The sequence below is a fragment of the Microtus oregoni genome, unplaced genomic scaffold (assembly GCF_018167655.1).
Source record: "Microtus oregoni isolate MIOR12 unplaced genomic scaffold, Mior012 000010F_ref0000083, whole genome shotgun sequence".
NCBI lineage: Eukaryota > Metazoa > Chordata > Mammalia > Rodentia > Cricetidae > Microtus > Microtus oregoni.
Window position 1 is genome coordinate 50,967,549 of NW_024543069.1, and position 72,089 is coordinate 51,039,637.

The following is a 72,089-nucleotide window of genomic DNA, read 5'->3' on the forward strand; positions in this document are numbered from 1 at the left end:
GATCTTTCACTTCCTTGGTCAGGGTTACCCCAAGGTATTTTATGCTATTTGTGGCTATCGTGAAAGGTGATGCTTCTCTGATTTCCCTCTCTGCTTCCTTATCCTTAGTGTATAGGAAGGCAACTGATTTTTTGGAGTTGATCTTGTATCCTGCCACATTACTAAAGCTGTTTATCAGCTGTAGGAGTTCTTTGGTAGAATTTTTGGGGTCGCTTATGTACACTATCATATCATCTGCAAATAACGAAAGCTTAACTTCTTCCTTTCCAATACGAATCCCCTTGATCTCCTTATGTTGTCTTATTGCTATTGCTAGAATTTCAAGCACTATATTGAAGAGGTATGGAGAGAGTGGACATCCTTGTCGTGTTCCTGATTTAAGTGGGATGGCTTTGAGTTTTTCTCCGTTTAATTTAATGTTAGCTGTTGGCTTGCTGTAAATAGCTTTTATTATATTTAGGTAGGACCCTTGTATCCCTATTCTCTCCAAGACCTTTATCATAAAGGGGTGTTGAATTTTGTCGAATGCTTTTTCAGCATCTAGTGAAATGATCATATGGTTTTTTTCTTTCAGTTTATTTATATGGTGGATTACATTGATAGATTTGCGTATGTTGAACCAGCCCTGCATCTCTGGGATGAAGCCTACTTGATCATAATGGATAATTTTTCTTATGTGTTCTTGGATTCGGTTTGCCAGTATTTTATTGAAAATTTTTGCGTCGATGTTCATGAGTGAGATCGGTCTGTAATTCTCTTTCTTGGTTGGGTCTTTTTGTGGTTTTGGTATCAGGGTAACTGTAGCTTCATAAAAGGAATTTGGCAATGACTCTTCTGATTCTATATTGTGAAATACATTAAGGAGTATAGGTATTAGTTCTTCTTGGAAGTTCTGGTAGAATTCTGCATTGAAACCATCTGGTCCTGGGCTTTTTTTCGAAGGGAGATTTTTGATAACCATTTCTAATTCTTCGCGAGAAACCGGTCTATTTAGATCATTCACCTGGTCTTGGTTTAGCTTTGGTATGTGGTACTTATTTAAAAAAATGTCCATTTCTTTTGTATTTTCCAGTTTTGTGGCATACAGGCTTTTGTAGTAAGATCTAATGATTCTCTGAATTTCCTCTGTGTCTGTGGTTATGTCCCCCTTTTCATTTCTGATCTTATTTATTTGCGTGTTCTCTCTCTGTCGTTTAATTAGTTTGGATAGGGGTTTGTCGATCTTGTTGATTTTCTCCAGGAACCAGCTTTTTGTTTCATTGATTCTTTGGACTGTTTTCTGTGTTTCTATTTTGTTGATTTCAGCCCTCAGTTTTATTATTTCCAGTCTTCTACTTCTCCTGGGCGCGTCTGCTTCTTTTTTTTCTAGAGCTTTCAGGTGTGTTGTTAAGTCCCCAATGTATGCATTCTCCGTTTTCTTTAAGTGGGCACTTAGTGCTATGAACTTTCCTCTTAGCACTGCTTTCATTGTGTCCCATAGGTTTGAGTATGTTGTCCCTTTATTTTCATTAAATTCAAGGAAGACTTTAATTTCTTTCTTGATTTCTTCCTTGACCCAGGTGTGGTTCAGTAGTTGACTGTTCAGTTTCCATGAGTTTGTCGGTTTTTTGGGGGCAGCGTGGTTGTTGCCTTCTAATTTTAATCCGTGATGATCTGATAAGACACAGGTGGACACTGATATTTTTTTGTATCTGTGGAGGTTTCCTTTGTTTCCGAGTATGTGGTCAATTTTTGAGAAGGTTCCATGAGCTGCAGAGAAGAAGGTATATTCTTTCCTATTTGGGTGGAATGTTCTATAGATGTCTGTTAAGTCCATTTGCTTCATTACCTCCAATAATTCTCTTAATTCTCTATTAGGTTTCTGTCTGATTGACCTGTCCCTTGGAGAGAGAGGTGTGTTGAAGTCTCCTACTACTAGTGTGTGTGGTTTGATGTCTGCCTTGAGTTCTAGTAATATTTCTTTTACATAAGTAGGTGCTTTTATATTGGGGGCGTATATATTCAGGATTGAGACCTCCTCCTGATGAATTGTTCCTGTTATGAGTATAAAGTGACCGTCTCGGTCTCTTCTGATTGATTTTAGTTTGAAGTCAGTTTTGTTAGAAATTAGTATGGCCACACCTGCTTTTTTCTTAGGACCATTTGCTTGAAACACCTTTTCCCAACCCTTTACTCTGAGTAGGTGCCTGTCTTTGTGGTTGAGATGTGTTTCTTGCAAACAGCAGAATGTTGGATCCTGTTTTCGTATCCAATCTTTTAGCCTGTGACTTTTTATAGGTGAATTGAGCCCATTAATATTAAGTGATATTAATGACCAGTGGTTGTTTACTCCGGTTATTCTTATTGCTTTTGGTAGTAGAGATTGTCTCCCTTCTTTGAGATGTGCTCATGAAGGGTCATTAGATGCCTGGGTTATTGTAGGCAGTGTTGGCAGTGTTGGATTCCTTGGGTTGCGATTTTCCTTCTATTACTTTCTGTAGGGCTGGATTTGTGGCTACGTATTGTTTAAATTTGTTCTTATCCTGGAATGTTTTGTTTTCTCCATTGATAATGAATGATAGCTTGGCTGGGTATAGTAGTTTGGGTTTGCATCCATGGTCTCTTAGCTTCTGCAGAACCTCTATCCAGGACCTTCTGGCTTTCATAGTTTCCATCGAGAAGTCAGGTGTAAGTCTGATCGGTTTACCTACCATACATAATTTTTACCTCTGAACTAAAGTAGAAAAAAAAAACCTTTATGCAGTCTGGTTGGGTGTGCTTACAGCAGTTGACAAGGTCAACACTCATCCTTGTCAGACAGAAGATGACTTCATGGTTTCATGTTGCAGTATGAGTATTAAAAAATATCTTATGGGCTGAGGAGATGCTCAGTGGGCAAAACTTGATAACCTGAGTGAGGATTGTTAGAACCAGTGCTAAAAGTCAGGCACAGTACTGCAAACCCCTATGGGCAGGTACAAGTCAATAGAAACACTGGGCAACTTGCCTGACATTAACCAAGTGAACACCAGGAGATCCTTTCTCAAGCCAAGTGGAAGGTTGTTATCTGCAGTTGTCTTCTAAATTCCACATATGCACTATGATATATATATATATATATATATATATATAGTAGCAAATATTCTGCTTAACTCACAAACACACATGTGTGTATTAAACAATTATATGAAAGATAATTATACCACATATATACATATATGCATATTGTACATGTATATGTTATATATGAGTATTTACATATATTAACGTTTAGTGATTAGCATGAACAATAGGAGCTGTCTCTTGTTGACAGGTTGACATCTTTTCTTATGTGTTAAAGAAGTTAGAGCTGGTACCAGAGCTCTAACTTGTCCTGCTTTGTGTGACTACTCTATGGTTTCTTTAAAGAATGCTTTTGTGCTTGGTAGCCTTTCAGATTTAGGAGTTGCTCTAAATCTATCTTTTCAAGAGGTGTGTATTTTCTGACTAGACCTGGGAGATAAAGTCCTAGATGAGTGCAGAACTAACTAGCATTAACTAGCTAGATGAACTAGCATTAACTTCCTAAACTCTGGCCTGCTTGACCTAGGAGTATGCTTGAGTTTGCACCCCTGTAGCAAATAGCTTCTGAGCATCATTCATCTTGATGAAGATTATATTGTATTACTTCATAGTCTGAAGTTTTTGGACTAAGGAAATGGCTCTGGGGTTAAAGTGCTTGCTTTGTGAGCATGATAACTTGAGCTTGGTCTTTAGAATCCATGTGAGACAATTATGTTTAATGGCATGTTTATAATTCCAGCTGTGGGGAGGCAGAGACAGGCATGTCTCTCTGATTTGCTGGCTGAGTTAATGGGTCCCAGACAAAGTAAGAGATCCCGTATCAAGGGACAAGACAAATGGTACCTGCAGAATGACCTTTGAGGATGAGGTTGAGTGATGGAGGAAGGTCGTTGGTTAAATAAAGAAACTGCCTTGGCCTTGATAGGTCAAAATTTAGATAGGCAGAGTAAACAGAATAGAATGCTGGGAGGAAGAGGAAGTAAGCTCAGATGCCATGCAGCTTCATTGCCAGGGCAGATGCGATGAAGCTCCAACCCAGGATGGACGGAGGCTAGAATCTTCCTGGTAAGCGCACCTTGGGGTGCTACACACATTATTAAAAATGGGCTAGTCCAGGTGCGAGAGTTAGCAGAGAAGAGGCTAGATATAATGGGCCAAGCAGTGTTTAAAAGAATAGTTTGTGTTTTGTTATTTCAGGGCATAAGCTAGCCAGGCGACCAGGAGCTGGGGTGGCAGAAACACAGCCCGCAGCTCCCACAACGGTTGAGCATTTGAACATATTTAAGATGCACACGCAACTTTGCATGGTTCTCTATTATTAGAACGACCAGTGAAGGATCCAAATGAAAATTAAATTCCCAAAGCTTTACTTTTTTTTTGCTGAAGCTGACTTCTATTCCCACATAGGTCAGGATGACTGCACACCCTTTTCTCTAACTTCTTTGTGTTTCTTGATTTCCTGTCCCCTGAACTCTTTCTAAGCTCATGCCACTTGCACCCCAAGTCTAACCCCCCTTTCACATACTAGTTCCTGTAGTCCTACCTGACTGGAGGAATGTGGGGTAATGCCTTTGTGAAAGGATGACTTCCTTTATCCCCTTTTTCTTTTTCAAATGTCCAATCTATTAGCAGACAGACAGAAAACAAACTTCAATTTTTATTTTGAGGTTCAGTGAGTTTTACTCCATTGGTACAGGTACAGGGGAGTAACTGCTGAGTGAGTGAGCCACAGCAGGAGATTGCTGAGGGTCTGGACATGAATCTGGGACCGTCAAGGAAGTAGACCTAAGACAGGACCCCTGTGGGTCTGGGCTTGAGTCTAGGACCTCCAAGGAACTAGGCCTGAGCCAGGACCTCTGACAGTCTGGGTGTAAATCTGGGACGTCCTAGGGAGTAAGCACAAACTGAAAACTCTGTGGGTCTGAGCGTGAGCCTGGGACCTCTGAAGGAGTAAGCCTGAGCTAGGTTCTCTGCAATTCTCATCACATCTGAGCCTGGGAATTTTGATGTGGTACAATGGAGCCAGAGACATTTGCAGGACCAACTCTAAGCTGGGGACTTCTGTAGGAGGGGATCCAGACCAGGATTTATAGAAACAAGTCAAAGGCAGTAACCTAGGCCAAAGTATGCCTGAGAAAACAACTCCAAGGGAGTGGAGCAAAGTCCAGGAGCACTGAGCTATCTCCAGGAACACAGAATAACCAATGGTGTAGCTAGAATTGTGGCACTGACTATACCATGAGGGACAACCATCTGAGCTTTGGAGTTACTGGGACCTAGACGATTAATCAACAGAATCTCAGACATCCCCAACCACACTTAGTAGAGGAAAAGATGAGTAGAAAAGGTAAGAACATAAGCAACACCACAAAGAACAACATAACACCAGTAAAATCTAAAGACCCTATAACAGCAAGACATGAACAATCAAATATAAACAAAGCAGAAGAAAATGACCTAAAAAATAACTTCAAGAGAATGTTTAAAACAGTTAAAGAAGAAATGAGAAATTCCCTCAAAGAAATGGAGGAAAAGACAAACAAAAAATTGGAAGACATCAGCAAATCCCTTAAAGAACACCAAGAAAAAAGCAATCACACATATGAAAGAAACTATTCAAGACTTGAAAACTGAAATAGAGACACTAAAGAAAACACAAGCTGAAGGAATTAAAAACAGAAATCATGAGAAAATGATCAGGAACCACAAATACAAGTAAGAATGTAGGGATAAGTCCAGCCCCTTAGGGGGCGTGTTCGCCTCGGGCTAATGTCTGCCTATAAATTTGGCGAGCATGCTCCGAGCTGTCTCTTCTTCTGCTTTCCTGGTCTCCGCGGGAACAGTGGTTCTGTAAGTCTATTTCTACATTAAAACTATATATATTTTTATAATCTGTCTGCATTCGTTTACACCGCTACATAAGAACAACAGAATACAGGAGATGGAAAAGAGAATTTAAAGCACTGAAGATACAATAGAGGATATAAACTCATCAGTTAAAGACAACATTAAATCTAACAAAAGCTTAACTCAAATTATCCTAGAAATATGGGACACCATGAAAAGGCCAAATCTACGAATAATAGGTATAGAGAAGGAGAAGAAGTACATCTCAAAAGCACAGAAAATATATTTAACAAAATCATAGAAGAAAACTTTCCCAACCAAAAGAAAGATATTCCTATGAAGATATAAGAAGCTTACTGAACAAATAGACTGAATCCAAAAAAAAGTACACTTGTCACATAATAATCAAAATACTAAACATACAGAGTAAAGAAACAATAATGAGTTGCAAAGGAAAAAGGCCAAGTAACATTTAAAGGTAGGCCTATCAGAAGTACACCTGACTTCTCATTGGAGACAATGAAAGCCAGAATGTCGTAGACAAGCATTAAGCAGACATTAAGATACCAAGGATGCCAGCCCAGACTGCTAAACCCAGCAAAACTTTCAGTCACCATAAAAAGACACAAGATATTCCATGACAAAACTAGATTTCACTAATACCTACTCACAAACCCAGCCCTACACAAAATACTAGAAGGGAAACACTAACCCAAGTAAGTTGGCTACACCAACAAAAACACAGACAATTGATGGTCTCATTGCAGCAAATCCCAAAGAAGGGAAAAATGCACAAATTAACGTCACCAACAATGAAAACTAAATTAACAGGAGATAGCAATCAGTGGTCATTAATATCCCCTGATATAGATGGAATCAACTCACCTATAAAAATTATAGGTTCCAGGGGTAGGTTGATCCCGAATTTCCTGAGAAACCGAGACACTGCTTTCCAGAGTGGTTGCACAAGTTTGCATTCCCACCAGCAATGGGTGAGTGTACCCCTTTCTCCACAACCTCTCCAGCAAAGGCTATCATTGGTGTTTTTTATTTTAGCCATTCTGACAGGTGTAAGATGGTATCTTAAAGTTGTCTTGATTTGCATTTCCCTGATGGCTAAGGAAGTTGAGCATGACCTTAAGTGTCTTTTGCCCATTTGAAGTTCTTCTGTTGAGAATTCTCTGTTCATCTCAGTGCCCCATTTTATAATTGGGTTGATTAGACTTTTGCGGTCTAGTTTCTTGAGTTCTTTATATATTTTGGAGATAAAAAAAAATAAAAATTATAGGTTAACAGATTGGATACAAAAACAAAATTCATCTTTCTTTTGCATAAAAGAAACACATCTCAACATCAAAGACAGACATTGTCTTAGAGTAAGGGGTTGGGAAAAAATATTCCAATCAAATGAACTAAAGAAACAAGTGGGTGTAGCTAACCTAATATCTAACAAAATAGACTACAAGCTAATATCAGTCAAAAGAGACAAAGAAGGTCATTTCATAATAGTCACAGGAAAAATTCATCAAGAGGAAATATCAATACAGAATATCTATGCCCCAAATACAAGGGCACCTTCATATGTACAAGAAATACTTCTAAAGCTTAAATCACACATTAAACCCCACACATTAATAGTGGAAGAATTCAACATTCTCCTCTCACCACTGGACAGGTCAGTCAGACAAAAAATGAACAGAGATATAAGGGAACTAACAGATTTTATGACTCAAATGGAGTTAACAGACATATATAGAATATTCCATCCAAACAGAAAAGAATATACCTTCTTCTCAGCACCTCATGGAACCTTAAAAATTGACCACATACTCGATAGCAAAACAAACCTCAACACACACACACACACACACACACACACACACAAAATGGAATAATCCAATGTACCTTATCAGATCACCATGGTTTAAAACTAGAAGTCAACAGAAATACTGATTCCAGAAAGCCCACAAACACATAGAAATTAAACAATGCTTACCTGAATCAGCAATATGTCTAAAAGAAACTGAAGACTTCCTAAAATTCAATGAAAATGACCACACAACATATGCAGAATTACGGTACACAATGAAAGCAGGGTTAAGAGGAAAGTTCAGAGCACTAAATACCTACGAAAAGAAGCTGGAAAAATCCCACACTAGTGAATTAACAGAACATTTGAAAACTTTAGAACAAAAAGAAGCAAACTCACCTAATAGAACTAGATGGCAAGAAATCATCAAATTGAGAGCTGGAATCAACAAAATAGAAACAAATAAAACAATACAAAGAATCAATGAGACAAAAAGTTGGTTCTTTGAGAAAATCAACAAAATAGACAAACCTTTACCCAAACCAACCAAAAGGCAGAGAGAGAATATCCAAATTAACAAAATCAGCAATGAAAAAAGGGACACAACCACTGACAGGGAGAAAATACAGAGAATCATCAGGTCATATTTTGAAAACTTGTACTTCACAAAATTGGAAAACTTTGAGAAAATGGACAACTGTCTGGATAAATATCACTTACCCAAATTAAATCAAGACCAGATAAGCAAATTAAACAGACCTATGATTGCTGAAGAAATAGAAACAGTCATCAAAAGCCTCTAAACCATAAAAACCCAGGACCAGATGGTTTCAGCTCAGAATTCTACAAGATTTTCAAAGAAGAAGTAATATCGATACTCCTCTAATTATTGCACACAATAGAAACAGAAAAAACATTGCCAAACTCTTTTTATGAGGCTACAATTAACCTGATACCCAAACCACAGAAAGATATTACTAAGAAAGAGAATTAGAGACCAATATCTCTCAGAAACATTGATGCAAAAATACTCAATAAAATACAGGCAAATCAAATCCAAGATCACATCAGAACCATTATCAAGTCAGCTTCATCCCAGAGATTCAGGGATGGTTTAACATATGAAAATCTGTGAACGTAATCCACCACATAAACAAACTGAAAAATAAAAACCATATGATCATCTCATTAGATGCTGAAAAAGCTTTTGCCAAAATAAAACATCCCTTCATGATAAAGGTCTTGAAGAGAGCAGGGATACAAGGAACATAACCTAAACATAGTAAAGGTAATATACAGTAAGCAAACATCTAACATCAAACTAAATAGAGAGAAACTCCCAGCAATTCCTCTAAAATTAGTAACAATACAAGGTTGTCCACTTTCTCCATATCTATTCAATATAGTTCTTGAGATCCTAGCTAGGGCAATAAGACACAAAAAGGAGATCAAGAGGATACAAATCAGAAAAGAAGAAAATAGTGAGAAACTCTCACTATTTGCTGATGATATGATAGTTTACATAAGCGATCCCAAAACTTCTACCAAAGAACTTTTATGACTTATAAACACTTTTAGTAATGTAGCAGGATACAAGATTAACTCAAAAAAATCAATAGCCCTCCTGTACACAGATGATAAAAGGGCTGGGATAGAAATCAGAGAAACAATACCCTTAAACAATAGCCACAAATAGCATAAAACATCTCAGAGTAACTCTAATCAAACAATTGGAATAGTTATATGAAAGGAACTTTAAATATTTGAAGAAAGAAATTGAAGACAACAGCAGAAAGTAGAAAGATCTCTCATTCATGCTCTTGGGTAGGCAGAATTAACATAGTAAAAATGGCAATCTTACCAAAAGCAATCTATATATTTAATATAATGTCCCTCAAATTCCCAGGAAAATTCTTCAAAGACCTCGAATGAAAAATATTCAATTTCATATGGAGGAGCAAAAAAAAAAAAAAAACAAAAAACAAAAAAAAAAAAAACAGGAGAGCCAAAACAATCCTGTACAATAAAAAGAACTCTGGAGGCATCACAATCCCTGACTTCAAACTACTACAGAGTACGGTACTGAAAACAGCCTGGTACTGGCATAAGAACAGACAGGAGGACCAATGGAACTGAATCAAAGACTCAGATAATAATCCACACACCTTCAGACACCTGATTTTGACAAAGAACCAAAAGATATCAAATGGAAAAAAGAAAGCATATTTAACAAATGGTGCTGGCATAAAACTGGATATCAACATGTAGAAAAATAAAAGTAGACCCATATCTATCACCATTCACAAAACTCAAGTCCAGTTGGACCAAAGACCTCAACATAAAGCCAGTCACACTGAACATTATAGAAGAGAAAGTGGAAAGTACACTTGAACTCATTGGCACAGGAGACCACTTCGTACATATAACCCCAGCAGCACAGACACTGAGAGATACAATTCATAAATGGAACCTCCTGAAATTGAAAAGCTTCTGTAAAACAAAGGACAGGGTCAACATAAGATGACAGGCTACAGAATGGGTAAAGATCTTCACTAACCCCACATCAGTCAAAGGTCTGATCTCAAAAATATACAAAAAAACTCAAAAAACTGGTCATCAAAAGAACAAATAATCCAATAAAAAAAATGGAGTACAGACCTAAACAGAGAACTCTCATCAAAGGAATCTGAATTGGCTGAAAGACACTTAAGGAAATGTTAAACATCTTTAGTCATCAGAGAAATGCAAATCAAAACAACTCTGAGATTACATTTTACACCTGTAAGAATGGCCAAGATCAAAAACACTGATCACAACTTATGCTGGAGAGGTTTGGGGAAAGGGGAACACTTCTGCATTGCTGGTGGGAATGCAAACTGGTACAGACCCTTCTCAGGTCAATGTGGTGATTTCTCAGAAAATTAGGAACAACCTTCCTAAAGACCCAGTAATAGCATTTTTTGGTATATATCCAAAGGATGCTCAATCATGCCATAAGGACATTGGTCAACTATGGTCATAGCACCATTGTTTGTCATAGTCAGAACCCGAAAACAGCCTAAATGCCACTCGACCAAAGAATGGATAAGGAAAATGTGGTACATTTACACAGTGGATGGCTACACAGCAGAAAAAAATAATGAAAGCTTGAATTTTGCAGGAAAATGGATGAAGCTAGAAAACATTATTTTGAGTGAGGTAATCCAGACACAGAAAGACAATTATCACTTATAGGTCTCTTTTAAAAATAAAGGAAAGAAAACCATCCTACAACCACAATCCCAGAGAACTTAGATAACATTGAGCACCCTAAGAGAGACTTACATAGATCTAATCTACATGGGAAGAAGAAAAAGACAAGATCTCCTGAGAAAATTGAGAGCATGGGGACCTTGGGAGAAGGTTGAAGTAGAGAGGGGAGAGGCAGGAAGGGGAGTAGAGAAAAATGTAGAGCTCAATAAAAATCAACAAAAATAACTTTCCAGATAAATTTTATCTTTTAATAACTTTATTTGATTTTTCAAAATTATATCTACCATTTCCTTTTTCCCTCTAACACTCCCATAATCCCTTCTTTCACTTTTTCAAATTTGTGGCCTCTTTTTTTCCTTGATTATGTATATATCTACATGTTTCTAAATACATAAATACAAACATCTCAACCATATAATGTTAACTGCATGCATATTTTCAGGACTGATCATTTGGAATAGGATAACTAATTGGTGTGCATTTCCCAGGGGAGGACTATTTCTCCTGCTCTCACATTTCATAGAAGCCTTTTGGGCTTTCCTTTATCATCTTAACATGTTTGTTGGGATGCCCTGACTGTCAGAGGATTCAGTCTGATATAGCCTGGGAGCACTCTCTAAATTTGGCAGCATGGGAGACTCCCCCAATCCTGCCTCAAAGCAGGGGCTTCCTTTTCCCTACCTAATCTTATCTAGAGATATCTTTAGGGTGGATGCCTGTTTTATCTCAGGGAAGACCCTTGACATAGTCCCCTGAAAATTCTCTTCCCCTGCTGCCCATGTAATAAGTACATTAGTGCTCTAGATGTTTTGATATAGCTGTGCTTGCCCTAATCCAGCTGTATGAGAGGAGTGTGCTGCTTAGTGCAAATTAGGGTTTGCCCCAGGCTTCCCAATTCTATATATTTCTTATAGACTGAAATAAAGTTTAGTTGTCTTGCTAAAGTCGTATTTAAGAGGACTATCCTCATCCTATCCACAGTGGTTAAAATCCTGTCTGTTCTCTGCTTCTGCTCCCCCCAGCTTTGTGGACCAGTGGCCAACAAGCCCTGAGGAAGAAGAACCATACATGTCCATTGTTGTTGTGTTTGTTCAGCTCATATTTTGATAGTCATGTTTGCTATATGTTATAGGTGTAGCTTTTGACATTTTAGGAGTCAATTTCACAGCAAAATTTCTGATTCTTTGGCTCTTAGAGTCTCTCTACCCCCTCTTCCACAATGATCCTTGTGATTTGTGAGCCTTCAGCTAGAACCCTCCCTCTTGTTTCCTTTCTTTCTTTCTTTCTTTCTTTCTTTCTTTCTTTCTTTCTTTCTTTTCTCTCTCTCTCTCTCTCTCTCTCTCTCTCTCTCTTTTGCAGGTTTTAAGACTCATCAAATCCCAACTTAGCTTTTAGGAGCCTATATGGACTTCAGAATTTGCACACATTAATTTAGCATGTTTTTAAAATGAGTGACATCTGTGTTTATAACCCTGCTCCTTATAACCAACATAGATTCTTGAGCACTGTACAAGTTGTACTCTGTGCATTCTAGCGAATCTTTTGGGTAGCTACAGATTCAAATAATATATTTTCCACAAAAGCATAATATAATGTTGATGGGGAATCTTCGTCAACCAATTATCTTTAAGAAGTGGGACCAAGTAAGGGTGTGGCTTTCTGGGACCCAGAGAAAAACGTCGCATGGGTCAGGTGAGCTCTCTCTGTGTAGTTCCCTCACAGCACAGCTAAACTTGGATTTCTTGTTCCAGTTTTGTGAGTTTGTAGCTAGCCTGATTATTTTTCAACCTGAAATAATTCAACAGTTGGGGCTTGGGTCTCCCACAGCTCCAGTCAGAGGCCATCAGATTGATGGATAGAATGTCTCTTCAGGAAGGTAATATGCATGCCATAAAAATTACGTTCAAGGAAGGGATGTTGTCTTTACAGACTTCACACCTTAGAATCCTCAATGAGGGTATTAGAAGAAAACACTGGACAGGAGATCCAGATTTTACAAAAGCCAGTAATAAAAAGATTTGAAAAGATTGAGGAATTTATCGAATTTAATGATGGGTGACAAAAGCTACAAAGACAGAATTTATCCTCATTAGTATGTAACAAACTTCAGAATAGCTTACCCAAAGTTCTACCTGCCTATCCAGTGATATCATCTGAAAGGTCATCTGGCACCAAGTGCCCTAAGGTATCAAAGAATATACATGATAGTCCATATGTATGAATGATCTAAAAAAGATTAAACAAACAATAGTTAATTATGGAATACATTCACCCTTCATTAGGGAAATGGTCAAAACATGGGCTTCAAGCAACAAGGCAACCCCACAAGATTGGCTTTAATTAATCTCAGCTGTTCTAAAATATGGAATGCAGATTTTTTGAAAATGTTATTGGAGGGAAGAAGCAAAAAATTTTACAGTAATAGGGAAAAGCAAAAGGACTTGAGATTTCCCAAGATCAAATTCTGGGTAAGGGATATTATTCTGATCCTCAGGATCAGGTTCTTTACTGTGAACACACCTTGTCCTTATGCAGCACAGCAGCTTTAAATGCCTGGGACAGGATTCAGGAACTAGAAAATAAAATTAAATCATACATTAGGGTTAAACAGAATCAAAGAGAACCCTTTAGGGACTTTTTACAAAGATTGTCTAAGGCTGTACAAATAATAAGAGGAACAGATCCAGAAGCTAGATATGTACTAACTGAATCTTTGGCTTTTGAGAATGATAAGTGACAATGCAAAAAGATCCTTGGGCCTTTAAAGGTCAGATTAGCACCAATAGATGAATGAATCTTGCATATAATGAATGTTGATACATTTTACTATAGTATTGAAGCTTGGGTAAAAGAAGCAATTTCCAATGGTATGAGGAAATATCAAAATGCCAAATGTTTTAATTGTGGTAGAATAGGACATCTGAGAAGGAATTGTAGACAAGGAATTCCTAGGAATAATATCTTCTCTGGGAATGGCAAGAATAGGAGGACTCAGCCTTCAGGTACATGTAGGAGATGTAACAAAAGCCGACCATAGACCAATGAATGTAGATAAACAAAAGACAGGCAGGGCAACCTGATACCATTGGGAAACTCCTTGGCGGCCTCTTGCCAGCCCCCATAATGAATATGGTCTGGTCATTTCCAGTTACTATGGAGAACATGTCTCACCAGGAAAATTAAAAAATCTAGTGCCTACTGTAAAAGAAAAACATACTGGTCTGGATGATGGTACAGATATGGAGGATGAATCAAAAACTCCAATAGGAAATAAGAAACATTTATTCTAGCAGACTTCTATAAATTATCAAAGGCCAAAGCTAAGAATGTAATAAATGGCATTATTATTGAAGGCTAGATAGACACAGATGTGGATGTAAGTATCATTACTCCAGAATCTTGGCATCTGAATTGACCTCTTTAAAATGCAAATGTTCAGTTCCTAGGAATTGGAACCCTATCTCACGTGAGACAAAACATGAGATGAGTTGAATGCACACATAATACACACACACACACACCCACAAACATACACACACACAAACACACACACACACAAACACACACACACACACACACACACACACACACACACACACACCACATATAGTCTTGCTATGTATCCCAGAAACTCTGGATTCTCTTTCTCTGCCTCCTGAGTGCTGGAGTTATAAATTTGTGCCAACAAAATTAGTTCTTCCTTTAGTTAAAGAGTTCAATTAGGGGATCTTCCTTAGTTTCTTCTTTTAAAAATACTTTTAATTTCTTTGGTTTTATAATTTTAGAGCAGAAACGTCAATGCTGGAACAACCTATTCTGTATGGAGTTCATAGAAAATAGAACTCACATAGTTTTTTTGATATCTTTCCCTATCTGCAATTAAAGAAAACTCTAACCTATCTTAGTTTAACACAAATGACAATCCAGATACAATTTCTCACCCTTTCATGTTTGCTACCTTGACTCTACTCAGCTATAGTAAAAATGTTAATGGATCGAAGAAATGCCTGGGAGTCTGTGGTACTGCACCGTGACTGGATCTTTGTTTGGGCTTTTCTGTGATATTTCTTTTACATTTTACTGCCAAAGACAGAGGTCTTCTAGTGCAGTGGGCCTCAAGCCCACTCTCAGGATCTGTGCAGAGTCAATCAACCAAGAGTCTTTTCTTTGACTCCTTGTAGATAAACCTGCCCTTTCTGGCAGGGATAGTCCTGCAGCTGTAGGAACCAACCTCCTTTTCCTGCTGTGGCTCAAGCCCAGCAGCTTCTCTTTCACAGTCTCACAAACCACTTCATTATCATAATTTTGAGGATGTTGGCTAGGGAAAGGAGATCAGTCAGTAGGCAGGAAAGGCAGAGATGTGTGTGTGTGTGTGTGTGTGTGTGTGTGTTTATTTTCTCTCCTCTCTCCAAGGAGCTTTTGGACCTGCTGTGGATAGTGAATTGTAAGACACAGCTGCCCTTTATGAGAGTGGTAGCCTTGAGACTGAAGGTGAGGCATCAGAAAAAGCAGTGTTCGCATTTGTGAATCATAATAAAAACACTATTAGAAGCTCATTGATTAATCAGTAACTACAGATTTCAATTACAACTTAGACACTTAGATGTTTATGTGGGGGTGGGGAAGAGGGCACATAAATTAAGCACTGGTTGTGACTGGCACTGCAATTGACTTCCATAGTGTGAAAGAAAATCAAATTAATTCTTTCTCTATAAATGTGCTTTGCAAAATTATAACATGCTATGTAAATAAGTTGCTGTAGTTTTCAATGCACAATGTTATGTCTTAGACTTGATGAATATGTATTATTAACTCATGAAGTACAATTATAATTAATTTTATAAAAAATATCAACATACTCTTTTTTTTAGGTAGTTAGGTTGAAATTAGCATGCTTGAAGGTCAGTGAGGACAGATGCCTTCCTCATAGTCAGCTTTAGCCTTCTGTTCCTCAGGAACTGACACAGTGCCTTTGGAGTAGTAACTTCTAAATACATGCTTCTTTAAGTAAATAATTTTTGATCTTTCAACACAATGGAATGATTTCTCATTAAAGAGCACTTCTCACAGGGCTGGAGAGATAACTTTCCGCAAACTGCTTTTCATATTTGGTGGTCTGAATGAGAATGGACCCATAGACTCATATATTTAAACATCCGGTACCCAGTTAGCAAAACTGTTTGTGAAGGATTAGAAAGTATGTGTAATTGTCTGTCCTGTTCCTTTAAGAGACAAGCTCTTCCTACTCCCTCCCCTGTCCACTGAGGCAAACAGATCTTTCTTCTGCCTCCAGCCTTCTTTTCTGTCTCTCTACCAAAGAGATAGCTGCTATTATGGCTCATGGCTCCTCTCCTTTCCCCCCCTCTGTTTCTCTTTCTCTATCTCTGCTCTTCTCCCTTCTCCCTGTCCTCCTTTCCCTTTTCCCTCCATAACCCACTAAATAAATACCCACTTTATCTGGATGTCATGCCTAATAGGTCTCTGTCTCTTATCTACCACATGGCTTCCTGCCTGGGACCTGCTGGCCCTCATGGCCCATGGGCCACTCAGGGAACTCTAGCATTTTAGCACCACAACACCTCTTGGCCCATTGCCCATTGCTGCTACTCTGGGGAATGGCACCATTTTATTTTTACCATAACATTATGGCCCTGTTGAGTGAAGTATTTCACTGGAAGTAGGCACTGAGGTCTCAAAAGCCAGACCCAGGGTTTCTCTCATTCTTTGCCTGAAGCCTGAAGATCAGGAAGTAAAGTTCTTGGCTGTTAGCTCCTCTAGAGGCAATCATACATGGGAGAATAGAAGCAATAAATAAGAGAGACTAAAGTCTCATGCAATAGTCAACTTTATTTAGAGCATCAGAAAATTTTTGCCCTGGGGGTTAAATAGTATCACATGAGTAAAGTATACAATCACAAAGGCAAGCTGCACATGGCAGACAAGCCGAATGTGGTAAAACCATGTTTTTCTCTTGAAGCTTATAGACAAATAACAAAATCCAGTTGTAATGAATAATCTGAAGTAAATTCACTCCTACCCATTACACCCAGGAGGAGTATGACAACACTTTATAAGAATAATTTCATGTTTTGAAGAAACTGAGACCATAAGATTCTTATCTTGTTTTCTTAGCATTTTCTCACAAGCACTCAAAATTTTTGCATGACTTCATCCTTGGGAACATGTTCCAACATTCAGCTATTGCTCCAATGTTACTCCTGTTGGCTTTCCACTATGATGATTATGAACTAGCACTCTAAAACTGTAAACAAGTCCCTAATTAAATGCTTTCTTTTGCAGGAGCTGCCTTTCTTATAGTCTCTTCACAGCAATAGAACAGTAACTAAGGTACTGTGTGAGTATGATAGCTTCAGTTTGAACGTTAGATCCTGCATATAAACAGGAGTGATGGCTCATGGTTTAACCTCAAGGCTGGGGAGGTGGAGATAGGTTTCTAAGGCTCAGTATGGGTCAGCATAGCTTACTTGGTGAATCTCACACTAGTGAGAGAGAATCTGTCTCAAAAACACAAGGGGGACAACATCTGAGAATGACAGCTAAGGCTGATCTCTGGCTTATACACACATATCACATCCATATCACACATCTGTTCTCACACACATATATAAATACACACATGCACACACCATTCATAGATAAAGTAGATGTTCTCATTTCTTTTCTAGATCTATGATAAAATTATCTGGCTGAATGCGACTGAGGGGATGAAATGGTTTACTTCAACTTATTCACCTTATACTTCCAGGCAACAGTCCATCGCTGAGAGAAGTTGAGACAAGAACTTGAAGGAGAAACTGTGGGGGAAAACTGCTTAATAGGTAGTTCACTCAGGCTCATGTTTAGGTAGCTTTCTTACACAGTCCAAGATTGCCAGCCTAGGGATATGTGGAGGCCCAAAGAGGTCAAAGGTCAGAGAGTCTAAGACTTGTTTCTTGTTCATTCAAGGTTATTGCTTCTAAACTCAAACAAAGGTTTCACCTAATTGCAAATCAGAGTTCTGCTCTCTCAAGGCTATTGTCAACAGGTGTGGCTAGTTGCTAAACCTCATGCTCCTGAAATAGGGAAGTAGTTGGATTCTACCTAAAACAGAAGTTTAAGGATCCAACTAAGTTCCAGTTCCCTTTATGGAAATCATTTGGGATTCCATCCCTGGAGTGGTTTGCTCACGATGTTTGTGGTCTAGTGTGTGAGTATAGGGTGTGAGCATGATGAATGTAGCCCATAACAACAATTTGTATGTTAATGTAATCTTTTGTTTTACTCCTGCCTTTGGGGATCAGGGGCATATTAGCCAGTCTGAAATTCAGTGCTCACTGAAAAATTCTCCCGATACTATCTTATATGTTTCTGTGTTTTATTATTTTCATTCGTGTCTTCATACTCTTTACTTTATTCCTAAATCCCCATGCCTCCATTCTGGAGAAAGGTATTTTTGTTGGGGCTGGCTCCCGACAGGGATGGTACTGTCCACAGTGGCCTGTGTCCTTCTTTATCAATTAGTATTTAAGACAACCCTCACAGACCTGTCTAATGGCCAATCTGTCCTAGCAACTCCTCATTTGAAACTTTCCTACAATGACTCCAGGTTGTGTCAAATTTGCATTAAACTTTCCAGGACAGTGGAAATGCTCTTGTGCTGGTGTCTATAGTGCAGTCTTGTTACTGTGTGGACCAGCTACTCCACTAGGTTTCTTCTGTTCCTGTCAGAGTTAATTTAAGAGGAAGGGGTCTAAAATAATTCAAATTTAACGAACCAATTCCAACCTGCCGCAGAAACAGATTGTACAGAATAGAGAACTCATATACAAAGTGGTTTTAATATGTGGGTAAGAAAAACTCCTTCATTACTAGTGGGAATTCAAAATGGTACAAGCCACTGTAGTTGGAGGCTACTCATTTGTTCCCAATTGCTGATACCGAAAATAATTACACAGATACTATATTATTTGCAATACTCTTATATCTTATATCTTAGATTAACCCATATGGTTGTGGCCTACTGGTAAGGTTTGATCTGGCATCTGTCTTCTGAGGTGGCTCCATGGTTTCTCCTTTACTCCACCTACTTTCTCCTCTTCTATCTGCTTAGAATTCCTGCCTTACACTATTCTGCTAAACCACTTGCCAAAACAGTTTTATTCATTAACCAATAAAAGCAACACATATACAGAAGGGCTTCCCACACAATTACCCCTTTTCTGTTCAAACAAAAGATTTTAACTTTAGGGTAGTAAAATTACATATAACAAAACAGGTAGCAAACAAGTTTTAATAGTTTTATCTATTTTATCTTTTATCATAACTAAGGAAAACTATAACTACAGCTTTCTATTATTTAAGTCTGTCAAAGACTCCAGAAGGCTATAATATTACCTCAGTAAACAGGAGGTACATTGTAAGCAATTTTCAAACTCTAGAATTAGCAGAGACATATCCCTGCCGGGACAGTCACCCAAAGTTCTTCTGTATTGTTTGAGCATCCATCTTTTGCCTACAAGCCCATAGTATCTGGCAGACTTTCCCATGAAGCAGGAAATTTCAGACAGTTCCGCCTATATTGGCAGTTTGTCAGTCACTTTTCTTCTGTGTCCTGCAGAATGTCTTGCAGACTCTTTCAGGAAGCAGGAACCCTGAAGGACTGTCTCACCTTTAGTAAAGTTCAGCAATCTTTTTCTGTGGACCTGCATGTCCATTTTATACAGCATAACATCAAGAAGTCCAGGCAAGAGCAGTTTCTTGCCCAAATGGTTAGCACACTCCATAAGGAATCTCTTTGATGCCCATCATCCTCTTGAAATAGATTGGTGCTACCAGTAGCAGATAAGTCTCATTGTCATGAAAAGCCCTAAGTTCTTAAAACATTTTAAATGCCATATTCTACATATTATCTAACTAATTGAAATATATCTTTGTAATCTAGAAAACCTAACTAACATGACTACAAGCTTGACTATTATAAATGACTATTAACCTGAATTTCTTAACTATATAATACATTTTTAAATGAGCTGCACAAACACAATACCTTAATCAAGAGCAGAAGTATACATATAATAAAATTGACCTTAATTTTTTATCAATAAACCAAGATCCTACAAATGCAAAGTATTCATCCCCCTTTAAATGTAAAAAAACATTTATAAATAATCATTTAGGGAATTTGGAAATTGGTATGGTGATTTCTCAGAAAATTAGGAAACAACCTACCTCAAGACCCTGCAATATCGTTTTTGGGTATCTACCCAGAGGATGCTCAATTTTACCTGAAGGATATGTGCTCAACTATCTTCATAGTGGCATTATTTGTCATAGCCGGAATCTGGAAATAATCTAAATGTTCTTTGACCAAAGAATGGATGGGAAAAAAATGTAGTACATTTACACAATGGAGTACTACACAGCAGAAAAAAATGACATCCCAAGATTTGCAGGCAAAGGGATGGATCTAGAAAACATAATATTGAGTGAGGTAGCCCAGATCCAGAAAGACAAATATCATATGTACTCACTCATAAGTGGCTTTTAGACATAAAGCAAAGAAAACCCCCTACATTTCACAATCCTAAAGAACCTAGACAACAAAGAGGACCCTAAGAGAGACATACATGGATCTAATCAACATGGGAAGTAGAAAAAGACAAGATCTCCTTAGTAAATTGGGAATGAGGGGATTATGGAAGAGGGTAGAATGGGAGGGAGGAGAAAGGGAGGGAAGCTGAGAAAAATAAAAACAAATAAAAACAATAAAAACAAAACAAAACAAAACCCCAGTCAGTTCTTTTCCACCTCTGTGTCAGACCTAGTACCCTGATCCTAGATAGACTTAATATACTGACAACAGATTAAAAAAAGAAAAAGAAAAAAAGTACATACTCTTGTGTAATCAGTTGGGGTTTGAGGATATAAACACCATTAGGTGTGATATGGGTTGAAAATGAGCAGGGAGAGAAAGACACACACAGAGAGACAGAGACAGAAAGAAGGACAGAGAGAGACAGAGATAAGGACAGAGACACAGAGGGATAGAGACACACAGAGAGGCAGAGAGAAAAATACAAACACAGCACACACACACACGGGGGAGAGAGAGAGAGAGAGAGAGAGAGAGAGAGAGAGAGAGAGAGAGAGAGAGAGATTTCAATAAGGTAGAGCATAAAACACCACAATATTCCAAGGCCTTTCTAGTTTTCTTTATCCCACAAGCCTTACCAGGGTACTCTACTTAATGCACATCATAAAGGTTATGTTGACCACTTGGTTGTCATGAACATTTCCTTCCCTTCTCCAGATGCCTGCAGTACCTTGTCTCACTTGCTCTTTCCTCAGATATACCACTGTCCATCTTGGTTAACCCGTGGTCTCTGTTTTTTTTTTTTTTTCTTGCTGCTGTGGTAGCTTGTTTCAGCTCACAGTTCTAGTTTACAGTCTATATTGGTAAGGACATCAGGTGACTTGAAGTGGCTTGTTATCTTAAGTCCATGGTAGAAGAAAGCAATGCATGCATGCCTGCTAATGTTCAGCTTGTTTTCTCCACTTACACATACAAACAATAATTAAGATAGGCCTTCCCACAACAATTCATGTAATCAAAAGAACCACTCCAAGCTTGCTCACAGGCCAGCCTATGCTAGACAACTGCTCATTGACTCCTTTCCAGCTGATCCCAGAATCTTTCAACTTGACAATTGAAGTTAACCCTCTCCTCTTTTTGATATCTTTTCCTTGTCCATTAATGCAGGGCTCTTTATATTTCTTCCCACGGATTTTGGAGCATCTCTATCTTTACAGTAGGCTCTCTTTCCATGACTATTGCAAAACGAAAGACAGCACTGTGACAAGATAGAAAGGTAACAACTCCTCCCTAAGAGATCAGTGACAGGCAGACTCCCCATTTAAGAACACACTGTCATAGAGGTCTAGAGAGAAATGAAATGTGGGTTTATTTTTGTTTTATTTTTAACTTTCCTGAGTTAGGTGGCTAATCCAATGTGCTGTTTTCTGAGGCACAGATGGAAACTTATCATGCAAATGAGTCTCTGAAGGAAATAAATTTTGTTTAAACTCTGCCTTAGGAACTTCAAGGGAATTCAGAACAGGATTTCTTTAATGATCTGGCCATATTCTGCTGCTGATTGCCAAGCTGCAAAAACGTTTGGCAGAGTGTTGGCTTCTGAGGTTTGGATGCCTTCCAATTAATCTGCCTTGGAATTCTGAAATATAAATAAATGAGTTCCAGCACAAACTTTTTGGATTTTGAACTGTCAGGCCTTTATTTCCCTCTGTGAGCATTTTGGTACAGAAACACCAGTCAAGCAGAAAGAAGAAAATTGATGGCCATTTTCAGAGGTTATTAATGACCATGATTTAAAAGAACAAAATGAGACTGAGTGTTTTAAAACTGCATGTGTCTTCATCGGACTGACCTCTGGCATAGAATTTCCAGAATGTTTTCCCTGAATTTGATTCAGGAGAGGAGGAACCAAGTGTCATTTGCTGCTTTGGTCCTTCTAGAAAGAAGATTCTGAATGGCATTTTGTTAAACATGACACATTTAGATTTGTTTTATTTTCTTGGCTGGTAGCCCAAACATTTTTCTAGCTAAATTCAGCATCCTACCATGGTGTGCTAATCCACCTTTAGACTTTGACTAAAGGCAAAATCTAGCATCCACAAAAAGGTGACTGGGTGGACATCCACAGGAGAGTGACTGGGTGAGCATTTCACCTTTGAGACCTGTACTCCCTTCATTGTTCTTCTGTTACCTCTAGCCATTTCAACTGGTTCCTGGAGAGTTCTGAATGAACTCTTTTATTTTAATTAAAGAAAAGATAAAGAAAATTTCTTCAATTATTCCTTGAACACACAGACATAAACAGATATGCATGCATGCACACACAGAGACAAATATACATACAGACACACATGTATGCACGCATACATGCAACACATATATGATGGCTAATATTGATTGGCAAGATCTATTGTCACCTAACAGCTCTACATCTCTGGATCCATTCAGAAGAAGTTTCTAGATTAATTGAGGTGGGACTATGAACCTGAAATGTGGGCACAAACTCTCTATAGGTTAGAGTTCCATAATGAATATAAAGGAGAATTTTAGTTGAGGACCAACTTTCACCTTGGTTTCCTGATTGCAAATGCAATGTGAGTTGCTTCCTCTCATTCCTGATGTCATGTTTTCCAACAGCATGATGGTCTGGAAATTCAAACTATAAGCCAAAATAAACTCTGCTTTCCTTTAGTTGTCTTCTTGTTACAGCACAGAGTACAAGAACTTACACTACAGGGGTGCATACTTGCAGGGATGCTCAGGAGACCATGTGCTTGTAGACTTTTCTGTAGCCACAGCTGTTTTGTTCATGGCTTTGGAAGCTGGAATCCACCCTAAAGTATTCCAAAGAGTAGATGTAGGAAGGTACAGCTACCAACTTCTTTCTTTGATGATTACCAAACACTTACAATAGGAATATACTCCTGTATATAATGTCCACTTCAGTAAGACTACGTCGACTTCCAGTTTTCCTTCAATGTTTCAGATACAATAAGAATTTCTTTACCTTTAATTTTTGTTTAAATAACTTTCTTCATATCAATGAAGTTTTGAATTTTATTTTTTACTTTAAAAAATTTCACTTCAGGGCTTGGGAAGTAGCTTGGGGATAAAGTGTTTGCCATTCAGATATGAAGATCTGAGTTAGGTCCCTAAGAGTCACATAAAACATAAAACAACTGAGTTTGGTTAGCTTTAAATGTCATAAATGACATAAGCAAGCATCAGCTGGGAAAAGAATTTCGATGAGGTATTGTCTACCTTGGGTTGGCCCTGGCTATGTATGGTGGAATTGTCTTAATTAAGTTAATTGATGTGGGTAGCACCATTTTCTAGACAGGAAGTCCTGAACTGTGCAAAAATAGAAAAACCAAGCTGAGCACAAGTAGCCTAGCGTGTAAGCAAGCACATGTGAATTCATGTCTCTGCTTCTGACTGTGGCAGTGGTGTGACTCACTGTCTCAAGCTCTCAGTTCTGCAACGTTTGGGCAGCGAGAGACTGTAATTGGGAACTATGAGCTAAAAGAAGCCCTTTCTCCCCAAACCTGCTTGTCAGGAGATTTAACCACAGTGACAGAAATGAACCTAGTACATGGGGTGTGGCTAGGGAGGCCAAAACCCTAGAGATGCAGATTTCTAAGGCCCAGTGGCCAGACAACCTAGCCTACTTGGTGAGTTCCAGGGCAGTGGGAGATCTTGTTTTAGAAACAGGTTGGGTTATGCCCAAGGAACAGTACCTGAGGTTTACCTCTGACCAACACGCATACACATGAACTCATTCAAACACACACTGAAACAGCCACACACACACACACACACACACATACGAACATAAATATGCAGGTATGCCTACACACAGCTCAACTCTGTGCAGCACGTTTTAAAAGGGAAAAACTTACTTTTAGTATTTGTCTTTCTGCAGTTATTGAGCTTATCTTATTGCTTATGAGTCTTTCCACAGGCTCATGTGAATGGAACAGCCATCCACCAGACCTGACCATGGGCTAGACGGACAGCTGGACAAGCCACCTGATGCCTTGAAATGGCTCTATTCAGTCCCCTCCACCAGATACAGCCCCTCACTGTATTTCAGGTCTTCTGGACATCTTAGAATAGAGAAGGCTCTGTGAAATCTGCAAGGCAAGCCAAAGATAGATTTGTTTTGCTATTTTCTCCTAGAGGACTGTCGTTCTCCCATTTTTCTTTTTGAACTCGCTAGGTGTACCTAGCTCTCCCAAGTTCTCCAGGATTTTGGGTAAGAACCTTCTTGTAACATCTATTACACTTTTTCTGCCTTTCCACCTTCTCTCTAGAGTCCTTTCCTCCTCCCAGTGTTGACTTAGCTTTAGAGTTCTCATTATTGTCGTGCAAACAGGTGGAAACTCTGATACATCTTTTCTGCTAAACCTGGTAGCTGACCTGCCTCAGTCAGAACCTGGATAAAAGGCATTCCCCATCTTGGTAACATGCAATGGGCAGCTGGGAATTTTGCTAGACTCCAGTGAGGAAATTGCCATGGGCTCCATTCACCAGAAGATATCCTGCCTGCGGATAGTTTGGTGAGTGTGTGAATCAGGTGAGACTCTTCTACATGGGACTGGGCTGCAGACAGAAGGAAGTTCTGAGTGAAAACCAGATGCAGCATGTAGAAGGCCTGGAAGACATGACAGGAGGTGGTGAGCATGGGAGGGTATTTTTAGTTTTCTTTCTGTTGTATTTGTTTTGCTTCTGAGACAGAACCTCACTCTTACCTAGGCTTCTCTTAAATTCCTGTTGATGTCATCCTCTTGCTGCAGATCCAGAGCAGCTGGGATGATAGGCTCAAGTTTCTATGTGCGGCTCTGATTCATGTTTGTTTTGACTTTTTTGTCTCTGAGAGATTTGACCTAGTTACCAAAAGAGAAAGGATCTTTTCTCCCTGATCCACCCCATTAGCTGTGGGTCTCTGAGGCCATTTATCCTCAGCATTCCATTGGCTTTGGCTGGCACAGTTGTTTCTTAGAAAAGGACTTAAAAGGCTTAAAAAATAGGAATGGAGAGATGGTGTATTTGGTCTTTTTCATCAGTCTTTCTTGGGGAGAGCCAGCCCCCAAATAATGACACAGAGACTTATTATTAATTATGAAAGCTTGACCTTAACTTAAGTTTGTTCCCAACTAGCTCTTGTACCTTAAATTAACCTGCTTCTATTAATGTACATTTTTGCTATGAGACTCTTTTTTTTAACCTCTCCTGCATTATGTACATCCCACCTGCTCCATGTCTTACTGGTGACTCGTGTGTACCTAACTTCCTCTCTGATTCCTCTTGCTCCCTGGGAATCCCACCTATTCTCTCCTGCCTAGCTATGAGCCATTCAGCTCTTTATTAAGCCAATAACAACAACACATCTTCACACAGTGTAAAAAAAAATATCCTGCAATAAGATAGATCACTAGTCAAGAGCCACACTGCTCTTATTGAAGACCTGGGTTTGGTTTCCACTTTTTTTTTTTTTTTTTTTTTTTTTTTTTTGTAGCTTTCAACTGTCTGTAACTCCAGGTCTTGGAGTTTCATCAAGCCTTTCTGACCTCCACTGGCACTGCAAGCACATGATACATGGACAGACATACAGGTAAAAATCTTATGCACAAAATAAAATAAAACTCAGAGAGTGGGAAACTGAAGTGCTTCATGAGTTAATGCCAATGCAGAAAGTGGCCTTTCTAGTTTTCTTAGAATTGTAGACTCCATGGATCCTAATGGAGGAATGAGGAAAGCTCTGGGTCTCTCAATTTTCCTCTTTTCTTATAAGTTACCTTCCTTTCAACTTTAGGTACATAGGGATATCTGGCCTTTCTGCCCTTTTTTTTTTTTTTTTTTTTTTTTTTCGAGACAGGGTTTCTCTGTGGCTTTGGAGCCTGTCCTGGAACTAGCTCTGTAGACCAGGCTGGTCTCGAACTCACAGAGATCCGCCTACCTCTGCCTCCCGAGTGCTGGGATTAAAGGCGTGCGCCACCATCGCCCGGCCTTTCTGCCCTTCTTAAGGATGCTAATTGGATTTTATGGAAAACACTGAGGGCCCAACACAGACTGGAACATTAGTGGAGGCAGGAATGCAAACAGCACCAAACAAATGAGAAATGTTACCTTACAGGCTTTCTTGGATTCTGAGATGGAAACGTGTGCCCAGGCCCAGTAGCGTTTTTATTTGTTTACTTAGGCACATGTCAACACAGTTTTTAGGTGAGGGAGGCCCCATGTGGCCCCGTCAATGCGATATGTGCTGGGACAACCTGTGTCATTGACAAGGAGGAGCATATAAGAGCTCCTTCTTGTGAGTACTTCTGCGATCTCTGCCTTTCTTCCTCATCAACTAGAACCAAGAGAACTGAAACAAACAGTACCAAACAAATGGGAAGAGCTGTCTTGAATGTGCCTGGGTCTATGAATCATTGAACAAGCAGAGTGTCCTCAGAATCTTCTACTGGACTGGGTGATGAACAGGAAGTGAGCTTCCTGTGTTAAGTCACTGTGGTTTGCAGGTTATTTGTTAAACATGTGGTGATGTTTTGAAGAAAAATGTCCTTTGATGCAATTTTCTGTCATTTAGATTATCAGATGTATTAATTCCTAAATTACATAACAAGAAACTACATAAAGATACACATTTTCTTTTTTTTTAAATTTATTTATTTATTAAGGATTTCTGCCTCCCATTTCCCTCCCCCTCCCCCGATCAAGTCCCTCTCCCTCATCAGCTAGAAGAGCAATCAGGGTTCCCTGACCTGTGGGAAGTCCAAGGACCGCCCACCTCCATCCAGGTTTAGTAAGGTGAGCATCCAAACTGCCTAGGCTCCCCCAAAGCCAGTATGTGCAGTAGGATCAAAAACCCATTGCCATTGTTCTTGAGTTCTCGGAGTCCGCTATGTTCAGCAAGTCCGGTTTTATCCCATGCTTTTTCAGACCCAGGCCAGCTGGTCTTGGTTGATCCATCTCATGTACGTCAGTCCCTTCAGGACAGGGGATATGTAAGAATTTCCTGGCTAGGGAGAAAGGGTTGTGATAATTGGTACTGTGCTGCAGTTTATCATCTCTGTAAATTGAGAGATCAAAGCCAAAGATGAAAATCAAACAGAATCAGAAACAACAGTAACAAAATGATGATTGTGAATCTACACAGTGAAATCAGGTCCCTGCATCTATGTTCAAACCTTAGCTCACATGGTTTTGGTGCATTCTCATGTCATTTAGGTATAACTTCAATTATTTAGTCCAAACTTATTTTCTTAGTCTCTTAGGTCACCACACTTAATTTATTAAAAAATTTAAACTTGTTGTTGTTGTGTGCATATGATGATATGTATGTGCTGGGAGAAAGTCTATGTGCTGTGATGCACACATGGAGGTCAAGGTACATCTCTGTGGAGTTGATTTTCTCCTTACACCTTTGTATAGGTTCTGGATATTGAAAAAAAATTGTTAGCTTAAAGTGGCTAGTAATTTGATCTGTGAGCCTTCTTTCTGGTCCTCAAATTCCTTTTTACTTCACATTCTTGATCTAAATCCCAAAAGTATGTGTAATATTTAGGGATTTCAAGAGAAATGAAACCAACAGGGCACATGAGTATGTATATAGAGTTGTGAATTGCTTAACAGTGGGGCTACCTCTGAGAAATCTGCTATTCAGTGATTCCATCATGATGAGAGATCTTATTGAATACTCTACACAGATCCACATTATCTACACATGCCTAGGCTAGATTTTGATCGGGTAGAGATACTGTTTACATGGTTGCTTGGTGATAGAAACTATACACAGAGGATTCTCTACACAAATTAAACCATGTCCTTTATCTATTGTAGGTTGAGAATATCATGGGTTTAAAATGTAGGTCATGCTCCAGACTTAGCCACATGAACTCCTGTGAGTATCAGTTGTTTGCCCTGGTGGACCAATACTACAAGAGAGTACAATACTGCATATTGCTATCCTTGAAAAAGATATCAGCTGAAGATCAGAAAATACAGTGTTTCCTGAATGTGTATCACATCAAAGGCTGGAAGGTAAGCAGCAGGCATTCGTTGAAGCATTCCTTAGGATCTACAACTAGCTGCCTAAGACTTGCACAAAGATAGACCATAATTGCCTCTGCTGATAAACTTGGCAGCACATCACTGCTATAGGTGAGATCAGATATTTTTCCATATGTGAGGCAATACTTCCTTGTCAATCTTGGAGAGTCAGGGAGTAGACTGATCGTGCCACAGGAGAAGATAAAGGTGGAAGAAAAGAATCAAAGGTAAGGAGTAAGGTATGTCATGGTGAGACATAAATTGGCTAGTAAGTAGAAGAGAAATACAGTTCCGTGGAGGTGCAAGGAAATAAAAAATCAACTCCTACACAGAAATACCATCTTCTCTACTCTATCCTGTTGTCTGGACAGTGAACCATTCTTGTTTCTTTTTTTAAGATTTTTTTAAAAAGTTTTTCTCATTCTAAAATACAATAAGTATTACTTCCCATGTGATTCATAAAATATTTGGTAACAGAAACTATGCTTTATATTAGTTGAATATCTTCATGTAACAACATTAATCACTATAAATATTCAGTGGGTCTTCTAGGCTCGATCTCTTTGCTCTGAGTAAACTGTCAAACTTTATTTAGTTGGGCAGCAGGTATGTAAATATAATAAAAATGTATTCTTATAGAATGTTAAAGATAGTTAAATCTCAGAACAGAAAAAAAATTATGTAGAGAAAGAAAATATGTGAGAAGAAATGCTGTTTCTAATTATTTTCTCCAAGAGGCGCGCACAGAAGGTTGCTCTCAGATGTGAGCTTCATGCACCTGAACTGTTGGACATTTGGTCCACAAGCTGCTGAGTGAGAGTCTTTTCAGGACACATTCTTGGTCATATGATGACTAATGTGCTTAAAGTTGCACACAAATGGTTAGGCGTTTCACAGAGCAGTTTACAGAACTCAAAGTCAAACCCAAGGTCAGAGAGCTTTTTTAGTATGACTGTGAAGAGCTCAAAAGATGAGCTGTAGGCAGGAGTGGGCTTGAAGCACCTGCGTATTTTTTAAATATTCATGCCTCTGTTGATAACTTCATCTTAAGTCAGGCTTTTGTTTCTGATTTTCTTTAAAGTCAAAAGATAAACAAGTCCCTGTAAAACCTTCTCTCTCGTCGGTTATCAATTTAACTGTGTCGCAGATCAGTTGTAGCTCCCTGGATTGTCTGGATTGGAGAATGCAGGTTCTCTCTTCATCCCACCGAGATGGGAAATTCAGAACACAGAGAGAAGATAAGACACTTGACTTCCCAATGAGCCCCATTCACTGTCTCAGTCTCTGTGAATTAGGAAAATGGACATGTTCTCTGCAGAGGTGCCCACATGGGGCGATTGAGTCTCTTTGATCCTAGTAGATTCAAAGATGAATTTCTTTTGGGACTTAGTATCCAGCAAGGCTGTGGTTTTCTCAATAAGAAAACTTCTTCTCTCTTTTATATTGTAGGTATTCTCTCCTGTGTATATCTGGGCTGCTGAGATTTAAGTTGCAAGTTGCTTTTGACAACATCTTACTTTATCATCCTTATTTTCCTGACTTATCATTTAAAAATACTTTTGAAGTTTATGTATTTCAGAAAGCATAGTGAAACCCTTCTGAGAATGAGGTTTGATATATGCAATCAATATGAATAAATAATGTATGAAATAATATTTGAATGGCTTTTCCTTGTTCACTGAGTGAAGCAATCTATCTTTTTCTACATCCCTTTAACTCATTAGACTGCAATAGTTCAGTGAGAGCTTAAGTAGCTGGTGGGTAGAGCTGATGTGGAATTCCTCTCTGTATGCTGTGAATATATTTTATTGCCATTGGTTAATAAAGAAATTACTTTGGGCCTATGGCAAGGTAGAATAGAGCAAAGCAGGAATTCCAAGCAGAGATAGAGGAGAAAAGAAGGCAGAGTCAGGGAGATGCCATGTAGCTGCTGAAGGAGAATGATGCCTGCCCTGGAACTTTAGTTGTAAACAAGCCTCATGGTAAAATACAAAATAATAGGAATGGGTTAATTTAAGATGTAAAAATTACTTAATAAGAATCTTGAGTTAATAGGCCAACCAGTGTTGTAATTAATATAGTTTCTGTGTTATTATCTGGGTATGGGTAGCTGGGAAATGAACAAGCAGCCTATGTCTACATACAGCCAAATCCCACCACGGTAAAAATCTAATGGAGACATTTTTTATAAAAAAAAAAATTCAGGTTAATTTCACACAAGAGACAGACATTATCATTCTTTCTTTTGTTTTTTTCTTTCTTTCTTTTTTTTTTTTTCAAGATAGGGCTTCTCTAAGTAACAGCCCTAGCTATCCTGGAACTAGCTCTAGTAGACCAGGCTGGCCTCAAACTCACAGAGATCCACCTGCCTCTGCTTCATGAAGGCTGGTATTAAAGGTGTGCAGCACCACTGCTTTGCTATAAATGGATGTTTTTATGGTTCTTGATATTCAATGACTTTTTCCTAAAAGCTTCAACAATTATTGCTACCACCAACTGTGAACTGAGCAAGATTACCAGAATCCCCCATCTTTGCCAGAGCCAGGATTTATTGTACTACTTTTGTCTATATTAATAAGAATTAGTCATTTATAAAGTTGGTTTCTTGAGGGAGACACCATAAATTTTGGGAGACATCATAGATTCTGAGGGAGTTCCTAGTTTGACAAACTGATTTTTCTTGAAAGGAAGAATTATGACAGTTTTCTGGAATAAGTCCTTAGCAATGCTATATTCACACTGTATGTAATGCTATATTTAAATATGGAGATCTGATTGACTGAAAAATATGATCAGGGTTTAAGGATTTAAAAAAGTGGATCCTAGTAAGAAAGACTGATTGTCCTTTTCCAGCGAGAAGACATGAAGGCTGAGGTGTAATGAATAATGAAGTCATAAGTAAAACACTTACTAGTCATTTGTTGGGTGAATTAATGAAGTTAATAATCAATTAATTTTTTGCCACCAAAGATGGAAAAACTATTTTAGGGGATGGGAAGATGACTCAAAGAGCTGAGTTTGGATTTCTATATCCCATGTTAAAAAACAAAAACAAAACTAAACAAAAAAAAGAAAAAGAAAAATTTTTGAAAATAAAAATAAAGGCTATTTAAAAAATGAGCAATACAAAGTAAAGAAGTTGTTTCCTACTTCTTAAATTACATATATGAGTATTTTTGCTGTTTTCCTAACAATTAACAAACTAATTACAACAGTTTTACATAAGAGAGTTGCCAGAGAAATCTACATAAGTTTAAAGAAGGATGATTAAGGAGATCCTAGACCCATGAGCTACTTTTTATCACAATTATAAATTACTAAGGAAATGGTTTAGATTGTCCAATTATGTGAAGATGAGGAAAGACTAAGATGTAGATACACAAAGTGGGGTCCCCATTCCTAAATATGGTAGCCAGTCATCACTGTAGATTTCAGTCAATAACTTAGAAAATACTATTAAAAAGATGTGTCTCTCCCAGGCATTGTCTCAAATTTTTTCATTCTATCCCTGACTCAGGGATTACCTTACTCTCTCTTACTTGTAAATAATCCCGTAACTTTTGGACCCTAGAGGTCCATTATATACAAATTTGATTTTATTTTTATCTATAGTGCTCTATATTCCAGAAGAAAATCAATGAATCTGGGTTGTCCCTGTTCAGAGAAAAAAAGAAAGCTGATCAGAACTATATGTGTCAGAAGAATGGGGAGTTCAAATCCACCAGTCATTTGACTTTATGATTTTTTTTAATTGTGGAATTGTTTAACTCCCAGAATGAATTGTTAGGTGACAGAAGTGGGCTTGGTTTTCCCACTTGTATTAGCCAATCCAATTTGAGGGGCAAGGTGTTTTGAGGTATATAAGTTTTCTCCAAATTCTGAGATCCCTAAGGTCCATCTCTGACTATCTATCTGCATCTGACCTGGGTGGGCCCTCAGCAATTCCTTTGACTTCATGAAGTCAAGGCTTATTGAAGGATGAAAAAATAAGGATGACTGGAGGGCCTAGCATATCATCTTGTACAACATCCAAGATGTCCCTGAACTGCAGTGATAAACCCTCAGTGGGTTGACACTCAGCAGCATTCAAATAAAGATATACAGGACCAACGTTCCCATCTTGAAACACAGAGGACAGAGGGCAGAGGACTCCTCAGAGAGGCTCATGGGAACTGATTGTTCTGCTTCAGATTTCTCACAGTATTTGAAGAGAACCTGAATTGTACACTGATCAGTATGGGTAGGGCAGTGTCTGGTCACTAGAAGAGACTGATTGGAGCAAATAACATCCTCTACCAAGGCTCAGCTCCTTTGGTTGGGATGAGTGGTATAGTCCTGTTGTGTAGCCCCACCTATGGTAAGTATTCTGCTCCAGCTGCTAGTAATAAAGCTTCTACTCCAGTATTACTGGTCATCTCATCAAAGACACTTTATCTGCTTATAGTTCCTCTCAGCTAGCCAAGATAATGTTACCTACAGCTTCCCGACTACGGCGGGAATGGCCCCCATAGGCTCATATATTTAAATGCTTAGTCACCATAAACTGTTTGAGAAGATTAGAAAAATTAGGAATTTTGCCTTTTTAGAGGAAATATGTTGTTGTGGGTGGGCTTTGAGGTTTCACAGTCCTATGCCAGGCATAGTCTCTCTTTATCTGTCTGCTGTTTGTATACAGGGTGTAAGCTCTCAGCTGTGTGCCTTCCTACCTGCTGCTATGCTCCCTTAAATAACTGATCATAGACTAATCCTCTGAAACTGTAAGCCAGTCCCCAATTAAATGCTTTCTTTTGTAAGAGTTGCCTTGATCATGATGTCTCTTCACAGCAAAAGGCCATTGACTGCCCCACTTTGTTTTAATGGAACAAATAGAGCTTCTACTCTTGTCCCATGTTCAGAGGCTACAAATGGATAGCTTTTCATGCATACCTAAAAAGAGCTACTTCTTCCGCTGTGTTGATGCCAGTGTTTTAGGGAATCTTTTTGATCACTGCATATGCTATCAGCTTCACTGTTGGGGTCACCTCACCATGTCTGATCCAGAGTAATAGATTCCTGGTCTATTGGCTGTTTTCATTCAGAGTTTGGTTGCTACACTATGATTGCTTCCTGGAGTTAGCCAGGCCACATCTGTCTTAACACATGCATTCAATCAGCATAAGAATGCCTCATTTGCACATAAAGAGTTAAGGCACACCTAGAGTCATGCTCAGCACAAAAGGATATCCAGTCTTTCTTCTCTGGCTTTGGTGCAGCACTGGGGCATCTTTTACCATTATTCATGGGTAGAATAAAAGGTGCATTCTTGTCTTCAAGAATATGCTAGGTGTAAAACTCCTGCCCCTGCAGATGTAGGTGAGAGTGTGCCTAATGAGCAAACAACCGAATAATGAGCCAGTAAGATTTGGGAACTAAGGTGATAATCTACCAATTTGTTGGTAAGAAGTGAATCCGAATCTTGTTCATACAAAAACTTCTGCCACCATATTGCAATGGTGCTTACATACTGTATTTTTCATCACATGCACATGCGTGTGTGTTTGTGTGTACATGTGTACACACACCTGAGTACAGGTGTCCTCAGAAGGCAGAAGCAGGCATCTGCAGCTGGAGTTACAGGTGGTTGTGAGTCACCTAATGAGGGTTCTGGGATCTGGATTCAGGTCTTCTTCAAGAGCAGTGTGTTGTAACCCTTGAGCCTACTCTCCAGCATTAAGAATTGTTTTTCAAAGCTATTTCTTTTTACCTTCATGTTATCACTCATTATTAAGAACCACAAATACTTTCATGTTTTTATCTATACTCTCACATACAAAAATTTTATCTGGAAAGACTAATTCAGTTTAGTTGAAAATAAAAAGAAACGTACTAGAGGAAAGCAGAGGCATGATTCCTTTAAAAGAAGGCTTCCTGACTCGGAGTTAGCAGCAAAAACTGTACAGCTCCTTTAAGAGGCAGCTTCCTGGTTTGTGCTGGTGCTGTTATGGAGCACTTAAATGGGGTCTGTGAGCAGGGTGTTACAAATTGCTTAATGATAACATAGGCCTGCTGTGTCCCTGGAGCTGGGGTGGTGAGCATGGCTGGCAGAGGCAGTGAACATGCCTCTGCAATCTTGGACTGGGTGTGGTGTGTGTGTGTCCTGCAGAATGTCTCACAGACTCTTTTATGAAGCAGAAATGCCAAAGGATCATCTCTCCTTTAGGCAAGTTCAGCAGTCATTTTTGTGTAGGTCCTGGATGTTCAGTCAATACAGCATAACATCAAACAGTCCAGGCAAGAATAGTTTTGTTGCCCAAAGGGACAACAAACCCCATAAGAAGTCTCTTTGATACCCATCTTCCTCTTGAAGTTATTGGAGCAGATGTGTCTTATTGTCATGAAAAGTTATGTTATTAAAATATCTTAAATACCATATTTTGAAGGTCTCTGAAAGATTTGAAGTATACCCATCTAACTGAAATATATCTCTCCATATATAGAAAACCTAACTAATATGACTACAAGCTTGATATTATAGATGACTCTCTATTAACCTATATTTTTAATTATATATTATATTTTTAAATGAGCTTCACACACAATACCTTAATCAAGAGCAGAAATACACATATAACAAAATTGACCTTAATATTTTATTAATAAACCAAGATCCATACCAGTCCAAAATATTTATCTCTATATCAAAATATAATGATATATCATATCATTATATTTTGAAATATAAACAAACATTTATAAACAACCTTTAGGAATTATTGTGGGTCCTGATAATCTTATGTGGACCTAAAGGAACTTTAGAATTATGGTCAAGTCCTGACTGGAATATTCTATGAGGCTTGATCATATCAACTAGCAGTCTTGAGGCTGTTCTGGATGTAGAACTCAGACATCTAGTCCATCTGTTCCTACTGGAGATTTCTCAGGGCATCTTCCTTGTTCAAACCTGATTTTTCTTAACCCAGAATGAATCCGCAGCCTCTCATTTCCTGTGGAAACAAAAGCAAAGCCTCTTCTTCAAAGTAACATATCTTTTGACTTAAATTTTGATATAAAGGCATTTTCAAAATATAGATGTTGGATTAATCCAGCAGCATCTGTAATTAAATATCTTTGAGCAGCTGTTGCTCCTTCCTCAGCCATCAAACAATTCAAAGACAACATAATATCATACAGTACCAAGATTCTCTGTGTATTTTTCTTCTTTACATGGCTTTATTTTAAACTATTTTACTTTTATGTGGATATAGTCAACCATGTTGGAGCATCAATTTGCAGTAGAAGTCAATTCATTTGCTCCTGGACCCTCAGACCCAAAATAATCACATAGAAATTATGTTTGTTAAATCACTGCTTGGCATATTAGTGGTAGTTTTTTATTTGCTAGCTCTTACATCCTAAACTAACTAATCTCCATTGATCTGTGCATTGCCACGTGGTTGTGGCTTAGCGGCAAGGTTCAGTCCAGCATCTTCTCTGGTGGGGCTACATGGCTTCTTTTGATTCTGCATTTTCCCCCATCATTTAGTTTAGTATTCCCTGCCTACCTCTATTCTGCTCTGTTCAGGCCCAAGATAGTTTCTTTTTTAGCCAAGGGTATTTACAGTATACAGAGGGGAATCCCACATCAATATGTTACTTGGTCTTTTTCCTTTGCAACTCTTAATATTCTTTCTTTATTCTGTATATTTTGTGTCTTGATTATTAAATGGTGAGAGGAATTTGGTTTTGGTCCAATGTATTTGGTGTTGTATAAGCTTTTTGTACCTTCATAGATATATCCTTCTTTATGTTGAGAAAGTTATTGTCTATGATTTTGTTGAATATATTTTCCGTGCCTTTGAGCTTGAGTTTTTCTCCTTCTTCTATCCCTATTATTCTTAGGTTTGATCTTTTTAAGGTGTTCCAGATTTCCTGGATGTTTTGTGTTAAGAATTTGTTGGACTTGAATCTATTTCCTCTATAATACCTATAACACCTGAGATTCTGTCTTCCATTTCTTGTATTCTGTTGGTTATTGTTGGACCAAAATTAACTCAGGGCCTATATCTTGAGGACTGTAAGACAGAGAAAAGCCTGGTTTGAGTTTGAAGAATAGTCAAAGCTACCCACTGAGGATGAAACAGGAAAATCTAGATAGGTGCCCCTCCAGTCAGAGGGAGGGCTTGGCTGTCTCTCATTGGCTGGAGGTACCCCCACATCACACAATGTCACTTAACCTATATAAACTGATGCTCACAGTAATAAACTGAGTTCCTGCTTTGACTTGACTCCCTATTGTATCTAATTGTTCTGCATTGTGGAGCTGTGGAGCTGATTGTCCTGAGTTGTGAGGCTGCAGAATGGGCAGATAGCACACTCACTTTTCCTGGGGAATAAGGCTAAGGAGGCTTGGCAACTAGTGCCACAACATGGGGTGACTGATTCTAGGGCAAAGTGGTTGGTCAATGTGAGTGCAACCTCACACAAAGAATGACCCAGCACTTAAGGCAGTGAGATATATGCTACTCTTTTGAGTCCTGGAATTGTCAGACCACACTGCCATCCAGGCGTGGGAGAATATAACTACCCTGGTCCCTGAGTACCCACTGGGATTCTTTCTTATTGGAAATGTAGAACCAGTTGAAGACTCTGGCCAGAGAAAGGGAAAAACACTTTGATATACCCCCACCATTGGGATTCTACCCAACTATTATGACCCTTAAGGCTTGTTTTCACTCCACAGCTCTGCCTCCCCCAATGACAGGTAAGAAAAAGGTCAGAGAACAGGAGAGGTCTAAAGAATCTAAAAATAACCAAATGACCAGGAGGGCAGGGGAGAAGGAGGTAGGCGAGGAGCAGGAAAAGATCAAAGATTGGCAGAGGACTCAAGAATCCTAGAGACCAATTAACCAAAAGAATGGGAGAAAAGCGGACAGCCAAGGTGAATAACAAAAAAATGGGTGCAATTTACTGAAGAGCTGTCCCAAAGGGAAGCAATATGGCAGGCAGAGGCAAAGACAAAAAGGAAAGTAGATATTGCCTGTGACAAGGAGTGGCCACCTCCTTCATGCCCCCAGCCATGCTGGGAAAGATAAAATGGGAGAGGGGAATGGGACAAATAAGGGGGCACCATCTTTGCCAGGAGGTAATGAATATACTAGCAAAGTTGGGGCTGTCACACAGAGGAATGCGGGGCAGTGCCTTCTGGAGATCCTAACCATATTTATAATGAGGCCTATAGGGCTAAGGTTTACGGACCCCAAGCCTTCCTGGTCAATGTTGCCCCTGATCCTAACCTCCCCCTAGCCTGTTATACTTGGGAATCTAAGGACTTGAAAGAAGATTTGAGAAAGGCAGTAGCTGAGGATGGCCCCAGCTCCCCTTGAGCCATGACCCTCCTTCAGGAGGTAGTCTACTTACCTTTGTGTCCCGAAGGACTGGTATGGTATGGCTAAGTCTACCCTGAGGGGATCCCAATATATTAAATGGACAGCCTTCTTTAAGGAGGCCTGTCACACTAGGGCAAAATTCAATAGAACGACCCGCCCTCCCACCAATTCCCACCACTTACCCGATGCTAACTGGTACAAAGGAAGGCTTTTCTACTGGGGTACAACAAGCCACAATTACGGTTCCGTATCAGGACCAAGCTGGAGGAGGGACCCACGGAATCACCTATAGCTGGCACGATGCAAAAGCTGGGAGAGCCACTTCTGGACCTTATTGTCCACGTGCAGACAAGCCTTGAGAGGAAATTGCCCTCCACTTCTTGGGCTTAGAGACCAATTTAATAAGCTCCTAGTCTAGGAAGGTATGAACCAAGATACCAGGATGGCTTTGCTGGTCTTAGGGATGGATCCATGAGTCAATGGGTTGTGGCATCGCAGAATGTCGGGACCCAGTCACATACCAACTAGACTCTTGTGATGGCCCTTCAGGCCCAGACCCAACCTCTAGCCTCTTCTATTACTCAGGCCTTGGTGGCTGGACATCAAATGCAAACACCTTGGAAATGCTTCTTATGTGGTCTACTGGGGGTATTTTAAGAGGGATTACCCCCAGAAGGGCAATAAGACCCAGGTGCAGAAGGGTCACTGGAAATTCTCCCTTGTGGATAAGGCCCTTGATGAGCCCCTGGAACAGTTCTGTATTTGTGATACATAAGCCTAATGGGACCTGGAGAATGTGACAGGACCTAGGAGCAATCAATGCCCATATGGAGCTAGTAGGGACCCCTCTAAGGGGCTTACCTTGGACCTCAACAATCCCTTCACAGTTTCACCTCACTGTAATCAGTCTAAAGGACTGCTTCTTCTCAATTCCTCTTCATGAGGAGGTTTGCGAAAAGTTTACCTTTTCCATTCCTCTTGACCTGATGAAAGATATGAATGGGCTGTTCTCCCACAGAGGATGGCCAATAGTTTAAAACATTTTGCCAACATTTTTATAGTATACTCTCTCTCTCTCTTATTTTGGCAAAGATAATACCCTTCAATATGTTTAAATAGATGATCTTGTCATTGGGCATTTGGAGGAATCAGGGCTAGCTCCTGGGGTAACCACTATTGTTGATATCCACCAACAACATGGTTTTAAAATAGCCCCAAAGAAAATACAAAAGTTACCTCCATTTTATATATTGGGGATCCCAGTTAACACTTACTCAAGCCTAAACAAATAAACCCCAATTAATCCTGCCTGAGCCTCTCACTTTATTGGGGTTACAAAAGATACTAGGGAAATTAACTGGGTAAGGTCCTGGTTACCTGTAGAGACTGGGAGACTAGATGATCTCCTAAAAGGGAGGCAACCTTCTGAGATCATTTTCTTACCCCCTGAAGGCTATCAGGAACTCACTGAATTTGTCAATGAGCACCATCAGGCTTCTTTGGTGAGATATAATCCTAACATTCCAATCCAAGGCTGGATGTTCTTGGAGAAAAAGACCATGCTGGCTGCCATTGTTCAGCAGTCACAACCATTAGAATGGGTACACATCACCCTGGGGGGCACTCCCATAGTATACTCTCTAGTCAATCAAATAGCTTATATGATTATAAAATCATGGACCTGTCCCTCTCACATTATGGAAGAGATCCCTCTAAATCAATAATTCCATTTAAAATTAAGGATTTAGAATGGGTGGCCAGACATTGTTCTTGATCCCCTGGAGGGATTTCTGGGGATGCTGGACACCCACTTTGGGGAGTCCCAGTGGTTAGGAAGCTATGTCAAGAACTACACTGAAGAGGCTCCTTAGTCTTTTCTTCTAGGCCCCTACCCCAAACATTCACTGTTTGCACAGATGGTAGGAAGAATGGGACTGCCTTTGTAGTTTTCCTTGCAGCTGGGACTAAGACAAAGATTACCAAAATTCTCCCTTGTGGACAATATAAATAAATGATGGCCATATATATTGCCCTACAAGAGGTCCCAGAACTCTGCAACCTCTATTTAGACTGCTCTTATTTTTTTTTTTAAAAAAGATTTTTATTTTATTATTTTTTATAACTTTTTTTATTGAGAAAAGTAGAAAAAAAAACAAGTTTCCACCTCCTCCCAGCCTCCCATTTCCCTCCCCCTCCTCCCACCCTTCTCCCCCTCCCCCCATTCCTCTCCCCCTCCCTCTGGGGTGCACCCACCCACTGAGACAGTGGAGCTGATCTATTGGGAGCTCACCAAGGCCAGCTGGACTGTGACTGAAAAAGCATGGGATAAAACTGGACTCTCTGAGCATGGCGAACAATGAGGGCTGATGAGAAGCCAAGGACAATGGCACGGGGTTTTGAACCTACGTAATGTGCTGGCTTTGTGGGAGCCTAGCCAGTTTGGATGTTCACCTTCCTAGACATGGACGGAGGGGGGAGGACCTAGGACTTACCACAGGGCAGGGAACCCAGACTGCTCTTATGTGGTGAACCTACTGCCACACTTACCCTATGCCTATATCAGATTGGATGCTAATACTATTTCTGCCTTGATGATACAACTCAGATCACTCTTAGAAGGTATTCAGTATCTTAGAGTGTTGAAATAGGAACGGCTAGCTTTACCCGAAATAATTACACGGAAACTGTATTCTTTTAAACACCGCTTGGCCCATTTCTATCTAGCCTCTTCTAGGCTAGCTCTTGCACCTGGACTAGCCCATTTCTAATAATCTGCTGTAGCCTACAAGTTGGCTTACCAGGAATGATCTTAACCTGCATCTGCCTGGAGTGGGAGAATCATGGCGACTCCTCCACTCAATTTCTTTCTCCCAGCCTTCTATTCGGTTTACTCCGCCTACCTATGTTTTAACCTATGAGGGCCAGCCAAGCAGTTTCTTTATTGCTTAACCAATGAAATCAACAAATTGATATATGACACTCCCACATCATTAGAGGACACCAAAACCTCCCTGCCCTCATTTCCCAAGGGAACGCTGCTATGAATGTTACAGCCTCAGCCTGTCTCAACTCTGCCCATACAGAATGCTACTCAAATGCATGACTTAACTCATGTCAACTGGAGAGGACTCATATATAAAGCAAAGGAAGCCTTGCAGTTATACTTGCATCTGTAGCTTCCATTCTGTTACTCAGATTTTCCATTTCCAAAATTCCCCCAATTTGTGTTTTTTTTATTGCCTCTATTTCAGTTTTCAAGTCTTGAACTGTTTGATTTTTTTATGAGTTTCTTTAAGAGATTTATTGATTTATTTCATTTTTTTTTGTCTTTTTTCCCAATTTTTAAGAGAAATTTTCATTTCCTCTTTAAAAGTCTCCATCACCCTCATAAAGATACATTTAGAGTGATTTTCTTCTGTTTCTTCTGTGTTAGGGTGATCAAGTCTTCCTTTTGTATGACCACTGGGTTCTGTTGTTAACCTGTTGCTTTTTAGGTTGTTGCATGAAGTCTTGCATTGGTGCCTGCAGTGCCTTTGCCTCTTGGTTTAATAATTGGAGTTACAGTCTGTGTCCTTAAGAGTTATTTTTGGTCTGATCTATACTATCACTGTCTCTGTCTCAGGGAGCTGCTCAGGTCTCTCTTCGTCTACTCTTCTGGTCCACTCTCTTGGTCTGCTCTCTTTGTACACTCTCCAGTCACAGCCCGTGCTTCAACACTGTGGAGGTGTTGGGGCAGCCAACCTGCAGGAAGCTTGCCTGCTGGCTGACTAGAGAAGCTGTGGCAGTGAGGGGGGGGGTTCCCGGAGTTTTGCCCCATACCAAGGGCCTAGAAAGTGGGGTGTCCAGCTGGGTGGATGAACACTCACTTCCTGGTCCATTCTGGTTCCTCTGAGGTCACAGGGGATAGGTGCCACAGAAATTCTTATAAAGGAAAATGTTTAATTAGTCTGGCTTACATTTTCAGAGGTGTAGTCCATTATCATGGTACAACATGGTGGCATACAGGCAAACATGATGCTGAAGTTGGGAGTCCTACATCTTGATAGGCAGGCAAAAGGAACTGCCCTGTCTCACTATGGCTTGAGCCTATATGAAACCTCAAAGCCTGCTTCCACAGTGACAAACTTCCTTCAACACCTATTCCAACAAGTCCGTATCTCTTAATAGTCATTTTGGGGACCATTTTATTTCAAACCACCACATTCCACCCCCTGACCCCAAAGGCTTACAGCTATATCATAATACAAAAACACATTCAGTACAACTTCAAAAGTCCCCACAGTCTGTAACTGTTCCAAAATTATTTAAAAGTCTAAAATTCAAAGTCTTTTCTGAGATTCATGTAATAATATCTTAACTGTAAAATCAAAATAAAAAGCATATCACATACTTCCAACATATAACAATACAGGATATACCTCAACATTCCAAAACACAGAGAAGGGAGAATAGTGTGGAAATTCTGGACCAAAACAAGACTGAAAATCAGCTGAGCAAGCTTCAAACTCTGCATCTCCATGTCTGATGTCAAAGTGCTTTTCAGATATCCAACTCCATTCACTTTGTTAACTGCAACACACTTTTCCCTTGGGCTGGTTTTACTCCTTATTAGTTGCTGACGACAGCAGGTATTCCACAACTCTGGCATCTCTAACTTCTTGGGTTTTCGAAGGTAATCCAGGCTTTTCCTTCACAATGTCACACAATGGCCTCTCTGGGCCTCCATTCATGAACATGCCCACCACATGACTGGCCTCAGTGGCTTTCCTTAGTTGTGTAGGAATTTTCCATAGCTTTCTTCTATCTCTGTAAAGTCAGAACCATGTGGCCCAAACTGCCAAGTTCTACTATTGGCTGGGGATTGAACTTGACCCTCTTGTTCAATTCCATCTTCACTTTCTGTTTTCAAAGATTTTCTTTACTGTATAAGTTTAGCTGTGCTAAAACTGCATCTGTAGATGAGACTGGTCTTGAACTAAGAAACCTTCCAATTACATCATCACCATTTTTCTGTTCTTTATAGTAACCTTCACTGTCTAAGCTTGGCTTTTCCAGAACTTGCTCTGTAGACTAAGATGCACCAGCCTCTGACTTCTGAGTGTTGAGATTAAAGGTATGTACTATCATACCTGGCTCTAAGCTCTTCTTTAATTTCTTTATACAAGTTTAAAACTTAGCTGGGTGGGATCTTGCCCTGAGACTGAGGTCACCACTCCTTTTATTTTGTTTTATTTTTTGGTTTGTTTGTTTGTTTGTTTTTGTTTTGTTTTGTTTTTTGAAACAAGGTTTCTCTGTGTTGCTTTGCAGCCTGTTCTGCTCTGTAGACCAGGCTGGCTTCTGACTCACAGAGATCTGCCAGCCTCTTCCTCCCAAGTGTTGACATTAAAGGTGTATGCCACTACCACACCACCTGGTTTTATTTCATTTCTTAATCTGTTTGTTTAATTGGACACAGAAATTAGCTACAGTTTCTGGTGTTCTTTTTCTCTTCAAATTTTGCATTCTTTTGTTTCTCTTCATCATAAATGTATAAAAAAGTAACTAGTAATAACCACATAATAGTCAATATGAGGTTGTTTTGAGATTTCCTTTGCCAACAGAATTAATCTAAAGCTCTTTTTTAGCCTCAGTAAGACTCTTCAGACAAAAGCAAAAAACAGCCACATTCTTCACCAAAATATTACAAGAATGATCTAGTCCACATATTAATATCCTTTTCTTCTTGAACCTCTTGGAACCAGGGGGCCACCACTGAAATCACACTCAGTGCCACTGACTTCCGTACTCCTACTGGTGTGATCCATTATGCAGCACTTCAAACGTTCCACTTTCCTAATTCAAACATTAAAGTTGACATTCCTCCAAATAAAAACATAGGCCAATCTCAGCAATACCTCAGTCCCTAGTACCAACTTTTGCCTTGGTTAAGGTTTCTATTGCTGTGAAGAGACACCATGATTATGACAAATTTTATAAAACTAAAACATTTAATTGTGGTGGCTTACTTTTTAGAGGTTTAGTCCGTGATCACCATGCTACAATATGGTGGCATGCAAACAGACATGGTGCTGGTTCTGAGAGTCCTACCCTTAACTCAAGAGACAACAGAAAATGGTCTGTCTCACTAAATGTGGCTTGAACATATATGGGATATCAATGCCTACCTCAAGAGTGACACACTTCCTCTGACAAGAACACATCTACTCCAACAGGTGCAAGCCTCCTAATAGTGACATTACTTTTGGGGACCATTTTCTTTCAAACCATTGTATCTTTCAAGAATTAAACCTGAATTTGTTCCTTAGAACCCATGTAAAAATATTGGGCATGGTGACACATGCTTATGATTGCAGTCTAGGAAGATGAATGTTAAGTGTAAGGATGCTAGGACTCATCAGTCAGTCCAGTTAATTGTTGAATTCCAGGCCAAAGAGAGAGCTTGTCTCAATAGAGGTGAATAATATTTTAAGAATGGCACCCTGTAGTAGTAGGAGCGATGGGCTGCGTTCCTGGCGCCTGGCCACCTGCACGGCTAACTTTACCCAAAATAATTACATGGAAACTGTATTCTTTTAAACACTGCTTGGCCCATTAGTTTTAACCTCTTATTGGCTAGCTCTTACATATTGATCTAACCCATTTCTAATATTCTGTGTAGCACCACGAGCTGGCTTACCAGGAAAGATCTTAACCTGTGTCTGTCTGGAGTGGGAGAATCATGGCAACTGCCTGCCTCGGCTTCTTTCTCCCAGCATTCTGTTCTGTCTACTCCGCCTATCTAAGCTGCTGTCCTATCAAAAGGGCCAAGGCAGTTTCTTTATTAACCAATAGAATATGACCCTCCTCCATCAGCACCAAGGATGTCCTCTGGACACACACATGCACACACATATGTACATTTCAAAAGTAACTTGAAACTTTTTATGTTGATGAATTGCAACACTTTGCAAAATATCTGTGAATATTAGCCAACAACAATCTGCTGATCTGTATGATTAAAATGTGTTTCCTCACTGTAATAGCATAGAGATATGAAGTGTGCTGGCTAGTTTTATGTCACTTGATACAAGCCTGAGTTATCTTGAAGAAGGGAACCTCAGGAAAAACTGGCTGTAAGGCACATTTTAATTAGTGCTTGATTGGGGGAGAGCCCAGCCCATTATGGGCAGCCCTATACCTAGGCTGGTGGTCCTGGGTTTTATAAAACACAGACTGAGCAAGTCATGACGATCAAGCAAGTAAGCAGCATTGATTCCTACCCTGTTTTAAGCTCCCATGCTGATTTCATTGGATGATTAACAATACTGTGGAAGTGTGTGGTGGTTTGAAAGAAAATGGCTGCATAGGCCCATAGGGATGGCACTATTAGGAGGTGTGGCTTTGTTGGAATAGGTGTGTTACTAGAGGGAGGGCTTTGAGGTCTCATTTGCTCAGTATGGCAATCTCTTCCTACTGCTACAGATCAAGATGTATGACTCTCAACTCCTTCTCTAGCACCATGTCTGCCTGCTTGCCACCATGTTACATGATGATGATAATGGACTAAACCTCTAAACTTTAAGCAAGCACCAATAAATATTTTCTTTTATAAGAGTTATCATGGTCATTGTATCTCTTCACAGCGATAGAAACTCTAACTAAGTGATGGAGGAAGGTCATTGGTTAAGTAATAAAGAAACTGCTTGGCCTCATAGATTAAAACATAGGTGGGAGGAGTAAACAGAACAGAATGCTGGGAGGAAGAGGAAGTGAGCTCAGAGGCCATGCTCCCCTCTCCCGGGCAGACGCACACGATGAAGCAAGCCGCCAGGTCAGACATGCTGAATCTTTCCCGGTAAGACCTGTGCTACACAGATTATAAGAGATGGGTTGATTGGGATATCAGAATTAGCCTGTAAGGGCTAGAGTTAATGGGCCAAGAAGTGTTTAAAAGAATACAGTGTCTGTGTAATTATTTTGGGGCATAAGCTAGCCAGGCGACCAGGAGCTGGGGCGGCAGGAGCCGGGCTGTGGGAAGAGGCCCGCAGTACCCACAACAACTAAGACAAAGTGTAAGTCAAATAAACCCTTTCCTCCCCAGCTTGCTTTTTGGCCATGGTATTTCATTGCAGCAATGGTAACCCTATCTAGTACATGCTTTGTAATTCAGAGCTTTACTTGATGAAAAGCAACCACTGAATCTGTTTCCACAAATAGTTTCTGAACAGTGAATGGTAAGCCAGTCTGAACTATAGAGAATTAAACAGTGGTCTATGTGGTGTTTCGAAAGAAAATAGCCACTAAGAAGACTGACATTATTAGGAGGTGTGGCCTTGTTACAGGAAGTGTGTTACTGTGGCAGTGAACTTTGAGGTCTCTTTTTCTCAAGCTTCCCTCAGTGTGACATTCTTTCCATTACCTGCATGATGTAGCACTTGTAGCTCCAGCACATCTGCCTGCACATTGTCATGCTCCTCTTCATGATCATGATGCACTGAACCTCTGAAACTGTGAGACACCCTCAATTAAGTATTTTCTTTACAAGAGCTGCCATGTTCATAGTGTCTTCTCACAGCAATAGAAACTCTAGCTAAACCAGGGCGGTGGTGGTGCACACCTTTAGTCCCAGCACTTGGGAGGCAGAAGTAGGCAGATCTCTGTGAGTTAAAGGCCAGCATGGTCTACAAGAGCTAGTCCAGGCCAGGCTCCAAAGCTACAGAGAAACCATGTCTCAAAAAACAAAACAAAACAAAATAAAAACAAACTATAACAACAACAAAAAAGAAACCCTAAGTAAGACAGAAAATGTTACCAAAATTGTGGTATTGTTGTGATAGGCCTGACTATGCTTTATTTAGAGAAATATAGACTTTGGTACTTTGGGATAAGAATGCAGTGCAGTGCTTTAAGCACTGTTTAATGGGGCATACTAGTAAGAGCAGGGAAGACAATGGTACTGATAATGGAGTTGGATCATGAGGTTTCAGAGAAGAATTTTAGTATGTTGCCTGGAGATTGTTCTTATGATATTTTGGTGAAGGAAGTGGCTGCATTTTGTCCTTGTCTGAAGGGTCTTCCAAAGGCTAAAGTGAGGCATTTTGGACTAATTCCACTTGCAGAAGAAATATCAAAACAGCCTGGTATAGACCCTGCCATGTCTATATTAGTGGTAACTCTAATGAAGATATATAATGAAAGAAGCAAGTTGAGCAAGGAAAATATTTGAGGAAGAAAAGATCACCAGAAAGTGGAATGAAGCTAGGTTCTTTGTTCAAGGAGATGAACAGATTAAGAAATAAAGGGAGTAGTGACCTCAGATCACACCCAGATGAATGAAATTAGAGATATGGAGAGCATTTTGACATTAGATACAAGGATGTATATATAACTTGTGTCATTATGTGGTAGAAATATGTGATCTGCTTTTTGATGTTGATTTTTGCAGGGAAATTATAGTTAAGAGATTTCCATGCATCTCAGAAAAGACTTTGGACTTTTAAAAGTAGTTGAGACTGTGATCTGTGGTAGACTATGATTACTTTTGATGTTGTACTGAATGATTTTTTTACATTATTATATAACTATAATCCTTTAGGGGAAACTGGGATATATGATGCTTGTAGTGGGAGATGAGAAAAGATTCTGGAGAGGCCAGAGATCCATGAGCAGTTTCTGGAAGGACAGTGGACTCAGAGACCATTTCAGGCTAAGGAACAGTGTGCAATGTGTGTACGACTTGGCACCTGCTTGTACTGTACATAGGATCAGACAGCCAATGATAGATACATTCTAGTGACCAAATCTCCTTTGGCTGTTAGCTCATTTAGGGGATGGGCTGTGCACGCCCTCTTTCCCTGTCCTCCTCCATCTATGGCTCTATCTCTGGCTTCTTTCTTTCTTCCTTTTTTTTTTCCCCGCTAGTTTAGAGCTGAAAACAAAATGGAAAACCTGTAGTTTTATTTAGGTACCAGAACTAATCATTTTTATGGCACTTAGTATCTCGGTGTTCATTGGTTGCAGAGCACACATTGGGACTTAGTGTCCCCATTCCATGTCTTTGAACTCTAGCTGAACAGATCAACAGAGACTCACTTTCAATAAAAGACTCTTCTGGTTTAGGAGGCTAGAGGCTGGTCACAAACATCTCAGTGGCCCCGGAGCTGGTTAAGAGCATTAGTTGACCCTCAAGTGTGCTGGGAGCATGGGGTGACCCTGAAGTTGACTGGGAGCATGGGGGTGACCCTGGAGTTGGCTGGGAGCATAGGGGTGACCTTGGAGTTGTCTAGAAGCAGAGACTCTACAGAGTTATCTGCTTAGGGAAGAGATGCCCCTGTTGAGGGTTGCAGAGACTCATTTTGAGTGCATAGAAAAAATAAAGAAAAATATTAAGCAAACCAATATTATTTTTGTAGAGAAGACCCCCCCCCCCATAATGATGCATTCCTGGACATAGCTACTGAGAGTAGAAACGTGAAAACAAGGTATCTTTCTCCTTCCAAGCTGCATTCCCCACACGGCTGACAGAAAGTTAAAAATATTCGGCTGGTAGGAAAAGGTGAGAAATGGGATGACTCAGTCCTTCCACAAAAAGACTCTGCAAAGGCTGGTCAGACCCTGCATCACCAGACACCATGTCCTCCCAGGCCACATTCAAGATGTGTGAAATGGCCTGCCTGAGAGCTGACATAAAAAACTTTCAAAGGTGACAAAAATGTCAGGGTTACAATTTAAGAAACAAAATTCAACTCTTCTAATTAAAAGAATCAGAAAAAAAAAACCTGTGGCATCTAGTAAATTCTTGGTATATCCCAACTCTCTTGACCTCAGGACTTGTGCTCCTCTGCCTGGCCTGGTTTGGGCTTTCTGTCCGTCAGGGTACTAACTGGGCTTTAGCAATCCTAACACGTTGTTCTTGGACTTAAACATGAATTTGAACTTCCCAACTGACCTGATGCTGCTTTTTATGATTAATTGTAATTCTTTTTAATATTCACTTCTACTGGTCTGTCCCCCTTCTCTCATTTCTCCTGCCTTTCATTCTTTTCTCCTTCCATCCCTCTATCTCTCCCTTCTCTCTCTATGTCCCTCCTCTGTTTCTCTTTCTTCTTCTCCATACCCCTGACTCATTTCTTTGTCTCCCTTTCTTCCCACAGTTAGTTGTTTGGAAAACATTTAAATAAAATTTAATTTGATTGTTTTAGAAAAATACAGGAAAAGGGAAGATAACTCCCCTAGACACTTTTCCTTATCATAGACATCATGCATTAATAAGGTACTTTTGTTGCAATATATGAACAATGTTAAGTTTTAAGTAAAACTATAAAAATGACATGTATAAATGGTTTCCATTGCCTTGGGTTGGACTTTGTTACTGAAAGCATCCTGTGACTCCACCAGTGACCTTACATGTGGTGTAGCCCAATCTTCTGACCCTGTTCTGGGTTGCTGTGACTCTGTTCTTTGATCTGGTGCTTGAGTGATTCTTGCTATTGTGTAAACTTTCTTCTTCCAAGTGAAATCTCTTTCAACTGTAGCATTTCTAGAAGTACTAGGTGACACACTTGAAAATTTCTGTCATGCCATTATTCCCACTGTGTCTGAGTTAGGTTACTATTGCTGTGATGAAACACCATGGCCAAGCAACTTGGGGAGAAAGGGGTTTATTTGGCTTATACTTCCATATTGCTGTTCATCATTGGAGGAAGTCAGGACAGGAAATCAAGCAGGGCAGGAACCTGGAGGCCTGAATTGATGTCATAGAGGAGTGCTACTTATTGGCTTGCTCCTTATGGTTTGCTCAGTCTACTTTCTTATAGAACCTAGGACCATGAGAACAAAAACAATTCTGCTCTCTGTGAACTTGACCCTCCCCCATCGATCACTAATTATGAAAATGTTATACAGGCTTGCCTACAGCCCAATTTCCAAGACATTTTCACAATTGAGTGTCCCTCCTCTCAGGTGGCTATAACTTATGTCAAGTTGATATAAAAACTAGCCAGCACACAATATCTGAACTTTATTTTAATTTCCCTGGTTTTTGACCAGTTATGATTCCATATTATATTTGGTACCCCTGTCTCTGTGGAGATCCAGAAGAGTTCAACATTCAGCCAACAGACAGGCCACATGCATCCCAGGATAGCTATTAATGGGGCCTAACATGTTTGAGTACTGAAATGTAATTCTTCAATATCAGAGTATTAAATAACCTGTGTAGGGACTCCTCTTGCCTAAGATTTTCCCCATAACTGTAGTATTTAAAAATATATTGACAACCTAAGGATTGACTTATGCTTTGTAGACTTCTGTGGACTAATTCTTCTATATACTGTGTGAATATATGTCACTATGATTGGTTTATTAAACAAGCATCCTGGCCAATAGCTGATCAGAATAAAGCTAGATAGGACAACCAAACTGAGATAGATGAGATGAAGAAGTATGGAGTCTAGAGATGCCATTCAGCTGCCAAAAAAAAGTAGGACATAAATAAAATGAGATTGCCAGGTTTGGGTGGCTCACACCTTTAATCCCAGCACTCAAAAGGCCCAGGCAGGCAGATCTTTGTGAGTTTGAGGCCAGCATGGTCTACAAGAACTAGTTACAGGACAAGCTTCAAAGCTACAGAAAAACCCTGTTTCAAAAACAACAACAAAAAAAAACAAAAACAAAACAAAAAAGAAAATGAGGTAACATGTGAAGCATATGTAAAAAATAAAGGGTTAATTTAAGCGCAAGAGTTAGCTAGTAATAAGCCTGAGCTATTAGTCAAGAATTTCTATGTGTACGTCTCTGAGTGGTTATTTGGGAACTTTCAGGTTGGAAAGAAACATCTGACTACAGTAGACTGCTCTTCATTGGTTATATATTTTGTGTTTCCTACGATTAGGCTGGAACAATGGACTTTTAAAAATGAAAAGGAATTTTATACAGAGCATTGGATTGGGGATTCTTCTCACTTTTGTTTCTCTTCCTAACCTGACTGGAAGGTTTTCCTTCCCTCCTGTGTGTGTTGTTCTCCAGAAATTCATTAGAATGTACAGTAGATTTAAAGAGTAGAAAATTAAACCTTGCCTCCTGGAATGTGACAGGCCAACATAAATTATCTGGATCTTTTTGCACAAGATATTAATTTATTCTCTAATTCTTTGCCCATGCAACCATTTAATAGTATCAGTTTCTGGCCTGGCAATATAGCTTCAGTAGTCGGAGGGCTTGCAGGCATGCTTGAGACTCAGGGTTTGATCCTCAGCACCATAGAAAACTGGCTGTACTGTTACACCTGTCATCCTAGCCCGAAGGAGGTAGGGACAGGTAGATTAGAAGGTGAAGATCCTTCTCAGCTCTGTAAAGAGTTTGAGATTTCCTTTCTCAAAAAAGTATAAAAATTCAGTGTATATGCATAGTTATTAATTTTATAACTTAGAACGAGCAATTTATTATTTATTTTGCTGTTTAACTGGGGTAAAATTTATATTTAAGAAGTCACTGTCTTTCCCATGAACTCTTTCTCCTTTTTAAATTAAAAAAAAGGATTATGTGCATGAATGTTTTGACTGTATATATGTCTGTGTACCACTTATATGCCTGGTGCCAGAGGGGGCCAAAAGGGGGAGCCAATCCCTTGGAAATGTTATAGATGGTTGTGAGCCCCCATGTGAGTGCTGGGAGCTGAACCTGGGTCCTCTGCAATAGCAGCCAATGCTGCTAACCACTGAACTATTTCTCCAAATCTTATTCACTACTCTTAATATTCTTGATGAGTGTAGACTGAATGATACTATCTGGAGAGTTAAAAATCATGAATTCTGGTGGGAGACTTCAACTCTCCATTCAACACTGGACAGGTCTGTCAGACAAAAATTAACAAAGAAATAAGGGAACTGACATATGGACTTAACAGACATCTATAGAGAAGAGAAAGTGGGAAGTGTACATGAAGGCATTGGCACAGGAGACCATTTCTTAAATATAACCGCAGTAGCACAGACACTGAGAGAAACAATAAATGAGACCTCATGAAACTGAAAACCTTCTGTAAAGCAAAGGGCATGGTCAACATGACAAAAGGGCAACCTATAGAATGGGAAAAGACCCTCACCAACCCCACATCAGACAGAGGTCTGATCTCCAAAATATACAAAGAAATTGGTCATCAAAAGAAAAAGTAATCCAATAATAAAATGAAGTACAGACCTAAACAGAAAACTCTCAACAGAGGAATCTAAAAGGGCTGAAAGACACTTAAGGAAATGCTCAGCATTCTTAGGCTTCAGAGAAATGCAAAAACAAACAAACAAAAACTCTGAGATTCCATCTTATATCTGTAAGAACGGCCAAAAACACTGATGACAACTTATGCTAGAGAGGATATAGGGTAAAGGGAATATTCCTGCATTGTAAGTGGGAGTGCAAATTGGTACAGCCCTTTTGATTGTCAGTATTGTGATTTCTCAGAAAATTAGGAAACAACCTTCCTCAAGACCCAGCAATACCTCTTTTTTAGTATATACCCAAAGAATGCTCAATAATACCACAAGGACATGTGCTCAGCTATGTTCATAGCAGCATTGTTTGTCACAGTCAGAACCAGGAAATAATCTAAATGCCCCTCAACTAAAGAATGGATAAAGAAAATGTGATATGTTTATATAGTGGAGTACTACACAGCAATAAATAAATAATAATGGCATCTTGAAATCTGCAGGCAAATGGATGACTCTAGAAAACATCATATTGATTGACGTAATCCAGACCCAGAAAGACAAATGGCATATGTCTCACTCATACGTGACTTTTAGACATAAAGCAAAGAAAATCAGTCTACAATTCACAATCCCAGAGAACCTAGACAACAATGAGCACCCTAAGACATACATGGATCTAATCTACATGGTAAGTAGAAAAAAACAAGATCTTCTTAGTAAATTGGGAGCATGGGGACCATGGGGGAGGGTTGAAGGAGAGGGAAGAGGAAGGGAGGGGAGCAGAGAAAAATATATAGCTCAATAAAAACAATACAAAAATGTTGAGATTAAGGGGGAGAGAAGTGGGGGGAGGGGGAGAGGAGTGGAAGGAGGGGGAGGAAAATGGGAGGCTGGGAGGAGGCGGAATTTTTTTTTCAATAAAAAAATAAAAAATGAAAAAAAAAAGACAGGTGCCACAAAAAAGAAAAAGAAAAGAAAAACCATGAACTCTCTTCTAGACAGCTCTTTTCAAAGGTTTCTTCAGATCTTCCTTTCTCCTCTTTCTTTCACAAGCTCTTTCAGACACCAACCCACAGTTAAAACCCTGTAGGTGGAAATGCTCCCTGTTTAGGTAGCTGCCCGAATGCACCACACACGTCTATCATCTGCAATATTATGCAGATGCTCTGTTCTGTACAGGCTAGGGTCTTGAGCCTTGTGTGCAATATACACAAAATCACAATCAATTCTAGATATCAGCTATTCTTATTTGAGAAAATAATGAATAGAAACAAACATTATCAGGGTATTGTAAAATTAATAGTGAAATTATCTTTTACATTACTGTAGTTTATTCTAATCTAAACTAGTTTTCTTACATTCTTCTCTCCCAAATACTGTGTTTATAGGTGTGCACCACAGTGTCTGATTTATGAACTTCTTAGAAATAAACCCAGGGCTTGCTGCATGCTATTGACAAGTTTCCCAATTTGAACTTCCCAGATACAATATGTATAATATTATTCAAAATGCAATAAAAATATATTCCCAGAAGACTTTTTTAGAGTAAAAAAAGCTTTGAATCAATGTTGTGAATCAGTTCTTATTGTATTTTCCTTTAGATTTTTATAAATTCCTTTGGAGCTGTAAATGTTCATGTGACCACAGGTGACCAAAGTCCTAGTACATTTAACCAGCTGTCTTGTTGTGCCAGAGGGAGGCAAGATTGGTTGTGGTCTGACTAAAATGTTCCATCTGTCACAGTGGCCTTCACAGTCCTGTCTCTGTCAAGTCATCTGCTATATACACCTCCAGTTAATAGAAACGAATCTTAGAAAGTCAGCAATCACCCGAGACAGATGCTTTCTAATCCTTCTTTACTGGAGAAGTCATTGGCAGTTAAGGACTGAGACAGGGAGAGGAGCCATGTTTTCCGGTGCTGTAAATACTGGTTAGATGGCTATGATCCAGCAAATAACCTCTACTCATGCTCATGCAAAAATACTAAAAATCCTAACCACACTCAGTGGGTCAACACACAAAAAAAGCATGAGAGGAGGAGGAGAATCTGGGTGGGGGAAGAAGAGGGGGTTCACCAGAAGTGGAAAGAGATAAAAATGATAATTGGCCTGAATATGATAAAAATATATGCGTTCATGAAATTATCAAAGGAAAACAACGGTACTGTTCACCTCGTTGACTTGAATACAGTGCTCTCTCTGGTCAGTGCTTTGGCTGACATTAGGACACTGTTTAGATTCTCTCCTCACCCCACTCCACCTCTGTTACTGTCCTATCTGGATGACTGCACCCATTCTGAGTAGAAGTAGGAGGGGATTCCTAGTAGATAAGTCTTCTGTGTCAATCTGGCTGTTCTGTAGTTAATTTTCTTGCTGTGTGTGAGCCAGTGCCTGCATGGCACTGTTCTCGAACACCACAGGAATGTCCTGAATGAATGGAGCTCTGGCTTAGAACGAGTTGATCTGCCCAGGAGCCTTACAGGGACTGTTTTTAAATTTAGGTCTTATTTTCTAAAGGATTAGAAATATCAGATGCATGGTTGGGATTTCACTGAGCTGTGTGGAGGTGAAGTGGTATCTGCTTGCCCAATGATGTCCAATGGTGGCAGAAAGTATCAGACTATTCAAAAAGATGGGAGATGCCAGGGATAAGATCAGGAAAGGCTGCTGGGGATGGGATGTAGGAGGCTATCAGGGCTCTTGGAGACAGCTGTATTAGATGTATTGATGTCTACATCACAGAAGCCTTTGAGCAAGGCTTTGTATTTGTGTCTGAAATCTGGAGCTGTGGTCTTGGCTTTGTCTCTATCTTGTCAAATACATTCTCCAGACCTTTTACTTTCATTGGTTACCAAAAATGTTGGACCAGGATGCTCTTAATTCTATGGTCCTATGATACTTAAGTTTTTGAAAGAAGTCCACAAAAGTGCCTTGTTGACTGAGATAGAACTGAAATGTGTAGGATAAAATAAGAGAAGCTTTTGTTTATGTTTTCTGAGACAGGGTTGCCTTGCGTAGCCCTAAAGCTGGTCAGGAGCTCACTCTGTGGACCTCAAGCGAACTGCAACTTTCCTGCCTTATGCCTCCCATGCACTTGGATTCACAGACATGAGTGTTCAGCTCATGCCTGCCCCAAAATAGATTTAAAACCTTGTCTCTTTTACCCAAGATAAAAACAAACTGAAAGCACAAAATGGATTTACACACATCCTTCCCATCCACATTTATTGAGCTGGTCGTACTGTGAGCAGAGAGTGTAGGGATGCAGGCATTTCCCTGAAGTATGCAGGCTTTTGGAAAGATAGGTTTCCAGTGCCCACTTCCTCTTTCTACATTATTATTAGAATTGGAAACTCAAAAAGGGAGCATATCCTTCAGGGCTTCTTTGAAAATGCAAATAATATCCTAAAACCAAGAGGGCCATCAGGCTCAGCCTTGTCAGGTTTTTGAACAATTAATTATTTCCTAATCTCTTCAGTCCAAAACACAGATTGCAAGATTGGGTGGTGCTTTCATCAGACAAAACGGTGAGATCCTAAAAACTGCACAAATGCGAGTCTACTTTGCACCCATTTAGGGAAATGATCTGTGTCCCTTTCTATAGAATGAGGCTGCCCTAGTGCTGGGAGCTCATAGTGATGGCTGCTCATCTTCTTGGAAGACCTGCACTGCTACCCCAAGCTGCCTTGGCAACAAATACGAAAGAGGTTCTCGGAACATTCCACAGCCAAGTAAGGCTCTCTGGGAGACGCCCTGACAGAACCAGGCTGTTAAGACAGAGTCTATTTTCTTCATGCTTAAAATACATCACTGTGGATGTGAGCTGCCTCAGGGTTTGGGTGACAAGGAATCCTATTTTTGTCACATTGCCCTGGTTTTACTGCTCTCCCACCACCCAGTGTCCTGAGAAGGCCTTCTGAGTGGCAACATGTCCCATTTAATAAATCAAACTATCCATGCAGGATGGCACCACTTGAAATAAGACCCTACAGAATGAATGCGAGAAAGCCAAGCTGTTGCTGGCAGTGCCACAGCTCCTGAGCTGGAGTCTCCAGCTCACATGCTTTGATTTAATTGGCCTAATGAGTCTGGGCTGGATGTGACTGCATGATCAATCAGGTTCGAGTTATGAGCTGTTGAAAAATGGAATTACAGCAGAGAAAAGGCTTTTGGCAGATTGACTACAGGCAGGAAGCCGAGAAGTTTTGATTTAACAATTGAATAGTTTTTCCTTTATTTTTGTCCCATCCCTTCCATGCTGGTAAGTCACAACAAAACCTAGGTGGGTGTCTTGCTTATATGCATTAGAATTCATCTTTCAGTCCCCACTCTGTTTTGAACCAAACACAATAGGTTCTGCCTTCTGTGACATTACAAACCAGAGAACATTTGCTCTCTAGAACATTAAAATGTCCTTGACAGAATATCATTGGCTTTGCCCTTGTAATAGATCGGGTAAGGGTTATAAATGTATTTCATATATGTGTGTACATACATGAATGCATACATTTGAGTACTAACCTGCGTTTTTTAGTTCTTTATCAAGCCTAGCCTCTTCATTCTTGTTTATATAGTTAGATCTCTGATGGGCTAGCAAGTATTTCTGGCATATGGGTCCCCTCCCCCATGTTTTTTCCAGTGTCTATTCAAGGAAGGTCTTGGGTCATTCCAGGTCAGGAGCAGAAACCTCCTAAGCAGACACACCTTCTTCCATTCTGGGGGCACTAGAGATGAGGGAACGTGGCAAGGATTACTGACTTCCTGCTTGACTTGCCACGCCTGAGGTAAATACAGGTACCCTCAGCCTGGGATATTTAGCTGGCCATCTCTAAATAACTCTTAAATAGCTCTACAGAGCTTTTGGTTGTTGCTTTATTGATCTTTGGTCAAACTTGTAAAGTAGATATAAATTTTCCTGTTTTTGGTTTTGGTCTTTTTGAGACAGGGCTTCTCTGTGTAACAGTCCTGGCTGCCCTGACACTTGTTGGTAGATTGGTAGAGGTTGACCTTAAGCTCACAGAAATCTGCCTACCTCTGCCTCCCAAGGGCTGGGATTAAAGGTGTGCACCACCACCACCTGGCCTTTCCTTTCCTTTGTTAGGTGGGTAGGAGGTTTTATTTTGTTTTAGCTTTTGCCTTGGTACTTCCTTTTTTAATTAGTGGGAACTGAGAATCTTAACTTTCTAGAATATTTTGAGCAAGGAACTGTGGCTGTACTGCTGAAAGGACACATTGATATGTTAAATGTTCATGTTCACCCTGGCCATTGCAGGGGGTGGGGCGGTTTTCTACTCTGCTATCAAGGGGCATAGGGTTTAGCAGGTGAGTGAGATGGTAACCTAAGACAACTACATAGGTCATAATGTAATGGGCCTGGTAGTGGTGAAGATGTCCTAAAGAGACTTGGGTGTCTCTCTATGACTATTATACTATTGGAACAATTGACCCTAAGAATTGGGAATTTTCCCACAGTTGGAGAAGGAAAAGTGCCAGCTAGAGTGGATATTTAGTTCCCTGAAAGGATAAGACCCTAGAAACCATGACAAGACCACACCTTGATAGGACTGCTTAGATGAGTATATTGATAGCCCTCAGTTTCAACTTTAACCTTACTTTAGGGTAATGAGGTGAGGAGGTCAACTGGATGTCTTTGTTCCTCTTTTTAAAGTGGCCAGATTGAGCACATCTCCCTTTTTTGCTTTATTATTAATATTTCCATTATTATTATATTATTATCTCTCTTGTAATTTGTTCTTTCCTTTTTCTTTTTACCATTTTTCCCCAATGAAAGATACCTTTTGATTATTTGGGATTTTCATATAGAGCACCCTGATCACACCTGCTTCCCATCCTTCCCTGGTCTGCCCTCCCACCTTTGTGCCTTCCTCTGCAAAAAGAAAAAGAAATCCATCAAATCCAATTTGTGGTGATCATATACTGATTGCAACATTGTCAAGCTCTCAGTGGCCAGACCCTTAAGAATAAATAAATGCCCCCCAAAGACACCTGGAAGCCATCAACTACATTTGTCATTGTACAGAGCGATATGCAGACTCCTCGTCACAGTTTTCAAGGACTCTCTGTCTGAACTGCTTCTATTTTAAGGGGAGGGGAAGGCTGTCAGAGAAGCATTCAGTGTCTCTCATTCTCAGTAATGAAGCTTCCTTGCCATAACAGCTGGTGGCAGCACAGGTCATGGACTTCCACATGATTTCTGGTGGTAGCACAGACCACAGACATTAACATGCCCTCTGGCAGTCACAGGGACTATGGACATCAACATGGGTGCCAGCAAAAGCATGGACCATGAACGCCAACATGGCCTTCTGCAGCAGGATGGATTATAGAGATCTTTTGAGGAGGCTTAATTACACAGAGCCAGGGTGATCATGTGACTGGGTAGGGAATTTGGGGGCAGATCCTCCGTTAGCTCCAGGCTACTGTACACTACCCTTCTAGTCCTACTTGGCATCAACATGCTCCTTGGTCCACCATTCCCATACGTTTCCACTTCCCTGTCTCTAGTTCTATATTTCTCCACTATACATGACATACAATTCTCCTATCTGTTTCATTTCTCTCTCACACATTCATTTATTGAAGTGGCATAGCAAACTGCTGTGTGTCACCCAGTATGTATGTATATATCACTCAAACAGCTTTACATGCAAATATTTATTGCAATCAGTCATTGGTCTTATTCAAGGTTTCTGGTAAATACTGGACTATTGTTGAGATTTATTTCAAATATCCTATTGCCCAGTCATGGTGATCCTGTGGCTGGGCAGCACATCTGGGAGTAACATCCACAAGGCCTCCAGGCTGCTGCACAGCTCCCTACCATGGACATGGCATGACTATCCTGATCTTCTCCTCTCAAGCAGGGCAAGCGTTTTGAGCTGCAGCAGCAATTCTGATGACTGGGCTCTGCTCGGCAATGATGCTCCTTTGTCCTAAGCAACAGTGCTTCCATGCCTGTCACCTGTGCTGCCACCTGAGTTTCAGAGATACTGTAAGCTCTGCAGACTCATCCTCCACTCCTACCTCCCCTTTCAAAGTTTCTGTGAGTCTCTCAGGCTCCTGAAGAGGTTCTGCATCCCACAGTTGCTAGTGGCTGCCACCATCTTGAGTCCTCAGACTTAATTGGTTCTTGAGGCTAGATGGTTGAATTTCATTTCTTGGGAATACAGACTGTGACCAGTCCAGTAGAAATGACTTTTTAAAAAAACTCTGAAATTTTAAGTTATTTCTAGCATAAACTATCTCCTTTAAAGTGAGTCAGACCCCAGACATGCAATTTACAAATCCTTAGAAAAGCTATGGACATGTTAAATTTACATTTGTGCTACCTGTTTTATTTTATTATTACTGTCATCGTTGCTATGTCAAGAACTTTTTATATTTATTTATTCGTGTGTGTATGTTTGTGTGTTTAGACATGCCATGGTGAATATGTAGAAATCAGAGAACAACTTATGGAATTTGGTTCTTTCCTTCTACCATGTGAGTTTTGGGACTTGAACTTAGGTCTTGTGGTAACCGCCTTTAATCCCAGCACTTGGGAGGTAGAGGCAGGCCTGAGTTCAAGGACAGCCTGGTCTACAAGAGCTAGTTCCAGGACAGCTAGGACAGAGAAGCCCTGTCAAACAAAGAAACAAACAAAAAACAACTAACAAACAAACCAACAAACCCTCTCATTCACGGAGTAATCTCACTTGCAACTATTATTTCTTCTCACTTTCCTTCTCCCTCTTTTTACGTGAACTATTGAGTAAGTCTTGAAACTTTTATTTATTTATTTATTTTTTTGAAATAGGATCTTGCAGCCCAGGGTGACCTCAAACTTTCAATGGTTGTCTTGAATTCCTGATTTTCCTACCTGCACCCCCAAATGCTGGGATTCCAAGAATCCTATCATGTTCAGCTTTATAAACATTTAAAATAATTTAGGATCATGGAAGCAGGAATAGATTTTGACATCTATAATAGTCTTTTTCTTCCCTTTCTCATTTTTTTCTTTCATTTTTAACTCTTCTTTTTCCTTTCTTTTCTTCCTATTTATGTAGATGTTCAAAGTTTCTTTGAAAGGCAGGTATATTCATTATAAAATACTCAAAGAAGGGAGGATTGCTTGTAGCTAAGTGCTAAAGAGGAGCAGTCCGTCTTGGAGGGGAAGTGGCTTGGTCCATGGTGCAGATCAGGAAGCAGGAACATGACAATGCCACTGCTTAGCTGCCTTACTCCCTTTTCTCTTTTTAGCCATTCCAGACCTCAACTCCTAGAATGATATCTCCAACATTTAGGGTGGCATCCCCTGCCCAGTTAATAATTCTGGAAAACCCTCCCAGGCACACTCAGAGGAGTGTCTTACAGATGAGCCTAAGTCCAGCCAGATTGATAATGCAGATGAACTCTCAGTAGACTTGTGGTTCTTTTTTTTTTAATATTTATTTATTTATTGTGTATACAATATTCTGTCTGTGTGTATGTCTGCAGGCCAGAAGAGGGCACCAGACCCCATTACAGATGGTTGTGAGCCACCATGTGGTTGCTGGGAATTGAACTCAGGACCTTTGGAAGACAGGTAATGCTCTTAACCTCTGAGCCATCTCTCAAGCCCCAAGACTTGTGGTTCTTATAGCATGTGTATAGCTCAATTGGCCCTCCTTCCAGAAAACATTGACTTTAGCACTGTCTGAAGCAAAGGGTCTCTTCTGGCTCGTTTGTATTCCCAGCATACTTTCAGTATATATTAAAATAGAGTTCTTGTACTACGCTCACATCCTGGAGGAGGGGCCTCATTTCTGCTATTCAATACATAGGGCCAAAGTATTAGAAAAAAAGGCCTTCGCAATGGTGAAAATTCCTATAGGAAATGTTAAGAAACTCTACTCTCCACTGAATTTGGTCTAGGTGTGAGTATCTCATCTCAAATCTAGCCTCATCATGTCAGAACTTTTCCTCATTTATTCACTGAATTTCTATTTTCCTTGAATACTCACAATGCATGACATGGTCTAGACCCAGAGAACAACACCGAGATAGCTCAGATACGACTGTGTCCACTTAGCTTTTGTTTCAGCAGACTGCCTTTCTTGGAACTTAACATGGTACAAGGAGAGATTCTCAGGTTAGGCTACTTCTTGGAAGGTTTCTTGCCATAAGAAGTTCACCTGGGAAGCAGGATGTATCTTTAAGAAACATAGATATCACCCACATTCATCCATAAATATGCTTTCATAGCCTCCCTAGCTAGAAATTGGTCTAACCTTGTTTGTTTGTGGAGCACATAGAGAATGTTTGCTCTGTACTGGCAAACTTGCTAGCATCGCTGAGTCAGGAAGATTGTGTGCTTGCTGAGCTTCCTCTCCATGCTTCTGTGTTCTCCGGGACTGCAAAGGTACTCAGATCTACAGGAGACTGACTAGCTATTCCTGTTACATTTGCTTCTGTGTTCTCCGGGACTGCAAAGGTGCTCAGATCTACAGGAGACTGACTAGCTATTCCTGGTACATTCCTGATAGCATCGCTGAGTCAGGAAGATTGTGTGCTTGCTGAGCTTCCTCTCCATGCTTCTGTGTTCTCCGGGACTGCAAAGGTTCTCAGATCTACAGGAGACTGACTAGCTATTCCTGATACATTTGGTCCTGTTCCACCCCCATCATTCTTCTAAGTTATTTTCCAGACAAAAATGTTCCTCGTTGTATTATTGCAATAATCTTCTCATTATCTGTATCCTTTACTGCACTATGGTGGGTCAAGTTCATGCTGTCTCTACTTTGGGCCCTAAAACTAACAAAATGCCTTGTGCCTTCCCCTGTGGAAACAATGGGTAATTGCCGAGGTGCATTTGGGAGGAAAGCAGAATAGTGCTGGAATGATCTCTTATTCGTATTTTAACCGCTGTCTTTCTGTTCTCAGCCATAAATTCATTTGGGCTTTGGAAGATACACAGATGCAGAAAGAATGGATGAGTAACAGCTGCAATATTTCCCCCACCTCAGCTTCTGTGTTAGGGTCTTAACAAAGAAGTTAAGGACTGGTTGGTGCTCCCTGGCCATGTCTGGGAGGGGGAGACATGAACAAGGTGCTAGGGAGATAGGTCTTTTGGCGATATGCTTTCCTTGAAAGCATGAGGGCCTTAGTTAGATCCCATCACCCACACTAAAAAGGGCAGGTATGATGACACAAACTTCTAATGTCAGGGAGGAAGAAACAAATGGACTCCTGAGGTTTGCTGGCCAACTGGATTAACCTTTGATGACCTCTAGGTTTGGTGAGAGATCCTGTCTCAAAAGTGGGCTTCACGACTCCTCAAGAAGTGTATCTGAGGTTGAATCTGGCTTATATGTGATTACATGACCCAGGGATCACGTACACACATGTGAATGAACAACTGTACATATAAGAAATACATATATACCCATACCCACAAAGATGTATATAAAAATAACTTCTCATCATATTTATTTATTTATTTATTGTATGTGCATGATGTATGTGTTTGAATATGTGTATGTGTTTACTAGAAGACAATTTTCAAGAGTCAATTCTCTGCTTACACGTGGGTTTCAGGGAACAAATTCATGTCGTCTTGCTCATCTCAAATTTCCATATATATCACATGCCAGATCATCGCCAGCAGTTTCGCCCTCTACAAATTGTTCCTGGTTCAAGTTACAGCAGATCAGAGAAATACGTCTACAGAATGTTTTATTAAATTATAAACACCACAGGGGGCATTCTCTGTGATATTATGGGGGTTAGAGGTTCTGGGAAAGTCCCAGCTGTCTCTGAGGCAGATAAAAGATATTTTGGAATCTGCCCCTCTATTCAGTAGTGATCAGCACTGTAGCTAGAAAAGTGACTGCTTTCCTACCACTTCAGTTTAATTTGTCCAAAGGACGACAGGCGAATTCTCTATGCACCCATGCAAGCTTAGTTGAGAAGGCTGACTGCTGCTCTCAGAGGCCTCAGGGAACATGCAGCAGCTCATTTGTCTCTGGAGTTCATCTGGAGGAGAGAGATCAACTACAGGATGGCTGACCCAACTTCATGGAAAGGCAGGACTGCATACACTCACCTACAGTCTTGTACATGGAGAGGCAGGACTGCACACACTCACCTGCAGTCTTGTACATGGAGAGGCAGGACTGCACACACTCACGTGCAGTCTTGTGCATGGAGAGGCAGGACTGCACACACTCACCTGCAGTCTTGTGCATGGAGAGGCAGGACTGCACACACACACCTGCAGTCTTGTACATGGAGAGGCAGGACTGCACACACTCACCTGCAGTCTTGTGCATGGAGAGGCAGGACTGCACACACACACCTGCAGTCTTGTACATGGAGAGGCAGGACTGCACACACTCATCTGCAGTTTGTGCGCGGAGAGGCAGGACTGCACACACTCACGTGCAGTCTTGTGCGTGGAGAGGCAGGACTGCACACACTCACCTGCAGTCTTGTGCATGGAGAGGCAGGACTGCACACACTCACGTGCAGTCTTGTGCATGGAGAGGCAGGACTGCACACACTCACGTGCAGTCTTGTGCATGGAGAGGCAGGACTACACACACTCATGTGCAGTCTTGTGCATGGAGAGGCAGGACTGCACACACTCACCTGCAGTCTTGTGCATGGAGAGGCAGGACTGCACACACTCACCTGCAGTCTTGTGCATGGAGAGGCAGGACTGCACACACTCACCTGCAGTCTTGTGCATGGAGAGGCAGGACTGCACACACTCACCTGCAGTCTTGTACATGGAGAGGCAGGACTGCATACGCTCACCTGCAGTTTTGCGTATCAACATCAGTCTTTGTTTCAGGGTCAATGTTCAAAGTGACCTTTGGGAGACAGGCCTGACTTCCTTCTCACTCTCAAGAAATCAGGACTCTTTTGCCCATAGGTCCCTAGCAAATGCTGGCAAGATTTTTAGCAAACACGGGCCAAATTTCAGTCTCATTATAAAATATAAAGTCAGAGTTGGCTTTGAGTTTTACACTCACATTTCACACAAAACTAATTTGCAGTGCCTCCAGATGGGTTCAGAGTCAATGGCATGCTGCCTGCTACTCTAAAATTCATGAGGCAGAGAGCACGGGAATGGGAGAGGAAATAGAGTTTTGTACCCTGTGTGGGGAGATGTGGATGTTTTCAGATTTAGGGAAAGAAAGAGATTTTAAAAATGACAGCAGCAATAGCTCACTATGACTAAGGCAAAATGGCAGAGAACCAACATTTTATTAAATAATCAGGGCCAGGCATTGATCATGATGTATGTCCTGTCATTCAGTTGTTCCCTCGTTGAAAGAGGTAGGAACTATTTTAGTCTTTTTAATTAAGAAAATTTTTCATGTACCGCTGGGCTCAGGAAATCACATCTTTGTTATAAATCGTGTGTGTGTGTGTGTGTGTGTGTGTGTGTGTGTGTGTGTGTTGAGTTCATTAACCAAATGATACTTTATTGGCAAAGAATCAAAATTACCTTCTAGGGCCTGGGGAAATGATACAGCTGATAAAGTGCTTATTAAGCAATCAAACAAGCAAGCAAGCAAACAAACCCTGAGTTTGATACCCAGAACCTATGGGGAAAAATTGCTGGGCATAGTGGCATTCAGTTGTAATCCCAGTGTTCAAGATATAAAATATACATGTAGGGGCTGAGTCTGGTGGATCCCTGGAGACTCACTGGCCAACCAGCCTAGCTTTCTTATCCATCTGCAGGCCAATGAGAGACCCTGTCAAGAAAACACCAATGGTATTTGAGGAAGATTATTCTCTGTTGTCCTTTGGCCTCCACATGCAAGTGTGCACACATGAATTACCATACCCACCTACACACAAGCACATACAAAATACCCTCCAGTTAGAGAGACCCAATATTATTTTGTCTTTAGTTTATGAATGGGCACATGGCAGACAGTGTGCAGCTGTTTTCATGAGAGGGCTCCTGTAGGGGTTGACTGGGAAGAATCGATTCTGTCAAACCCCACTACATTCACAAAACTAAAGCACTGGATTCTTCTGGCTATGTCTGCCAGGAGAAAGGACCATCTTCCATTTACTCATGTATGTTAGTGGGATTCAGAGCCTTTAAAACAAATGAGCAACCGAGAAAGTGGGAAGTAACTGCGCTTTCCTGGGGGCAGTTAGGCGTTCATTTCTTCATTTTTCTTAAGCATGCATATTAAAACTCTCCCTTGCAGCTCCATCTTCCTGAGTGTTTATAATACTCTAGGATGAGACTGGAGCAGTGGTGGTATTAGAAGGAACTGCCTCCTCCTGCCACTGTCTGATGGGCCTGGAGACACAGTTCCCCTGAGTGCTATCCAGGCATTGCCCTGCATTCACTATCTAGATAAATGATCAGGTCATTTCCCACTTCTTACCTGTGCCCTAAAGCTTTGCTGATGACCACAAAAGCATGTCTGTTTTACATTCAAGTTTCAAACTTTGCAAAATAGTTAAAGAGAAGAAAATTCAAAGCATCATCTTTTACCTCTTAATTATACTTAACTGCATAAATAAATAAGTTTTAAAGATTGTAACAAAGAAAGAATTGTTATAAGTTAGTTAACAAATGTTTATTGGTTACTTGACTAATTTTTGTCTTTCTAATTTTGGGGAGATGGAGCAATACAATATAACAAATATTTCATTATTCCTTTTTTTCTTTTATTATTTAGAAATAGAATCTCTGAGACTGATCTTGATCTCACTATGTAGGGAAGGATGATCTTGAACTCCTGCCAACCTGCCTCCAACTCCTGAGTGCTAGGACTGTAGGTGTGTGCCACAATGATGAGCTTTATTATGACAGTCTTCATATATGAGTGCTAGCTAGTTTTAGGAAGTGTCAGTTGAAATAATTTTTTTCATAAGATTTAGCTGTAGGCAAGCCTCTAAGGCATTTTCTTAACTAGTGATTGATGGGTTGGGGAGCCCATTGTAGGTGGGGCCATCCCTGGGCTGGTGGTCCTGGGTTCTAAAGAAAGGAGGCTGAGTAAGCCATGAGGAGAAAGACAGTAAGAAGCACCCCTCCAAGGCCTCTACATCAGCTCCTGCCTCCAGGATCCTGCCCTGTTTGAGTTCCTGCCCTGACTTCCTCCAATAATAATCTACAATGTGGGAACCAAATAAACCCTTTCTTCCTACTTTGCTTTTTGTCATTGAGCTTCATCATAGAAATGATGATAACCCTAAGAGAGTATCAATCACAAAAATGTGACAGAGAGCAATAGAACATAAGAAGTCAAGGCATGGTCATGGATTTGTGACTTGACTTAAAATAATATGAATTACCAGTGTTTATAAGTGGTATACAACCCAAGTGTTGGGTACCTCAGGTCACCTTTTAGCTCTTATTCATGTACTCTGCCATCATGGCAAGTTAGCTGATTCCTGGCTTTCATTTTTCTATAGGTAAGAGGGGTTCAACTGTCTGCAATACCTTCCCCCAGGTGGCAGAGTAACTGGAAAAAGATTATACATACATGCTATTTGTAATTGGATAAGACTTTGTGATACATCAGAAGATTATTTTTTATGAAGAAGACTCTAGGAAATACTGATGCTTTCTCTAAAGTACATAAATATTTTTTAAAATAAAAAGTCCATTGTGTAAACATGTTGAGATATATATGAAATGAAAAATCAAAACCCCACAAACTCTATAAACCTAGAGAAATAATAATGACTAATAATATTTTAATGTATGTTCTGGCAGTATTATATGCATTTATATTAATTGGTCATATCTGAGTTTATTCTATATACATTATCATGATTAGCAACTAGAAGTAGGACATGAACACTTACATCAGATCATGGTATAGTCCGGACATTTGTACAGTATAATCTATCCTATTCACTGGACACATCACGGTGTCTCTAGAGAGTCAATTTATATGTAAGGTCAAAGTGTAATAATTTCCCTTCTAAACATTTTTAAAGTTTTTATCTGTATATAGATGTTTGCACTTCAAATTGTAGTCTCTATCAGGTAGGTGATATTTTATTTATGTTTTTAGTAAATAAAGCTTGCCTAAAGATTGGAAGGGCAAACTAAACCACTAGAGGACAGGCAGCTGTCCTTTAATCCCAGGATTTGGGAGACAGAGGCAAATGGATTTCTGTGAGTTCAAAGCCACCCTGGGTTACACAAGATCAATGCAGAAAAAATCCAGGTGGTGGTGCTTCATGTCTTTAATCCCAGTCCTAGGGAGTCACACACCTTTAATCCCAGCACTAGAGGGAGCATAAAATAAGAGAAGAGAGAGAGTTTTATTCTGTTTAGTCTGCGGTTGCCCAGCCTGGGTAGAGGTAAAACTTCTCTAGTGGCTTGGCTGCTTTGCTTTTCTGATTTTTGGATTGAATCACAATATCTGACTCTGGATTTTTATTATTTATGATACGATCAGAAATTGAATAATTCAAATAATCCCAAAGGAGATATTGAAACAAGCTAGAAAATGTAGACTGTTCACTAAAGGTGCTAAAGTCACAACTGATTTTCAGAACTGTTGCTCTGTTACCTATGGGTTTATTTGTGTTGAGCAGGGGATGAGTACCTGGAAATTAACTTTTGGAAACCCAAGCTCTCTATGATGTTTTAACTTCTGTCTTGAAGGACTCGTGTATCTCAGGCTTGTTTAGAAGAGAATGATTTTGAACTTCTCTCTTTCTCTACCTGCCAAGGCTGAAGTTACAGGTGTATGCCACCATACCTGTTTTTTTTTTTATGGTGCTGTGTATTTTGCCCAGCGATCTGTGCATAATAAGCAAGCACTCTAGTGACTGAGCCACACTCTCAGACCCACGTGTTTTTGTGAGGACTGTTTTTAAAAATAAATTTATTTATTTATTTATTTATTTTATGTGTACATGTGTTTTGCCTGTGTTTATGCATGTCCACCATTTGTATGCTCATGGAGGTCATAAGAGTGCATTGAATCCCCTAGATATGGAATTATAAGTAGTTATGAGCTAGCCATTTCAATGCTGGGACTTGAACAGCCAGTGTTTTTAAGTTGTGAGTCACCTTTCCAGCCCCAAGAACATTTTTCTTAATTCAAGGCATCATAGATATTTCAAATACATTCACACACATACACACACACACACACGCAAACAAAACACCCAAAACCAAAATAATAATAATAAAAAAAAACCAACCTTCTAATTTCCCATTGACCATGGGAAACACATTTAATTGGTAGTGTTTGCTTCATCTAGTCTAGTTAACAACCCTGTATGCTCGTGATGGCATAAACTTTTCTGTTAGACAAAAGATAGTTTCTTGATCTCGAGTAAAGGTGAAATGGTAGAAACATTTCTTTTGAACACTTTTTACCTTTGAAAAGCTGTTTTATCTTATGACCAAATGGAATGAAGGCCACATCTATCCCAAGGAAGATGAGACTTCAGCACATCACTTTCAGGGTTGTTCCTTCCTCCATTCCTACTTCTGGTATTCTTTATGTAGGGTTCTAACAAGGAAAAAAAAATTTACAAGAGCACTTCAGGATGAGATGATGTTAAGCTGGATCTGAATCCCATTTGCTCTCTTTATGTGAGTTGCATAACAAATGCCACAGGGTTGGTGGGTTTTACCGCATCTGTTAAATATTAACAACCCTTGTCTTTTCTCAGAGATTGAAGTGCCTGGATACCGCTCCACCAATCACAAAGAAACCGGTTACCATGGAAGCAAGATCGCAGCTTCATTTCATTCACAATGAAATCCACACAGCTAGACAGATCTGTAAAAATAACCTGTGTAAAATCAAAGCAAAATATTCCTGGGTGTTTGTTCTATGCCTCTTGGCATATGTCAGCTTTGCATTTTGAAAATTATCTAAAAATATCTGAGCATTTGTGAGAGTTTTCTACAGAGCTAAAGATCTCTCCCTTACCTCCCCCCGGCTGTGGGTCTTCACTGTGCATATCTCTGTGTTTAAAGTGTTGAAGCCCTCACTGGTTTGCTTCTTCTCCACATCTTAGTGCTTATTTGAGGCTGAAAACCAGAATATCTTGAAGTCTGATGGGCACAGATTATCTTAAAGGATGTTGATAAACCAATAATAAAGATAAATATGAGTAATAATTTATGATATTGCTCTCTCTGGTGGGATTTAGTAATCTTCTATACTAGCTAGATAACTACTGTTCCCTTTTTTTACAGCTAAAAATGACATATCAAAGAGGATAGCTATAGCACAAATTCTAATTGTTCTTAATAATAAAACCTCAGAGTCAGCTATCAGGGGGTGAGAGCTGAAAGATCAGAGAAGCAGAGTGACCAGTCACTAGGTACTTACCTCTGCCAATGCTCAAACCAAAGGGTGATTCTGTCCTCAGACTGCATCCTCAGACTGACTGCTGCTCAGAATGCAATGAGCTCCTATCTCCTCCTGCCTTATGTTTCTCTCTTTGTCCAGCCAGATCACTCCTGTCTCCACCTTCCTAGTGCTGTGTTTAAAGGTGTATGATCTCAAGTGCTACATCACCTTTGTGTGAGCTCTGTTTCTCTTTTAGAGTGGATTAATTTCATGTACCCCAGGGTGGCCTTGAACAAACAGAGATCCATCTGGCTCTGTCTCCCAAATCCTGGGATTAAAATTGTGTGCTACCATTCCCTATCCTCTAGTGGCTTAGCTTTGTACTCTGATTTCAGGCAAGCTTTATTTGTTAAAACACAAACAAAATATCATGACAACTAACAATTCCCTTCAAAACTGCACAACCAGTTAGAAGCAGAATCTGACCTCCATCCAAAGAGATGCAAATGACTGGATTGCTTCCTTCCTTCATTCGTTCGTTCATTCGTTGCCGTGAATGAGTGCACATGTGCATGAAGATACATATGACTATGCACACATAAGAAAAAGGTTCTGTGGCCTGCTCTGTCCATTCTCGTTCTCTGCCCTATTCTTCTGAGACTGGTCCTCCCGCTGATCCTTGAGCAGCTAGCTAGCCCCAAGGATGTTCCTATGTCCACCCTCTGAGTGCTGGGGATAAAGGAAGACAGGGCTAAGCCCAGCTCCTTTCACTTGGGTGCTGGAGATCCAAACTCAGCCCCTCATGTAGTGAGTGTTCTTACCTGTTAAACCATGATGGAAAGTATCAATATTATTGTCAATGGAGTAAAACATATCTCTTGTTCTTTCTGTAGACCAACCTATCTACTATGTATACTCAACCATAATTGTACACACATACAACACACACACACACACACACACACACACACATACACACACTCCATTTGATCCTTTTTTCACAGTTCAGATGGTCATGATCAACATGGCCATTTCTTGAGGATAGAACTGTAAGGCACAATTGTTATTTTATAATAAACATTGTTAATGAACAGTCAGGAACCTTGGCATACGCCTGTAATGCCAGCATTTCAGAGGCGGAGGCAAGAGGATTGCTATAACTTCACAGCGAGTGTGTGCTGTATAGTGAGTCTATCCTGGGCTATGGAGTGAGTCTATCTATAAATATCAACCAACCATCCAACCGAACAAAAAAACAAATTAAGAAAAAGCAGTTTTTCTGGGATTGTCAAGATAGTTTAGGTAAGGATACTTGTCACCAAGCTTGATGATCTCAGTTTCATCCTTGAATCTGCATGGCAGGAGAACAAAACCAATGCTGACAATTTAGCTTCCATGTACATGCTATTGTGCACACCTATGAATACAAATATAGCTGATGTAGCACCTACAAGAATTTGATTAACAAGCAAATAAAATTTTACAGAGATCCTTTGCCAAAGCAAATTTGGGTGGCGGCTGAATGATGCTGTTTGAACAGATCCACATTTTGCTACTGTCTTATGAGCAGAAGAATGTGCCTGGCATGCCTAGATAAATGACTGGATTACTTACATTTCAGAAACTTATTTTCTACCTTTAATATGTGAATTTAATAACATGCTTAACCAACTATGGTTTACTTTAAGATGTCCTCAGAAGATAAGGAGACTCATGAGCCTAAAAGTAACACAGGGGTTACATTTAGGAAAGAGCAGCCTTTGTCAGGTTCTCCCTCTTATTTTTAGTTCTTGAAAAACTGACACTTCTATTTGTCAGCATTGACAATTCAGTGCTCTCAGGGTGTGTGTTGTTGTTGTTGTTGTTGTGTGTGTGTGTGTGTGCGCGCGTGGTCAACCTCAGGTATTGTTCTTGAGAAAACAACCATCCTGTTTTTTGAGACAAGGAGGGCTGAGCCTGTCCTGGCTGACACTGCTCACCTCTGGCCTGGTTTTCCTAAATGAGTCATGCAGAGAGATCAGTATACGAGGTCTCTATATATTGTGTGTTTTTTGTGGCTAAAACTATTTCCTTGATGTCATGTGTTACAAGAGAAGTAAGCAGATTAAATTGGCTTCCTTAAGGTAAACTCCTGATGGAAATATTTTTTTGAAGTGTAGGTAGGCTTCATGCTTATCTTATTTTTCTTCCTTTGTAAAGAATCAACCTAGCTTAAACATGTCCCATTAATGCAAAAATATTTTGCTGTTGTTATTGTTTTGAAAACAGGATCCCTTGTAGCCCACACTAGCCTCACTGTAGCTGAGGCTGGTCTTGAACTCCTGATCTTCCTGCCTCTTCCTTTGGAAGGCTAGGATTACAGGCCTGTGCCACCTGGCCTGGCTGCAATGCTAATCATGTTTGTTTGCTTTCCATTGTTATTGCTACATTCTAACGGGGAGGAAAAGCTATCGTGAGAGCACTGCCTTTTGAGTATTTTGAATACTACAATGTGCAATAAAGACTGTAACCCAATCTTTTATTTTGGAGGAAATACCATTTTAAGAGGCAGTTTCTTTTGGAAATAGTTCTAGGAATAGTGACTTTACATATGTATAAATATATGTATATGCATATATTTATATTTACATATAAATATGTAACTATAAAT

General features: G+C 39.9%; 1 pseudogene; it reads right to left on the reverse strand.

The window, feature by feature from the left end:
- Positions 1-33,514: 33,514 nt before the first annotated feature.
- LOC121452784 lies at positions 33,515-34,061 on the reverse strand (annotated as a pseudogene).
- Between the last annotated feature and the right edge of the window lie 38,028 nt (positions 34,062-72,089).